The sequence below is a fragment of the Nicotiana tabacum genome, chromosome 6 (genome assembly GCF_000715075.1).
Source record: "Nicotiana tabacum cultivar K326 chromosome 6, ASM71507v2, whole genome shotgun sequence".
Taxonomy (NCBI): Eukaryota; Viridiplantae; Streptophyta; class Magnoliopsida; order Solanales; family Solanaceae; genus Nicotiana; species Nicotiana tabacum.
This window is the reverse complement of record NC_134085.1, coordinates 67,599,599-67,671,687: the sequence shown is the minus strand read 5'-3', so window position 1 is coordinate 67,671,687 and position 72,089 is coordinate 67,599,599. Positions and strand designations below refer to the sequence as shown.

The following is a 72,089-nucleotide window of genomic DNA, read 5'->3' as shown; positions in this document are numbered from 1 at the left end:
ATTCCTTCCTTTGAGTTGTGGAAAAATCTTAAATTGATATAGTTATGTGATTCTAATTTGAGGTGAAATCTCTTCTGATTTGAGTCAGAGTTGGAGAAAATTTGTTTGAATGCTTGGTCAAAAAGTAGCAAGTCAGAATGTGATGCTTGATTCCCGAGTGTACCTTTCCTGATTGAGGTATGAAGGAAATCTTTGTAGATCATTTGGATTAAAGAAAGAAAGAGGAAGATGGAGAGTGTAGAAGAAAAGAAAAGAGAGGAGATCATGGTAGAGCAGTGTTAAATTTTTTTATTTTATATACAATAGAGCTGCTCCTGTAACTTGCATTTTGAATTTGCAGTTGTTGTCAAAGATGTTCTCTTTGGTTTATCTGCTTGCAGCACCTAATGGAATGGGAAATTGGAATATCGAGCATATGAAGCTAGTATGTCTCCTGTAGTACATAACAAGCTTGATAATATATTGATTTGACAAAACTGTGAGGAGACGCACCTCATATGTCTAAAAGAAATCCTATTGGTGTGTTGACTGTCAAAATAGCACCAGCTATTAGGTTTTCTGTAGGACAATCTAGGATTAAGAAACCATTGCATTGATTGGATAGACCTCTTGACTGAACCCTGAAGTAAACATTTAATTCATGGTCAAATTTGCAAGAGAAGCAACTTATAAAATACACATTTTGTTAAGCCGACGGAAGCGGGAGTTGAAGTGAGGCTTGACTCTCAAGTCATTCCCAAGAAAGGTAGTTTCAAGTACCTCGGATCGGTTATTCAGGGGATCGGGGAGATTGACGAGGATGTCACACACCGTATAGGGGTGGGGTGGATGAAGTGGAGGTTAGCGTCGGGAGTCTTGTGTGACAAGAAAGTGTCACCGTTACTAAAAGGTAAGTTTTATAGAGCAGTGGTTAGGCCTGCCATGTTGTATGGAACTGAATGTTAGCCGGTAAAGAACTCACACACCCAGAAGATGAAAGTAGCAGAGATGAGGATGTTGAGGTGGATGTGCGGGCATACAAGGATGGATAAGATTAGGAATGCAGATATTCGAGAGAAGGTGGGTGTGGCCCCCATGGAGGACAAGATGCGGGAAGTAAGACTCAGATGGTTTGGGCACATTCAGAGGAGGAGCACTGATGCACCGGTGAGGAGGTGTGAGCGACTGGCTGTAGTGGGCACGCGGAGAGGTAGAGGGAGACCTAAGAAGTATTGGGGAGAGGTGATCAGACAGGACATGGCGCGACTTAGGATTACTGAGGACATGGCCCTTGATAGGGAATTATGGAGGTCGAGCATTAAGGTTGTAGGTTAGGGGAGAGTGTGAATATTTCTACAGCACAAGTGAGAGAGACTATCTAGTTAGGAGTTAGACTAGGAATGTCAGTGGTCGTCTATTGATGCAGGGCTTTACCTTCTAGTTGTACTATACCAGCCATCTATTTCATATTTCGTATTTCGTATCCTGTATTTCATATTTCGTATCTCTTATATATTGTTGTTATTTTTATTACGCATTTTTATGGTACTAATATATCATCTCCTATTGCTTTTTTGAGCCGAGGGTCTCCTGGAAACAGCCTCTCTACCCTTCGGGGTAGGGGTAAGGTCTGCGTACATATTACCCTCCCCAGACCCCACTTGTGGGATTATACTGGGTCGTTGTTGTTGTTGTTGTTGTTGTTGTTAAGCACTATCTTAGCTCAAATAGGAAGGATTTTCTGTTCGTTCCAAGTTTACTCAGCCAAACAAGTAGAGAATTGTACTTCTCTTCTTACCTGGCTTTTGGAGGTAGGAATACGTTACTGGAAGCTCTAGACTTTTCCTGATTTGTCAAAAAAAGTGAAAAGTATCTTCCCCAAGTTAATCAAGTCTTAAAGATCATTTTTTTTACATGTAAATGTCTCGTGTCGAGGGGCAAAAACCCCGCTAAGTTGACAACTTAGCTTGATATTTGAGCAATGTTGTAATAAATAACTATATTAAATTACCCTCATCATGCCTTGAGGCATTTCTTGTATTTCCCTCATCACGGCCTTCGAGTCTTGATGGATAACCTTTTAACTAGAGCTGTTTCTGGATATTTCACATTTGCAGCTTCTGCTTTTTTTTTCCCGGTCTCTCTTTTGTTTGGGAAGTAGAAGATGATGACCTCATAATGCCAGAAGAATTTAGAATTCATAAACTTATCTGCTGATGTGTCTTTCTCTGCTGTACATCACAATTTTTTGTCCCGCCTAGGCAAGTACATATCCTTAAAGGTGGTGGGCCATGTATAGAAGACTATTCTTTCTTCTGTATCCTTTTGGCTGATTAAGATCTTGATGTCCTAATGTTTCTTTGGAAATTAGTTCTTATTAGTTTCTCTATTCCATTGAGAATCTTCTCCATGTGCTTCTCTCTTATGACCATATTCTTCCCCAAATCTGATAAAACCTTAATATGCTGCAGAGGAAGAAGACAACATTATAATTAGTGCCCATGCTGTGCATGGAAATAGATGGGCCTCAATTGCAAAGTTGCTCCCTGGTAGAACAGACAATGCAATTAAGAACCACTGGAACTCTACATTGAGGCGCCGGTTTGCTGGGCTTAGAAAGGTTAAACCAGTACATTGTGAGAGGTTAGATAATAGCAGCATTGACAGAGTTAAGGTGTCATCTGAAGAAACCAAGTCATTTGAAGATCATGATCATTCTAAAGCCCAAGAGGCAGGGGAAGTAATCCTCATGCAATGCCAACCCAGCCAGTTTGAAGACAGATCTCCTACGAATGAAATGTCTGCTGCTCCTGAAAAAATTCCACATCTTGTTTCTGGAAGATGTCATTCCACTATTATGGAAAAGAATCCATCTGTTTCTCGCCCAATTGCAAAAATTGGTGCCTTTGATGTGTTTAACCTTTCTTCTGCTCCCTTTGCATCATCAAGAACAGTGCCCATGCAGGGGCCTCTACTCCAGGTCTCCTCACCTCCCTTTGGCATCTGTAAATTTCTTGAAGGTGTATCTGATGATCCCGTAATACCTTTGAGATGCGGCCATGGTTGTTGTTCAGCTCCCAGCATGAGTTTCTCTGGTAGTTCATTATTGGGGCCCGAGTTTGTTGAATATGAGGAGCTTCCCGCCGTCTCTAGCCATGAGTTAACTGCCATAGCCACAGATTTAAACAACATTGCTTGGATCAAAAGTGGAGTCGAGAATGCTGGTAGATTATCTGGCCGAACCACTAGCCAAAGAGATTATCAAGGTAGTTCTACTTCAACTCCAATGCCAATGTCAAACTTTACGTTGCCAACTGAAGTTGAAAGCTTGAGCTGAAGCCATTTTGATGCCATTTTCCTTTTCTTTTCTTTTTTTGTTTTTGTTTTTAAGTAAATAGAAAATAGAAGAAGTCGTCTTAAGCGGTGAAAAAGAGAATCATCTTTTTGCTGGAGAATGTCCGACCAAGAATTTTTGGATTTTGTGAAGTTAATGTATGGCTGGCTAGGAAACGCTCATGATACATTATTTTTGTTAGAATTGTCGCTGACAAAGAGTCAGGTTTTTGAGCCATCAGCGCACTTTTATTTATTACTAACTTTAGTAGTGCGTTGTAGGTGTTTAGCACGTCAATTAACAAAAATATATATAAGAAAATAAGTTGTTGGTTTTACCCTTTACTTTGAATACACAACTTTAAAAATTACATAAATGTTACTCCATTAAAGAATATATCAGAGTTAATTTAATAGACATAAAAAATAAATATTTTAAAAATGATGAATGTTGATCCGATTAAGTTATCTTAATGAATGAATAGATCTTTTTCTACCTACCTCATATGCCTTATTGGGATTCCAGGCTTTGCCTCCAATTACAAGCTATTTGTGTGCCTTCTTTCTTGAGAGATTAATTAGTAAGATATACTTGACAAGAAATTTATGATAATATTATAATACAATCTAGTCAGATTCTCTAAAATTATATTTATTGAACTTGACATGCAATTGTGAAATATCCTTCATCGGTGCTTCAATAATTTGATGTTTAATGATGATGGTCACGAGAAAATTTATATCTGATAATATTTTATATATATATTGTGGATAAATATTTAGAACGTGTATTTGATTAAAAGGCAGAAATGTTACTCAATTTTATATGCATGATGCATTTTTTCTCTTTAATGTTTTACTTTATATCGTCCACTTTTATAATAAATAGATAGATAGATAGATAGATAGATAGATAGATAGAGACCATAATTCGTATGTAATCTGTTAAATCATTACTCTATTTATATTAAAAAATATCTTTTTTCTCATTTTTATAATTTTTAAATTTATTAGGTAATTATAGTACTTTTAGGTACAATTAGTTATCTTATATAATAAATAGTATTCTTAAATATATTTGTAATTATTGATTCCTCACTATACATAAAGATTATTATATAATTTAGTTGTTCAAAAATGATCGTTCATTCTAAAATATAAGAAAGAAAGGAACAAACAAAAACTTGAAATTATTATCTTTTCTTACTAATTATTTAGTACATAAAAGAAACAGACAAAATTTAGAATTTAAAAAATTTCCTAAATATTTCTAATTTGTTCAAAAATTAAAAACTAATATAGAATGTATTATTGTTTTATTAAATCATTCTAACAAGAAAATAATTTATGTAAGATAAATTTTAATTGATTTTAAAGTTCCAAATATTAGGGCTTTATATGGTTCAAATAATGAAAGATTTCATAATAATTATTTGATTTTAAATTTTTAAATATTAGAAAAAATATATTACAAGTTTGTCAAATGTAAAAATTATTGTTAAAGGTTACCACATGATCCGCGAGTAGATTTCTTCCATTCATTAGACAAAGCAATTTAGAAAAATGAACAACGTCAAATAAGAATTCTATCTATTAGCTAAATAACCGATAATAACTCAAAAATTGTGAAATCAGTATATGATGATACAATTTGATTTAGAAGTTAATTCAGAAATAAAATTGAACCTCTTTTACTACAGAATAAAATCAACGTGTCTTTAATTGTTAGCGAGTTTGACTAAGTTAAAAATATAATTTTATGCGATGGAGTAAATATCAATACATCATCAATTTTGAACGATTTTGACTAACTTGAAAATATTTTTCCAACAAGTGAAATAAAACCTAAATAATAATGGAAAAAATATGAACGTGAATGAGAGCCCGCAAAAGATCTTCATGGTTGAATCTTCTGCTGGAAAAATAGAAGGGTGCTTAATAGCCACACGTACTCTACAAACAAACAAATAAATACAGACACTTTGACCATGTTTATAGTCCTCTTCAATTTTCATTAGTCTTCTACATACAAAACCGTGCTGATACTATGTGTTGTGTACGGAAAAATTAGTTTTAGAAAAGTAATAATTAAATACATGTGTGAGTTCATGATTTATTTCTCCGAAATATCTCTAAAAACATAGGTATATAATGTAACGACCCGACCCATCGTTTTGAGCTCCAGCGCGTTGTTCGGTAGTTTGAGGCCTTGAGCAGCTTCATTTCAGGTATTATGATTTGTACGCGTGGTCGGAATTGAATTTCGAAAAGTTCGGAGTTGATTTAGAAAGAAAATTCTCATTTCGAAAGCTTTAAGTTGGAAGAATTGACTAAGGTTGAATTTTTGAGTAACCGACCTCAGAATCAGGATTTGAGGATTCCAACAGGTTCGTATGATGGTTTTGGACTTGGGTGTATGTCCGGATCGGGTTTTGGATGACCCGGAAGTGTTTCGGCGACCATTGTGGAAGTTGGCATATTGGAAGAATTTCAAATTTGGATTGAAGTGCATTTCAATGTTATCAATGTCCGTTTGGGATTCCGAGTCTGGGAATAGCTCCATATGGTGATACTGATATTGGGAGCGCATCCGAAAGTGGATTCGGAGGTCATTTCGGGGTCATTTGACGAAAGCTAGAAATTTGAAGGTTTTTGAGAAGTTTGACTGGGAGTGGACTTTTTGATATCGAGGCCGGACTCTGATTCCGGAAGTTGGAGTAGATCTGTAATGTCAAATGTGACTTGTGTGTAATATTTTAGGTCAATGAACGTGATTTGATAGGTTTCGGCGTCGAATGTAAGAGTTTGAAGTTCTAAAGTTCATTAAGCTTGAATTGGGATGTGATTCGTGATTTCGACATTGTTTGATGTGATTCGAGGCCTCGAGCAGGTCCGTTTTATGTTCTGGGACAGGTTGGTGTGATTGGACGGGGTCTCGGGTGTGATTCGGGATGGTCTCGGACCATTATCCATAGTTTATTAATTGTTGGTTTCTGGTGTCGAGTATGCATCGCGATCGCGGAATGGAGGACGCGATCGTGAAGCGAAAACTGGACTGGAGGAAACAGTTGCTCTATGCGATTGCGGAAGTGGACTCGCAATCGCGTAAGAGAGAGTTCTGAGCTAGCAAAGCTTGGATTGCGATCGCGTTTCTTTGGAATTTTGTATATCGCGAATGTCGCGCCCCCTTTTTCCCTATTCGCATCGGAAAATCGGGTTTATGACATTTTGGGTATGGGACAACTCATTCCTTTTGGGAATTGGGTTTGCATTTGAAGAGGCGTCACCTAATGATTTAAGGTGCATTAGGACACCTATAGGGTTCATTTCTAAGTTTGTTTGATAACCAGAGATAGGGTAAGGGCTTGAAATTATCCTAAGAGGAAGGTGTTAGGCACCCCTCAGGATCCACTAGTGTGGTTCCCGGACGGACAGTTTTTTGTGAATTTTGTACAAGTAGCAAACAGACAAATATAGGCTCAAATAGTAGGGGTTTTAAGTTTGAAAACAATTATTAAAAGGTGGATTTTGAAAAGGAGTTACAGCTCTGCAAATACTTGATAATATAAAAGGGAGGAGGGGGGTCCTAGGTTTATTTACAATATGGATCACATCAATGCGATACCCTGTATGACACTCCTCAAAAGAGGGAATACATGCGGCATTAGTGCACCGGTCATCATATCCATATCTACCCTCTCACCCCGTTAAGGTATTAAAGCACGGATTAGTCTCGACCTCTATTGCATGCTATTACCCGTCCCATTCCTATCAGTCCCAAAGGAATTTAGGACTACTATTTCTATAAGAAAGAGGGTTTAGATTGACTATTGGGTTTTAAAGGTTAAAAGGCTCAGGCGACATACAAAACACGTAGGATTGCATATTAGGGGAAACATATAAACAAATAAGAGGCTCATATATACCTCCGCAGACAATGCACATAAATGGCATGACTTAAACACAATTAGGGTCAGAATTTAAAGTACTAAGGCAGGATGTTTTAATTGTTAAAGCAGACCAATTTATTACATAACTCAGATAAGAAGTTCGAATCAGGTCTGCCTGCTGGTTGTAGCAGTTGCTAATTAAACAAAGGCGAGTCTAGTTTTATTAAGCAATTACCTAAGACTTGTCTAAGTGTATTGGTGATGTCCTATAAGCATGATATCTATCACTGATTAAGAATGCAGCAGAGCAGTGGTTAATTTAAACAGGCAATTTGGATCATATAGGCATGCTTTCTAGTCTGTATTAATAAAAGGAGTAGGTTGCTTAAACTGATTCAGAACAGTACGAGTCAAACTGATTTTAACTATACTGGTTTTAGATTCTATAGGCATGATCTCTATTATAGCTGATTTCAATTCCTATAGGCATGGTATCTAAGTGTTAAAGGCTGATTTGGTCATATAGGCATGATATCTAGTTGAACATGAAATGAAGCAGGCAGGATTTATTTGATCACAACGAAATTTCTATAGGCATGATTTCTGTTAAAAAAATTGATTTCGATCTTATAGACATGACATCTAATTTCAAAGCTGATTTTAACCTTGTAAGCATGATGTCTGATTATAGCCATTTAGATCCTATAGGCATGGTGTCTAAGTGTTAACGACTGATTTTGATCCTATAAGCATGGAACATGCAGTGAAGTAGGTAGGATTTATTTGATTAAAGAGAAATTCGTATAGGCATGATCTCTATCTGCGTGAAAATAAAGCATGCAGAACTTGAATTAAAACATAACAGATCCTATAGGCATGTTCTCTACCCTTCTAATAGTTAAAACATGCATAATTACCCATCCCTTTTCACTGGCCAGTCCCTAATACTTGTTACAAATTATTACAGATCAAAAAATGAATGAATTACACCAGAAAAGCAAAATAAGAAGTTACAACCATAGGAAGTCTGATTCTGACTTTCTCTCTGAGTTATGGAATAAACCACCTCAAATGCCACTTGTTTCAAAGCCTTTCTCAGACCTGGGTGTGTCAAAGTTCCCTAAGGGTCTCAAGGGACCCCGGGCAGTACTTACACCCAGGTTTGCATAACCAGATAGAGATGAGTGCAGTGTGGAAGGGTCAGCCCTTATGTGTCCAAGTTCAGAGGGAGCTCAAGGGTCCCAAGGCAAGGCTCACACAAGAGGGGCAGAACCTAGGTTCTAAGAATATAGTGGAAGTGCAAAATACATAGATTTATTTAAAACTTGGTTGAAAATAGCAAGTGGTAAGGGTGATTTGAAAACAGTAGTAATAAAACTCAAACTACATAGAAGTAGCAGTTACACACAAAGGGGTCAAGGATTTTGGGATTATATTGCATGAAGCATATGACCCCAAAAGGGTCAGGTTTAGTCATGCACAACAATAGATGATGTGGCATGCCCACAAACCAGCCAGAGAACACAAACACATAGAGGGGATGTGGGGTTTGGGATTCATACACATAGGAGAGCATTAATTTAAAAAAAGGGGAAGGGAACATATTTCACATGCTAGTAATGTAACTTGATTGCAGAAACATAAGCAGAAGTGGACAAGAATGAAGGAAACTGAAACATCTAAAGAAACATGTTGTTGGTGATGCTTTAAGATTAACTAGGACATACCAGTAGAGAAGCAAAGTGCAAAAAGAAAGAAATAAGCAAGATTCCACAGTCTAGCTTTGTCTTTCAGCCGGCTAGACAGAGCAATGGCACAAGTAGTAGTAGAGAAAAGAAAGAAAGTTTTGAGTGCAAGTGTGTGTTCTTAACTCAGATTGTTCGTCTCCTTGAAAGAAGAGGGGGTGGGTATTTATAGTTTTGAAAATGAGTGAAGAGGAAAGGTAATAAGTAAAGTCTTAACACAAACATGGAAACAATCACAAGTCAGAATCAATTACCACAAGTTATTCCCTTTAATTAAGGAATTACTGTTCAACGGGTAGTAGGTTTAATTAAAGAAAGAAATCAATTTAGGGACAGATTGATTAATGCCATATAAGAGGGCAGTAAAAGTATGAAATAAACAATCAAGTCTAAGTACAAAATAGGATTATTTTGGGAAAGGATTCAGCAAGGTAAAAAATCAGAGTAAAGAAAAGGAATCAATTAATTTAAACAAGCGAGTGAAATTAGGGTTCATAAAAGAAAAGCTTTTGCAATCAGTCACAAGATCAAGATCAATCAAGGAAGAAACATGAATCTGCACTTCAGTATATAAATAGATGAACAGAAGCATCAGACATGCGAGGCCAAACACATTAGCAAAAGATATAACAGAGGCATACAGTAGCAACAGGGTAAGCTAGGATTCAGTAGTAAGAAAAATATTCGGAGCACAGTAGTCGCGTAGGTCAAGTAGTCACATAGAATCAACAGTGAAGAAACGTAGCAATAGGTAAAGAGAATCAGAAACAAGTAAAGGTCTCACAGTAGTAATAAGTGAGAAAACCCCCTTTTAAGAAATTAGGGCTTCGACGGTAGTCGAGTTTAAGAGATGAAAATAACTCAAATCAAACAAGTCGAACAAATAAAAGAGAGTCATAAACGAAGAACTTAATATAAGCACACATTTAAGCAAATAATTTCAGAACTCGGATAAGACTAAAAGGAACTAGGGTTTTAAACATGCTGACTCAAGTAGAAGGAAAGCATAAACAGGTAGCATAGCAAAAGCATGAAACAACACCAAAATCAGAGAAGAGATCTTTAAAAGAGAGGTTAAGAGAAACCCTAATCGGAAAATGAAGAGTCATTTTGAAAGAAAAGTTTGAAGAACCTTCGAGAAAGCACTTAAGAAATTCATAGTAAGTACAGATCTAAGGTAGATCTGAAAGAAAATTCAAAGATCTTAAAGATTAGGATTTCGGGAAACTCTAGAGAAGGTGAGAAAGACCTTAAAAGTTTCCGATCTAACCAGGAAAGTCAAGGATCTACCCTGAAAGGCCATGAATGGCCGGGGAAAGGTCATGAATGGCCGGATAAAGGCCATGAACAGAAGTCGAGCAAGGACTGGACCAAATTCCCTCGAGGTCTGGCCATGGATCCATAGAAACAAACACCCAGGAGCTATAGATACATATCTCAAATGACCATGAGAGGCCATGGATTAGGCAAGGGTTAAAGTGGATTAGGGTGGGATTAGATGACGGCGGCTAGGGTTCATGAGAGGTTTTAGAGAGAGAGTTGAGAGAAGAGGGATTCAAGGGTGGCGTTTGATGAAAAATGAGGTAGGTTTAGGGGTCTTTCTAGGTTAAAAATTGTAAGGACGAATATTGGTCGTTGATCTGAATGATCAACGACCTGGATTAAAGAGGGTAGGTAGGGGAATCCGGGTTGGGTCGTTTAATTTGTTTAGGGGTCGGGTTTGAATGGGAATTGGGCCGGGGAAATTGGGTTTAATTTGGGGTCAAATGTAGGCTAAAATTGAAATGTAATTGGGCTATTATTTAAATAACCAATTTTCCGCTTTTAAAATTATAAAAAATAGTAAATTAATTTCTAGAAATAAATTGAAAGAACTAAAATGATTTTTAAATATAATTAACAATTTAAAATGACAGGGCTTAATTTCATGAATATAAAACACAATTGAATCTTAAAAGGGCTAATATTGCAATTATATGCAATTTAGCTTAAAAATACTAAATAAATTTGTAAAAAATATGCAAAAAAATTACCTTAGCTATATTTTAGCATAAATATAAAAGTCCAACAAATAAATTGCCAAAAATAATAATTTTGGAAATAATTATTGGGGTTTTATGGATAAAAGGGGGAAATAAATTGATTTAAAAACCTTTAAAAAAATAATAAAACATTTGGACATACTTATTGTTACGCAACGCCTTCCTGATGTTCTTTAGAAGGGTAACGTAAGGCTAAGCAACCGATGTCAGTGCGGTTGTTGTCCGCCAATGAGGTCCTCGCCGCACGCTAGACTGGATTGTCAGTGCCGTGCGGGAAAACCAATGTCGTGAGCAAATTGCGGAAGCTGAGAGAGAATTGGGTTTTGAATGATGATGATGATGATTTTATTGATGAACGAAAATGTTGACTACAATGATGCGGTGTCGAGGGGGAGAGACACCAGAAAATGCTGATTGAAATGTTTGATTGTTTGGTCCCCCTTAATAATGCTTAAAAAAATAAACCAACATTACAAGACTAGCCCTAATAAAGCTGTAGAAGCACACTGAAATGAAAATGATGAAAACTAGCCTATGATTACAATGAAAAGGACTTAGATTATTACAAGGTAAAACTAAGTCCGATGGCAGCATCTTTGTCTTGCGGGTCAGGGTCTGCGCGCGCGTTGCTGTGGGCGCGCGCGACACTTGATGTGCTAGCCTGAGGCTGGGCACTGGTGCTTGGCATCAGGGTCTGTGCGCGAGGCGCTGCTGGAATGGGCCTGCAGCTGGGCGCTGGCGAGGCATCAGGATCTGCGCGTGCGGCATTGTCAGGGCGCGCGGCGCTGTTGTCATTGGCCAGCCCTTGGGCGCTGGCGAGAGGCATCGGTGGGGCGACAGAGGCGCATGCGCGCTTGTCACTTGGCGCAGCCAAGACCACGAGGCCGACCATGGCGCTAGGCATTGTGAGGCTTGCTAGGCCGTCATGGGGCGCGGCCAAGGGGTCATGGGGCGTGTCTGGAAAGCAGCCCATGACATTCTCCCCCACCTGAGTTGGCACCGTCCTCGGAGCCTTATGATGATAATGATGATGATGATGATGTTTCTGATGGTTGGTGGATGGGAGGTCTGCGCCCCTCTGCTCTGTGAGCTTGCTGTTGTAGCGAAGCAATGATTTCATGCGGCTGACATGGAAGACTGGATGGATCTTCCACCAGGATGGAGTTTTTACCTGGTATGTGGACTTCCCAATGCGTTTTTCAATGGCCAGGGGCCCGATGTATTTTTGTTGCAGGCGAGGGTCATGGGTCCTTTCTGCAAACAAGTACCGCTTTGGGATGCATAGCATTACTTTGTCCCCTGGTTGATGTTGGGCAAAGCAAAGCTTTTGTTCGGTGAACCTTTTTGCCCGCTCTTGGGCCCTGATGAGATAGCTCCGCACTATCTCCATGTTGCGCTCCCATTCGCTCGAGAAGTTGGCAGCTCGAGGAGATTTCGGCATGGTTGATGCATTCACCGTTTGCGGGAGAAGCGGTTGCTGTCCGGTAATAATTTCAAAAGGGCTTTTGTTTGTATGATGGCTCTTTTGAGAATTGAAACACAGTTGAGCAGCATCCAAGAGCTTCACCCAATGCTTCTGTGATCCGGTTGCGAAGTTGCGGAGATATTCCTCCAGCATGTCATCGAACCGGTCTGTCTGGCCATCCGATGGTGGATGGATGTCTGTGTTGTGACTCAATGTTGACCCAAAGCACCTGAAGAGATGGGTCCAAAAGTTGCTAGTGAAGCGTGAGTCGCGCCTACTAACAATGTTTTTGGGCAGGCCCCAATGTTTGACAATGTGCGAGAAGAAGAGTCGAGCTGTATCTTCTGCTGAGATGTTTTGCGGGGCTGCTATGAAAGTTGCATAGTCTGAGAACTGATCTATGACAACCATGATGGATGCAAGATTGCCGACTTGGGGCAATCCCGTGATGAATCTGAGGGAAACACTTTCCCATGGTCTTTGAGGGACATGTAATGGCTGCGAGGGTCCCGGCTGTGATGAGTGATCCGACTTGTCCTTGTGGCATGGCTGACAAGTCTTCACACGATGAGGAGCGTCACCAGTCTTTTGAGGCAGATGACATGATGGCTGATTGTTGCTGCGAAGGGTAGCCGGAACCAGGGGTTCATGTCTGTCGACTACCTTCTCCAACTGCATGGCCGAGATGTTTTCAGCGGCCATCTTTATGGGAAAACATGGTATGGTGCAGGGCTTGGCCCCTTTTTCTCCCATCATCAGGAGCATGTTGGCATATGGTACCGGTATGGTGTTGGTTTGCCTCATGAACTCCAAACCCACTATGATGTCGAAGTCATCTATGATTGTGATGCGCAGGTCGATGCTTCCTTTGTATGGGCCAAGTTTCACTGGGACATTTGTAGCTATTCCACCCAATGTCTGAGGTGGTGAGTTGATGGCCTTGACGTGGCCTTTGCTCTTTTGTACAACAAGACCTAGGCGCTCTACTTGCGTTGATGACAAGTAGTTGTGGGTGGCACCCGTGTCTATCAATGCGTGAAGGGGCTTGCCGTTCACTTTCAGTTCGACGAAAATTAGGGTCCTCGCTTGTTTAGGAGGCCTCTCGTCCATCTTTTCCTTCCCTTTCTTGGTGATTGGGACTGATGTTTTCTTAGGAGGACATGCACTGGTCCCCGCTAAGGCATGTGGGATAGAGCCAACAATTGCATTGAAGGCGCCTACCTGGTCGTCTTCGGATGTGTCTGATGCATCTGTCTCATCCTCGACAGTCTGATGAGCATTGACCTTGATGTTTGGGCATTCATTGTTCCAATGTGCCCCGCCGCAATGACGGCATTCTGAGGGAGGCTTTCTCCCCTGATTGTTGTTGATGGATGCAGCACTGTTGCTGTTGGAGGGAGGAGTCTTAGTTTTGGATGCACTCCGATCTCCCCCACTTTTGCTTGGGCCACCATTGCTGGGATGGTGCCCGTTGAATCCCCCTCGGACAGACGGCTGGGGCCTGTCGTTCTGAGTTCCCAAATGATAATCGCCAAGGCATTCTGCAGCTTGAATGGCCTTGGGCAGGGTGTCTACCCGTTGTCGCTGTAGTTCCATACGGGCATGAGGTTTCAAACCTTCTATGAATGCGAAGAGTTTGTCTTTGTCCCCCATGTCGCGTATGTTTAGCATGAGTGCGGAGAATTCGCGCACGTACTCGCGCATTGATCTGGTGTGGCGGAGTTCTCGTAGCTTTCTCCTTGCATTGTATTCCACATTTTCGGGGAAGAACTGCAGGCGTATGGCTACCTTCAATTCGTCCCATGTCTGAAGAGTATCTTCACCGGCCTTGATGGCTTCGTATTTGACCCGCCACCAAAGTTTGGCATCGCCCTGAAGATACATGGCAGCAGTCGCTACCTTTTTGAATTCCTCCAAATGGCCCACGGCATCGAAGTATTGTTCGATGTCGAAGATGAAGTTTTCCACTTCTTTAGCATCCCGAGATCCGTCGTATGGCTTTGGCTCCGGTATCTTAAGCTTTTGTGGAATGGGGGTGAGGTCTGCTGCACCCCTGATGTGATGGTCGCCTTCTCGAAGTAGGCTCTGTAAGGCAGCATTGACAAAATTGAGCTTGTCTGTCAAGTCGTTTATGGTTTGCTGCATGGCAGTTAGTCTGTCTGCCTCCTGTTGCTGATGGGCTAAATCGTCGGTACGCTCCTGTTGGAGGTCCTCAAATTTGCCATGAATATTGGCAGTTTCAATGGTTGCCGTTTATCGGTCCTCGTCGGAGCCACGACTGATGTTTGAAATGTCATTTTCCGCCTGCCGCATTCGGCGGTCCAGGTCGTCCAACCTTTGCACTAGGTTGTTGTTTTGATCATGCACTGTATCCACGATGGGTCGTAATCGGTCAACCGTCTCTTTTAGGGATGCTAGACGCTCCCCATGATTCACCATGGTCAGAAATGGTGATGATGGCAAATGTGTTCCCTCGTCTGATGTCGAGCCTAGGCTCTGATACCAACTGTTACGCAACGCCTTCCTGATGTTCTTTGGAAGGGCAATGTAAGGCTAAGCAACCGATGTTAGTGCGGTTGCTGTCCGCCAATGAGGTCCTCGTCGCACGCTAGACTAGATTGTCAATGTCGTGCGGGAAAACCAATGTCGTGAGCAAATTGCGGAAGCTGAGAGAGAATTGGGTTTTGAATGATGATGATGATTTTATTGATGAATGAAAATGCTGATTACAATGATGCGGTGTCGAGGGGGAGAGACACCAGAAAATGCTGATTGAAATGTTTGATTGTTTGGTCCCCCTTAATAATGCTTAAAAAAAATAAACCAACATTACAAGACTAGCCCTAATAAAGCTGTAGAAGCACACTGAAATGAAAATGATGAAAACTAGCCTATGATTACAATGAAAAGGACTTAGATTATTACAAGGTAAAACTAAGTCCGATGGCAGCATCTTTGTCTTGCGGGTCAGGGTCTGCGCGCGCGTTGCTGTGGGCGCGCGCGACACTTGATGTGCTGGCCTGAGGCTGGGCACTGGTGCTTGGCATCAGGGTCTGTGCGCGAGGCGCTGCTGGAATGGGCCTGCAGCTGGGCGCTGGCGAGGCATCGGGATCTGCGCGCGCGACATTGTCAGGGCGCGCGGCGCTGTTGTCATTGGCCAGCCTTGGGCGCTGGCGAGAGGCATCGGTGGGGCGACAGAGGCGCATGCGCGCTTGTCACTTGGCGCAGCCAAGACCACGGGGCCGACCATGGCGCTAGGTATTGTGAGGCTTGCTAGGCCGCCATGGGGCGCGGCCAAGGGGTCATGGGGCGTGTCTGGAAAGCAGCCCATGACATTATATATGCATATATATGCTATTTTGAAGTTATTTTGCATATTGAAAATATATAGGAAAAAATTGGGTATCAACAGTGAACGCGTGGGAATATTCGCGTTCGTGAAGAAGAAGCTTCTAAGGCAGTGGAGTTGGCCTTTACGATCGCGAGTCCTTTTACGCGATTGCGGAGAAGGAAATTCTGGGCGGTGTTCTTTTAAATCGGGGATTTGGCCCATTTTTACTTCATTTCTTCCATGGGAGGCGATTTTGGAGCAATTTTGAAGTGACATTTTCATCACCAAGCATGAGATAAGTGGTTTCTACTAGTTTGGAGTTAAATACAAGGTTTTTATATGGATTTAGACATGGAAATTAGTAGAAATTTGGCATTTTGAAGAAAAACCTAGAAATTTGTATTTTTGAATTTTGACTACGAAATTGGACATGGAATTTGGAATAAATTATATTTTTGAGTTCGTAGCATTATAGATAAAGTTTATATTCGAAAATTTTCTGAATCCGGACATGTGGGCCCGAGGGTGATTTTATCGACTTTTCGAATGGAGTTGGAAATGGTTAAAATTGAATTGTTAAGACTATTAGAGTATATTTTTATTGTTTTGCACATTTATTGACTAGTTTTGGAGCGTTGGACATTGGTTTGAGTCGCCAGAAGGGCTTGGGAGCCGGTTATGGAGCTTTGGAGCGAGGTAAGTTTCCTTTCTAACCTTGTAAGAGGGAATTAACCCCATAGGTGAACAAAATTATTATGTACTTCTATTTGTGGGGGCTACGTACACATGAGGTGATGAGAGTCCATACGTAGCTACTATCTATGCCTATGTCCGGGTAGTTTTAGGCTTTACATCATGCCTTGTTGATATTGTCATTGATTTGTATTTTTTGTTTGCCTTGAGAAGAAGCGAGATTGAGTTTGCTTATTAAATATTTTTAAAGGAGTTGAAATTGAGGAAAAATTGGGATCTTAAAAGTTTTCATTTGAAAAGAATTGAAGAATACTATAATAACTTAAGAAATCTATGTGTAACCGCGTCGCAATCATATTTCGCGAGCGGGGTAAATCTCACTAATCTTATAGGATCAGTCTGATCGCCTCAGTAGGATTATGTATTTCACTCTTATGGGATCGGGCCATTCGCATCGGCAGGATCTATGTACCACACTCTCATGGGAGCGGACCGTTCGCCTCGACAGGTTAATAGATGCATCTATGGTATGTGTCGTTCGACCCTCGACAGGTTTGTATGATGGTTTTGAACTTGGGCGTATGTTCGGATCGGGTCTTGGATGACTGGGGAGCGTTTCGGCGCTCAATATTGGAAGTTGGCACATTGAAGGTTTAAAGTTCGTTAAATTTGGTTTGAATTAGGTTTTGGTGTTATCGAGGTCCGTTTGGGATTTCGAGCCTAGGAATAGTTCTGTATGGTGATTTAAGACTTGCGCGCAAAATTTTGTATCATTCTGAGTAGTTTAAGTGTGATTCGATGCGTTCGGGGTAAGTTGTAAGAACTTGAAGTTCATAAGTTGATTCTATTGGTTTTGGGTTGTGATTCTTAATTTTAATGTTGTTATCTGTGTTCCGAGGGTGCGAACGAGTCCATTTTATGTTTACAAACTTGTTGATGTGTTCGGGCGAGGCCCCGGGGACATCGAGGTGTAACCGGATGATACGCGAATCAAGTTTGGACTTGGAGGAAATGGCTGAAGCAGCAAAGCTTCTGGTGCATTTGCACCTGCGAGGAGCTAACCGAGCTCGTAAGTGCGAGCGTATGGCCACAGAAGCGATTTTGGGCGAGTTGGTTGTGGCCCAAAAGTGGAGGGATTTCGGCAGAAGCGGCCTCACCTCTGCAAGGAAAAGGCTGCAGGTGCGAAGAAGGCCGGCCAGGCCTGGGTCACAAATGCGAGAGGCAAGCCGCAGAAGCGGGCTCGCAGGTGCAGTTTCCTTTCCGCATGTGTGCCTAGTGCTGAGCATGGTGTGTTCCGCAGAAGCAAACCTTTGTCTGCAAAAGCGGTGTCGCAGGTGTGACCCATGGTCCGCAGAAGCGGAATCGCTGGAGGCAGTGAGGTCTTTTAATGTCAGGACTTAAGCCATTTTGGTTCATTTATTTCACTTCTTGGGTGATTTTTGGAGCTTCTTAGAGAGGGGTTTTCACCTATCTATTGAAGGTAAGTAATTTCTATCCAATGTAAGTTAAGTATATAGATTATGGGTAGATTTTAACATGAAAACATGTAAAAATTATGGGTTAGTTAAAAACCTAGTGTCACGACCCAAACCGAAGGGGCCGCGACAGGCACCCGGTGCCTTACTCAACCGAGTACCAACGTAACATATCTTTCTTATCATACTATCATGGGTAAATGGGCCAGAAAACTCGTGAGATAACAAGAGTGAAACATAAGGGAATACTCAACATATGATGACCCAACATGATATGCAAACTTATACATGTGACATACAGGCCTATAAGGCCGACATGACCATTTGTAAACTCAAAACATAAGCCGACAAGGCCATACAAGTATCCATACACCTGACATCTGTCTACAAGCCTCTAAGAGTACATAATATCATAAAGGTCGGGTTAGGGCACCGCCATACTAATCAATACATATCCAAAGCATACTGACCAAATAGGCAACTCCAGAGCAAGTGGGGTGCACCAACACCTTCCGCTGAGTTGATAGCCTACTTAGAGGACTGTCAACCTATCAATCGAGACCTGCGGGCATGAAATGCAGCTTCCCCAGGCAAAAAAGATGTCAGTACGAATAAAGTACCGAGTATATAAGGCAGGAAAACATAAACAAGAACAGTAATGTAAATGAGAGATAGATGAGATACAACCTGTAACATCTGAGTGCCTCTGGGGGCTACTGACATGAAATGCATAATACATATATATACATAAACTTTTAAAAAGCATACGCCTCTGTGGGCATCATCATCATCATCATATACCTGGCCTCAAAGAGGACTCGGTAAAAATGTACCCGCCATCATAAGGCTCGGTTGAATCGTACCCGGCCACGTGGAGCTTGGTAATCCTAACTGATCAGTGGTTGCAATAGGTGTCATACCCGGCCGACTATAGTGCGGCTCGGTAGAGTAAAATAGATACATATATATAATGTATGTAGGACTCATTGGAATCATATTCTAAACCTTTCAGAGTGACGTAAGGTCGATATTCTTTGTATACCTTATTAGGAATAACTCTTCATCAAGAATCTTATAAGAATCAGGAAGTACCAATAACATTGATAACATAAGGATAAGAGAAGCAACCTCAACATCAATTGTTCCATAAGGGAAACAATGTAAGTGCTGCTAGCTTCTAAGAGTAGAGTACCTTTGGAAGCTCGTTCATTGCATTATGTACAATCGAAATCATGCAAACGAAGGAAAGGTATAGCCTCACATACCTTGTATATGTACTGCCCAATCTCAAGCTATGCAAATGTCACTACTCTTTAGTCTACAATAAGAGAAATGACACTATCGTTATTGTTTAAGCGTCGTAACTATTATGTATCGACCACAACCTATTTTAAGATGAAACGGACAGCACATCCCCTATATATATGACTTCACACAAGTCAAAACAATCACAAACAGCCCAACATATCCCTATCACTTCATACACAACACGACAACTATAACAGTGTCAAACAATCCGAAAATGTTACGACGAATGACCAGCAAACAACCCTACCATTATGTGGTGTTTCTCCACACCCTTCATCCTATCAACTCCATAAAAATAGTAGCAAAAGAGAAAACCCAATAGCAACACAAAACAGCCCACAAAACAGTTTCATAACTTCAGCAACTCAAAATTAATTTTTCAGTTTACTTAAACATGTTTCGACTTGTCTTTTCTTTCAAATTGAGAAACACAACTAAAAGTACATAATTATACCTCTTATCCAATAAACCAGCCATGAATTCAACTTAAAAATAAGTTCACAACCAGCCAACCATGACACAAGAACAAACAACAAACCATTCTTTCGAAACTCGCTAGGTCTATTCTTTACGATCGAGTTACAACTCGCAAATGCATAGATAATGGAAGGAGAAGCATAACCTTACCTCGTACTGAGTATAACCCACGAAACCTGGTCCTTCTTCATCAAAAATCAGTTCCTCAACATGGCTACAAGAAGGATAAAGAGAAACTAGCAAGATGTACAGACTTTTCGGCACTAGAATCATGTTGTAACACCCGAAATACCCTAGGGTTTGTGAGGGATTTTGGGGAGGAGTTGTCGGGGTTCAATTGAGTTTTCAAGGTCTGAAAGATGGGTTAAATAAATGAGTTTATAATCCCTTAAAATTCCCCTCTTGGCCGACTTTGGGGCTTTTAATTGAGTCCTCTCATTTAGGCAAGTAGGTGATGCACCTACTTGTCACCTACCAATCTGCGCAGTCTTGCGAAAATGCGAATATCTCTATACTCCGAGATCTTATTGACAAACAGTTTAATGCGTTGGAAACTAGACTCATAGATATTCAATTTTATATGTAGATCATCCCTAGATTCCAAGCATATTGGGAGAAAAGTGCAGCTATATTTGACCTAAATTTCAGCACATTATGAATGCAACTTGTGATGACCTTTGCCAACTTTTTGTTCCACAACTCGCTTGATGTAAAAACATAACACACGACTATCATACGACTAAAATAACTCATAAATTAACCTCCTTATCATTTTAATCACTCTAGTCTCATCCCAAAAGTATATGTTATAACATTCCAAACTTGTCGACTTTCGACGAAACTTATTTTCTTCAATTCGTTTAGCGTCTAAGCTTTCCAACCCTTTTGGTACTTGTTATTCACGATCTTAAAGATTTGTAACCTCCAAGATAACATGATGAAATTACATTATGTACTTTCAAAAATGATCTCATTTTCGAGCTTACATCAATTGGCTTACGACATACTCCCACGTACGAAAACATGGGATATAACACCTAAGTTTTGATAAAAATGAGATTTAACCACGAAACTAATTATGGAATTGGGTGAAGATGATATATTTGAGTTCGTAAGGTTATGGGTAACATTATTCTTCAAAAAATTCCGGAATTCCGGCACGTGGGCCCGGGGCAAAATTTTAAGAATCTTCCAATTTGGGCTGGGTAATTACTCCAATAGTTAGATTATGAAATTTTAAGTATATATTGACTTATTTATATAATATTTGGCTAGTTGTTTGGCACCAAGTTGAGAATTTAGAGCGTATCTGTGGACCGGAAGTGAGCTTGAGAACGAGGTAAGTCTCTTACCTAACCTTGTAAGAGGGAACTCGTCCCCTTAGGTATATTTTTGTTGTGGATTACTTATGTGGGGAGCTACGTATGCACTAGGTGATGAGAGTCCGTGCGTGGCTATATTCCCTGAGATATTCGGGTAGTCTTAGGCTTAGATCATGCTTTAAGTGTACTATCATGTTTGTTATGTATATTAATGATCTCAAATAGAGCTGAGACTAGAGATTTTTAAAGTTGAAACATTCAAGTTAGATTTCTTATTTTCAGGAAAGAATTGAGGAATATTTAATAGCTCTGAGAAATTCATGACCTCTCGCGTCGCAAATACTTCCGCGAGTGAGGTAAACTTTTCTATTCTCATGGGAGCGGGACGTTCGCCTTGGCAGGTTAATACATGCACCTATGGTTCGTGTTGTTCGACCCTCGGCAGTGCATACAGTATATAATTGGGATTGGTCCATATGACATCGGCATAAATCGTGCGTGACAACACTCCGAGCCTAAGTATACTTGATATTATGTTATGGCTCGAGAGGTTATAATTATTTATTTACAAAATTTGACTTGAAATTTACTATTAGTCAAAGAATTATTTATTTACTACTTGTTATTGAGTTATTATTATTGTTTACATAATCCATGCTTATATAGAATTATTGTATTTTACTTGTTGGCCCATAATAAGTGTCGATGTCGACCCTGCTGATACCCAATTTTTCCCTCTTTCATCCTTCCCGGGTAAAGAATGGCAGCTGTTGATACCTAATTTTTCCCTATATATTTTTCAATATGCAAAATAACTTCAAAATGGAATATATATGCATATGTGAGCATATCCAAGTGTTTTATTATTTTTTCATAATTTTTAAAGGTTTTTAAAATCAATTTATTTCCCTCTTTTATCCATAAAAAACCAATAATTATTTCCAAAATTATTATTTTGGTAATTCATCTATTGGATTTTCATCTTTATGCCAAAGTATGGCTAAGGTAATTTTTACATATTTATATAATTTTATTTAGTATTTTTTAAAGCTAATTACACATAATTGCAATATTAGCCTTGTTAAGATTTAATTGTGTTTTATATACATAAAAGTAAGCCCTATATTTTAATTTGTTATTTACATTCTGTGAATCATTTTAGCACTTTTAATTTATTTTTAGAAATTTATTTACTATTTTTTATAAATTAAAAAGGGGGAAATTGGCTATTTAAATAACATCCCATTTGTATTTAATTTTTAGCCTAAATTGAACCCCAAATCAGACTCAATTTCCCCGGCCCAATTCTAATTAAACCCGACCCCAACCCAATTTCAACCAACCCAAACCCGGATTCCCCACCTACCCGTTTAATCCAAGCCGTTGATCATTCAGATCAACGGCCACCGTTAACCCTTCCTAAAATAAACCTAAACGACCCCTTACCCTAATTCATTTTCCACAAAACGCTGCCCTTGAATCCCTCTTCTCTCAATTCTCTCCGCAGCCTCACATGAACCCTAGCCGCCACCATCTAATTCCACCCTAATCCACCTCAACCCCTGCCTAATCCATGGCCTCTCATGGCCATTTGAGATGTGTAGCGGCCTCCTATAGCTCCTGGGTGTTTGTTTCCGTGATTTCATGGCCAGATCTCAAAGAGATCTGGTCCAGTCCTTACTCAACCTCTATCTTTGGTCTTTCTCCGGTCAGCCATGGCCGTTCAAGTCAGATCCTTGACTTTTCTGGTTAGATCGGTAACTTTCAAAGTCTTTCTCACCTTTTCTTGGTTCTCTGAAACCCTAGATTTAAGGTCTTTTAATTTTCTTTCAGATCTATCTTATATTTGTGCTTATTACAAACTTCTTAAGTGTTTTCTTGAAGGTTCTTCGATTTTCTTTCAAAAGGACTTTTCATTTTTCAATGATTAGGGTTTCTCTTAACTTTTTTAAACGATCTCTTCTCTGATTTTTTGTATTGTTTTACGATTTTACTATGTTCAAACAACTTGTTATTCTTTCCTTCTACTTGATTCAGCATGTTGAAAACTCTGGTTCCTCTATGGTCTCATCCGAGTTCTGAAACTGTTTGTTTAAATTAAGTTCTTTGTTTTTGACTCTTTTTTCCTTGTTTGACTTACCTGATTTGAGTTCTTATCATCTCTTAAACTCGACTACTGTCGAAGCTCTAATTTATTAAAAGAGTTTTCCTCACTTGTTACTGTGAGACCTTTACTTGCTTCTGACTCTCTTACATGTTACTGTGTTCTTCTTCACTGTTGATTCTATGTGACTACTTGACCTACTTAACTACTGTGCTTCGAATATTTTTCTTACTACTCAATCCTAGCTTACCCTTACTGCTACTGTATGTTTGTATTGCTTCTTTTTGTCAACATATTTGACCTTGCATGTCTGTTCATTCCTTGTTATTTATATTTGACCTTTCTTGCAAAGGGTTCCCTTATAAACCCTAATTTTTTACTCATTTGTTTAAAATTAATTTATTCCTTTTCTTTACCGTGATGTTTGATCTTGTTGAATCCTTTCCCAAAACTGAGCAAATATTTGTACTTAATCTCAATTATTTACTTCATGTTTTTACTACCCCCTTATATAACAATAATCAATCTGTCCCAAACTGATTTCTTTACTTAATTAAACCTGCCGGTATCCGTTAAGCAGTGATCCGTTAATTAAAGGGAATCACTTGTGTTAATTGATTCTGATTGTGATTATTTCCGTGTTTGTGTTAAGACTTTACTTATTACCTTATTCTTCACTCGTTTTCAAAACTATAAATACCCACCCTCTCTTATTTCAAACAGACGAACAATTTTGATGTCCAGAACACACACTTACACTAAAAAAAACTCTCTTTCTTTACTACTACTTGTGCTACTGCGTTGTTTAGCCGGCTGAAATCCAAGGCTAGACTATCGAATCTTGCTTACCTTTCCTTTCTGCACTTTGCTTCTCTACCGGTATGTCCTAGTTAATTTTTTAAAGCCCCAACAACAACATGTTTCTTTGATTATTCCAATTTCTTTCATTCTTGTCTACTCATGCTTATGTTTCTGCAGTTAAGTTATATTACTAGCATGTTGTAATATGTTCCCTTCCCCTTTAAATTAATGCTTCCCTATGTGTGTACTCTGTCACTCATTTGTTATGTGTTTGCTGACTTAGGTATCTCAAACCCCCATATTCCCTCTATGTGTTTGTGTTCTCTGGCTGGTTTGTGGGCATGCCAGCATCAGCTATTGTTGTGCATGACCAAACCTGACCCCTACTGGGGTCACATGCTTCATACAATGTATCCCCAAAACCCCTTGACCCCTTTGTGTGACTACTAATTCTGTGTGTTTGAGTTTTGTTCATTATCCCAACTGATTTCAAACACTTCTGCTACTGATTACTTTCAAAATGGACTTGCCAGTCCAGTTTTAAACAAACTCATTTTTTTAACTATGTTCTGCACTTTCACTATATTCCTAGAATTTAGGTTCTGCCCCTCTTGTGTGAGCCTTGCCTTGGGACCCTTGAGCTCCCTCTGAACTTGGACACACAAGGGTTGGCCCTTCCACACTATACTCATTTCTGTCTGGTTATGCAAACCTAGGTGTGAGCACTGCTAATGCTAACGTCGCAAGCAACCTCTCAAAGAATAGGGAGTGAACGACCCTTCTATCTAGATCGGTGATTCCGTTCGGCCGAGCCAGCTATCGAAAGTCTTGCCCAAGATCCCATGAGGTCCTTAGGGAACTTTGACACACCCAGGCATGAGAAAGGCTTTGAAACATTATTGGCATTGAGGTGGTTTATTCCATAACTCAGAGAGGGAGTCAGAATTAGGCTTCCTATGGTTGTAACTTCTTATTTTGCACCTTTTCTGATGTAATTCAATCATGTGGTCTGTAATAATTTGTAACGAATATTGGGGTTGGCTAGTGGAAAGGGATGGGGTGATTATGCATGCTTTAGCTATTAGAAGGGTAGATAACATGTCTATAGGGTGTATCTCAATATAATCTGTTAGAGAACATGCCTATAGGATCTGCTTTGGTTTAATGAAATTCTACATGCTTTACTTTCACACAAATAGAGATCATACCTATAGGATTAAAAGTCACTTTTAATAGAAATCATGCCTATAGGAATTTTGCTTTGATCAAATAAATCCTTCCTACTTCACTTCGTGTTCAATTAGATATCATGCCTATAGGACCAAAATCAGCCTTTAATACTTAGATACCATGTTATAGGAATTAAAATCAGCTATAATAGAGATCATGCTTATAGGATCTAAAACCAACTTAGTTAAAAATCAGTTTGACTCATGTCCATCTGAATCAGATTAATAACCTACTCCTCTTAATTAATACGATTAGAAAGCATGCCTGTAGGATCTAAATCGCTCGTTTAAAAATTGATCACTGTCTTATTGTACTCTTAATCAACGATAGATATCATTCTTATAAGGCATCACCATTACACGCCTAGGCAAGCCTTAGGTAATAATGATAAAACTGAATCTGCCTTTGTTAATTAGCAACTGCTACAACCAGCAGGCAGGATTGATTTAGACTTCTTATCTGATTTATGTAATAAATTTGGTCTGCTTCAACAATTTAAACACCCTATTTTAGTACTTTAAATTCTGACCTTAACTGTGTTTAAATCATGCTATTTATATGCTCTATTTGCGGAGGTGTACATGAGCCTTTAAATTGTTTATATGTTTCCCCTAAAAATGCAGTCCTACATGTTTTGTATGTTGCTCTAGCCTTTTACCTTTAAACCTAAGAGTCAGCCTAAAATCCTCCCTCTTATAGGAATATAGTAGTCCTAAATCCCTCTGGGACTGTTAGGAATAGGACGGGTAATAGCATGCAATAGAGGTCGAGACCAGTCCGCGTTTTAATACCTTAACGGGGTAGGAAGGGTAGATATGGATATGATGACTGGTGCGCTAATACCGCGTGTATCCCCTTTCCTATAGAGTGTCATACCAGGTGTTGCATTGATGTGATTCATATTATAAACAAACCTAGAACCCTCCCCCCCCCCTCCTTTTTACATTCTCAAGTATGTGTAAACTATAACTCCGTTTCAAAATTCGTCTTTTAATAGTCGTTTTCAAACCCTTATGTGTTCAAACCTAAATCTCCTACTATTTGAGCCTATACTTGTATATTTGCTAATTGTACAAAATTCACAAAATTGTCTGACAGGGAACCATACTAGTGGATCCTGAGGGGTGCCTAACACCTTTCCCTTAGGATAATCTCAAGCTCTTACCCTATCTCTGGTTATCAAACAAACTTAGAAATGAACCCTATAGGTGTCCTAATGCACCTTAAATCATTAGGTGGAGACCCTTCAAATGCAAACTTAGTTCCCAAAAGGAATGAGTTGTCCCATACCCATATGCCATAAACTAGATTTTTCGATGTGAAGAGGGAAAAAAGGGGCGCGACAGCATGGCGACTCTGTCGGGGATTCTAGGCTTTTACCATTTCAGATTATTTCATGAATTTGCACCCCCTTATGTGCAATCAGTTGTTTAAATTTCCTTAAGCATTTAATTCCTTCTTCAATTACGAAACTGACATGTCTTTTTTGTTTCTTTCCTTTATTGCCGCTTTAAATTATTAAACTGTTGTATTTATCGCTTTCTTAATATGCAAACACATTCCTACATGCTTTTAGTTATTGTATAACCATGCTCAACATCATACTCCACTCATGCCAAACAAATACTATAGCAACGCTTTTAATGAGTGGTTGCGCTCTTCCTATATCATTACCCCTAAATTCGGAAAGGCATATTTGCGATAAAACTAGTCGATCAGCTGTGTAGTCGACAGTTTTGTGCCTTCCTCCTTGAGTTGCCCGCTCAAGGGTACCTGTCTAAAACCCCATAGAAACCTTACTCTGTTTAAATTGTGCGCGCATCATGGTCAAACCTAGTCGGGTTAATTATGTTGTCCGCATAATGATCCTTTAAGATAGCCTTGTCCAAAAGTCCACCGGGTTTTCCTAAACCCAAACGGACGTCATCACGTTCTGTGCATTTATTTGGAGAACTAAATGATTCATGCTAATTGTTGATATTAAATAGTTGAGTCTGGTGGGGGTAAGGGCCTAATCTTGTTTACCTTGCAAAAATATGAAGAACGAGATCCCCAACTTCGGTATGGTTAGCACACCCTCACTCTTGATAGACTGGTGGAGGAATCTTCCATCAAATGACCAAATCAATGAATGGAAAGAGAGGGCCGCCAAATCCAGCGAAAAGCTGGAATATCTGGAATACAACCTGTTGGAATTGGAAGGAAAGGTGAGGAAGAGAGTCACCGATTGCCAAGACGCTGAGGGAAATGAAGGAGAACATTTGGCAAAGGCATTTTTACTGGTGAACCTACGCGAACTGGAGGATTTGATCAATGAGAACATTCAACCTAAGGAAGGTCCTTCTAGGACCAAATAGATAGGAGTTTACCTTTTCGCTTTATAAAATGTAATAAGGCCAATGGCCATTAGTGACTTTTATTTTCCTGTTTATTTAGTGTCATTTTGGGATTCGTCTTATGTTCTATCAATAAAATGAGGCATTTAGCATTCTAAGTTCTCCAAAACAATTTGTCGCTAGGCCTACCTAGGGCACAAAAAGGTTCCCAGATTAGGACACGTTTTACATTTCGCACTGTGTTTAAATACCGCAATGCTTTTATAATCCGCACTAACTTGATTACCTTTTATTTTATTTTCTGTTTTATTATTCCCCTCCCCAAAGGTTAGTCTGTACACTCTGGCATCATCATCTTATTCCACGAGATCCATGGGCCCTCCACCCACTCCTCCTCTTAGTCCTGTCAGAAACAAGAACAAAAGCAAAATGGAAGATCTGAACAACATCAGGAAGGAGAATCCAAATGAACGGGAAGAGGCTACTAATGGACATGGTACTCAGGTTCCTCAGGAGAATGTATCCCAACTTGAACAGAAGCTGCTGAAATTCCAAGAAGAGCTCGATCGGGTTCGGAATCTGGCAAACCTGTCATTTTCCCTCAACACCCCAGATATCAACTTCCCCAACACTCAGAACCCTACACCTCCTCAAAATATCCCAAAGCAACATAGTCATCCCGCTCCTCACCATCACACTATTCCACCAAAAACACAATGCAACACCTGCCATATCCCAAACAACACTCTATTACTCATCCCAGAACCTCAAAACTCCACAAATGACCATTTCCACACCTACACACCAGGCCATCATAACACCCCCATCTACGTGGAGACCATTCCACACTCCACCCAACCTATCCCAGGCACACCAGAGTCTGATGAAAAGGATCTGCTTATTAGAAACCTGGCTAAGGAACTTAAGAAATTGACTAGCCAGATTCAGGGCGTTGAAGGAAGTAAAGGAATCGAGGGGCTGAACTATGAGGATCTTTGCATACAGCCTGATGTCAAACTGCCCGAGGGGTACAAACCTCCTAAGTTTGAAATGTTTGATGGTACAGGTGATCCAAGGGTCCATCTGAGGACATACTGCGACAAGCTGGTTGGAGTAGGGAAAGACGAGAGAATCTGCATGAAGCTGTTCATGAGGAGTTTGAAAGGAGATGCATTATCTTGGTACATCATCCAAGATCCAAAGAAGTGGTCAAGCTGGGTAGGCATGGCGTCCGGCATCATGGACAGGTTCAGGTTTAATATAGAGAATGCGCCAGACATATTCTATATTCAGAATCTAAAGAAGAAGCCCACAGAGACATTTCACAAATATGCCACTCACTGGAGGTCCGAGCTGCCAAGGTCATACCTGCTTTAGAAGAAGAACAGATGAACAAGTTCTTTGTCTGGGCTCAAGACCCGCAGTATTATGAATGCCTGATGATGATCGAGAACCACAAATTCTCCGACATTATCAAACTGGGTGAGAGAATTGAAGAAGGCATCAAAAGCGGCATGGTTACAAACTTCGAGGCCTTGCAAGCTACAAATAAGGCCTTACAGTCTGGTGGTGTGTCCAAGAAAAGGGACGTAGGAGCCGTGATGGTTGCACAAAGGACCAAATCTCCCATCAAATACCAAACTTACCCAACACCTCCACTCACATATCAGCCAACTCCGAACTACCAAGCACCCTCACCCTCAAACCAAGCTCCACCACCAACTTATCAGTCACCTCCACCTCCTACATATCAACCTACTTCACCCAGATACTCCCAACCCACTTATGTCTACCAAACCTATAATGCTCAACCATCCCATTACCAATCACCTCTTGTACGCCAAAGCTTCCCTAGACCTCGGCCTAATTTTGACCGCAGACCTCCAAAACAATATAGAGTCATTGCTGAACCCATTGACCAGTTGTATGAGAGACTCAAAGCCACTGGTTATGTCACCCCTATCCCTGCTGCAACCCCTAAGAACCCTTCTCAGTGGGTTAACCCAAACAAATCCTATGCATACCACTCCGACATAAAAGGACACACCATCGATGAATGTCGCTCCTTGAAGGACAAGATATAGTCCTTGATTGATAACAAGATTATTGTGGCGAAGGAACCCACTCCAAATGTCTGCAACAACCCTCTTCTAGACCATAAGGGTAGAGGTATCCACATGATTGAAATAGAAGATGACTAGGATCCCGAAGGATCAATCGGGTTGATCACAGAAGGTGATGACCTAAAGAAGCCGATAATCACTCTCAATCCAATCATAGTCCAGATTCAACCATCTGAGAATGCTGAGGTGAATATATCTGTACCACTTAAGTTTGAAGTAATGTCATCTACAAAGGCACCAGCACCAATTGAGGTTGAATTCGTGTCTCCGGCAAATGCGCTCGCACCATTTGAGGTTGCAGTTTTGCCACCCAAGGCACATGATCCATTCGGAGTAAGGATAGCCATGCTGATTCTAGTAGCGATGTCGACCATGATGCCATTCCATACAAAGGTTGTACCCTGGGACTATACGGTCGAGGCGAGGAGGAAAGGCAAGGTCAGGTTCGAAGAGACTGTTGCAGCACAGGGTATGACAAGAACTAGTAGAGTCTATACCCCTAAATATCTAGCTGAGTTGAGCAAGCAAGCCTCCATTCGTACAACCATCATTGAGACAGGTCTAGACGACCTCTGGAATAAAATACAGGCCAAGGAGTATTCGGTCATCGACCAATTAAACAAGGCGCAGGCACACATATCCATTCTCTCTTTGCTGCAAAATTCTGAGGCACACAAAAATGCTCTGTTAAAGGTACTGAGTGAAGCATACGTACCAAGCAACATCACGGGCGGGGAAATGGCTAACATGGTAGGACAAGTGGTGGAGAGACATAAGATCACCTTTCATGAGGATGAGTTGCCACTTGAAGGGTTGGGGCACAACAAAGCACTGCACATCACCGTACAATGCAAAAGATTATTTCATCACCAGAATCCTGATTGATGGAGGTTCCAGTATCAACATTTGTCCGTTGGTAACGCTCAAGAAACTGGGTAAAGGACTGCACAAGATAAAAGATGGAGCAATCAGTGTGAAAGCCTTCGATGGTTCTCAGAGGTCCACCATCGGTGAGATTTTTCTATGCTTACAAATGGGACCAACATGGTTCGATGTCAACTTCCAGGTGATAGATGTGCCAGCATCTTACAACTTACTATTAGGATGGCCATGGATTCATGCTGCTGGGGCGTAGCATCAACACTGCATCAGGCCATAAAGTTCGAATGGAATCACCAGGAAGTGATCATTCACAGCGATGGTAGCAACCCTATATATAGTTGCCAGACCATTCCGGCAATCGAGGGAAGAAGGAAGCTGGGTGGAGAGACTTACCACCACATCGAACGGGTCAATGCTATTGACAAAGACAAATGGTGGGATAACAAAATCAAGATTGTACTGAATTGGAGTGGGTACGAACCTGGCAAGGGGCTTAGCAAGAACCTCCAAGGAATCTCTAAGCCCATAAAACTCAAGAAACATGGCACTACATTCGGTCTGGGATATGATTACACCTGGGAAGAACTCAACAACTGGTCGCCGCCATGGCGCGGTCCTTACTATCCATAGGAGCAGCCAATACCGCGTCTAGAGCAAACTTTCCAACAGGCTGACATTGTTTATGGGGCAGATGAAGAAGAAACACTGGTAGCGGTGAAGAACTTGTTCCTAGAGGACAACGACATGGACTGTTCTGTTGTTCTCGAGGAGGAGGGGAGGAAGGCCCTTCCATACATGCTGTAAGCAGAGGGGCATGCCTCAATAACTAGACTATCAGGACAACCAGAGTCCGACGAGCCTCGGGGTAGCAAGGCTAAAACAAGCATTATCCATTGTTTTTAATAAATGATTTTCTTTTCGCATTTTTCAATTCCCGCAATAAGATCTTCAATGTTCAAAATAGTTATGCAATTTATCAAAGCATTTTGACTTTTCTTATGAATCAACACTCATTATTGTTTTGTCTTATTACTTTACTTATACAGCATTACTATTACTTATCTTGATGAACCAATGACTGTGACATGCAATGAGACAACGCAACAAACGGATATATATTCAGAGGAAGATGACATACCTTACGAGATTGTTAAAGAGTTGAGAATTTTGAAAACAGACCTAAGTCTAGCCTGGACGAGGCCGAAATTGTCAACCTGGGAGATGCAGAAAACGTTAAGGAAACACGAATCAGCGTTCACCTATCGCCGTCAGAAAAGAAAGAATACACAAAATTTCTAAAGGAATATGAGGACATATTCGACTAGTCGTATGATGATATGACTGGTCTGAGCACGTCTATCATAGCTCACAAACTGCCAACCAATCCGACGTGCCCATCAGTAAAGCAAAAGCTCAGAAAGTTCAAACCTGATATGAGCCTGAAAATCAAGGAAGAAGACACCAAACAGGTCAAAGCTAAGGTTCTCAGAGTAGTAGAATACCCGACATGGTTATCCAACATCGTGCACGTGCCAAAGAAGAACGGGAAGGTCAGAGTCTGTGTCGACTACCGGGATCTCAACCGGTCCAGACCAAAAGACGACTTCTCTTTGCCAAATATACACATCCTGATTGACAATTGCGCCAAGAATGAGCTACAGTCATTTGTAGATTGCTTCGTTGGTTATCATCAGATCTGGATGGATGAAGAAGATGCTGAGAAAACAGCTTTCATTACGCCGTGGGGAATGTAATGTTACAAGATGATGACGTTCGGCCTGAAGAATGTAGGGGCCACCTACATGAAGGCCATGACTACCATTTTCCATTATATGATACACAAGGAGATTGAGGTATATGTAGATGATGTCATCATCAAGTCCAAGAAGGCCACTGATCACATGGAAGATTTGAGGAAGTTCTCCAATAGGTTGTGAAGGTACAACCTGAAACTAAATCCCACAAAGTGCGCATTTGGGGTTCCTGCTGGAAAATTGCTTGGGTTTATTGTGAGTCGCCGAGTAATATAATTGGATCCATCAAAATTCAAAGCTATTTAAGAATTGCCACCGCGAAAGAATAAGAAAGATGTGATGAGCTTCTTGGGAAGGCTTAATAACATCAGCCGATTCATAGCACAGTCTACAGTGATTTGTGAGCCAATCTTTAAGATGTTAAAGAAGGACGCCACTACCAAATGGACTGATGACTGCCAAAGGGCCTTCGACAGAATCAAGGAGTACTTGTCAACACCACCAGTCTTGGTCCCGCCCGAGCCAGGTAAACCCTTATTACTTTACCTTGTAGTATTGGATGGAGCTTTCGGTTGCGTTCTGGGGCAGCATGATGAAACGGGGAGGAAGGAACAGGCCATTTATTACCTCAGTAAGAAGTTCACCCCGTACGAGGCCTGGTATTCTCTATTAGAGCGCACCTGTTGTGCTTTGACTTGGGTAGCCCAGAAGCTGAGACATTACTTCTGCGCCTATACTACATACCTCATATCAAGGATGGATCCTTTGAAGTACATCTTTCAGAAGCCCATGCCCACTGGCAAGATGGCCAAGTGGCAAATCCTGTTGAGTGAGTTTAACATTGTCTACGTGACTCAGAAAGCAATCAAGGGACAGGCACTAGTAGATCACCTTGCTGAAAATCCCGTGGATGGAGAATATGAACCCTTGAAAATGTATTTTCCTGATGAAGAGGTATCATTCATAGGAGAAGACATCATAGAATCCTATGATGGTTGAAGAATGTTTTTCGATGGAGCAGCAAATTTCAAAGGAGTTGGCATATGAGCAATCCTAGTATCAGAAAACCGGTCAGTATTATCTGATGTCTGCCAAACTCAGGTTCCCCTGCACCAACAATATGGCCGAATATGAAGCCTGCATCTTAGGGCTCAAAATGGTCATTGACATGAACATTCAAGAGTTGCTAGTGATTGGAGATTCGAACCTACTTATACATCAGGTGCGAGAAGAATGGGCAACCAAGAACTCCAAGATACTCCTGTATCTGTATCATGCACAGGAATTAAGAAAGAGGTTCACGAAGACGGAGTTCCAACATGTTCCCTGAGTCCAGAATGAGTTCGCCGATACATTGGATACTCTGTCATCTATGATACAACATCCAGACAAAAATTTCATTGATCCCATTCCAGTAAAGATCTATGATCAGCTAGCTTATTGTGCCCATGTTGAAGAAGAAGCAGAAGGAAAGCCTTGGTTTCATGATATCAAGGAATATTTGGCAAAAGGAGGGTACCCAGAGCTTGCAAATCCAACTCAGAAATGCACACTTCAGAGATTTTCTAATAACTTCTTTCACAGCAGAGGAATCCTGTATAGGAGGACTCCTGATTTGGGATTATTAAGGTGTGTCGACGCAAAGGAAGCATCCAGGCTACTAGAGGAAATTCATGCTGGACCTGCGGTCTACATATGAACAGTTTTGTCTTAGCAAAGAAGATACTCCGAGCGGGTTACTTTTGGATGACTATGGAAACGGACTGCATCCAGTATGTCCGGAAATGCCACCGCTGTCAGATACATGTAGACATGATAAAGGTACCTCCAAATGAGCTTAATGCAACAAGCTCACCATGGTCGTTCGCCGCCTGGGGAATGGATGTTATTGGACCAATCGAGCCTGCCGCTTCCAATGGGCACAGGTTTATCCTAGTAGCAATCAACTATTTCACCAAATGGGTCGAAGCAGCATCTTACAGAGCAGTAACTAAGAAAGTTGTGGTAGACTTTGCTCGCGACCGCATTGTTTTTCGATTCGGGATTCCAGAGTCGATCATTACTGATAATGGCTCCAACCTCAATAGCGACTTGATGAGAGCTATGTGTGAAACTTTCAAGATCATACATAAGAATTCCACAGCCTATAGGCCTCAAATGAATGGAGCTGTGGAGGCCGCCAACAAGAATATCAAGAAGATATTGAGGAAAATGATAGAGAAGCATAAACAGTGGCACGAGAAGTTATCATTTGCTCTATTAGGGTATCGCACCACAGTCCGCACATCAATCGGGGCAACCCCTTATATGCTGGTTTATGGTAAGAGGCTGTCATTCCCGCTGAGGTAGAAATTCCTTCCCTAAGGATCATACAAGAAGTTGAGCTCGATGACGCAGAGTGGGTAAAAAGTCGTTATGAGCAACTATCCCTTATAGACGGAAAGAGAATGAATGTAGTTTGCCATGGTCAACTCTATTAGAACAGAATGTCCAGATCCTTCAACAAGAGAGTCAAGCCAAGATAGTTCACACCGGGGCAACAGGTATTAAAGAAAAATTTTCGGCATCAAGACGAAGCCAAGGGGAAGTTCTCTCCCAACTGGTAGGGTCCATACATGGTTCACCGGGTTCTGACAGGACGAGCCCTCATACTTGTAGAAATGGACGGAGAAGTCTGGCCGAAGCCGATTAATTCAGATGTAGTCAAGTGTTACTATGTGTAATCTTTATGCTTTCCTTATATGATGTAAATTGAACTACGCCTGACCTGATCCCCATTTAAGAGGGGATACGTAGGCAGCCCTAAGGGTTTGGTCACAATTCAATAAAAATTTCATTTCCCCCCGCAATAGAATACTGGGGTAGAATTTTGAGGAGGACCCTCAAAATTCCAAAGTAATTTCAGCCAATCTCCGCACGAGCAACAGTCAAAAATATCAACCCATCAAACCGGGCAGAATTTTGAGGGGGACCCTCAAAATTCCATAGCAAGAGAGGTTACAATGTCCCAAACCACGTCCTAGTCATCGGTTCATCTATAAGCTATTTTTAACTATACATTTATGTCATACTTTTACAAAATCACGCATGTTTATTATTGGGACTTCTTTGTTTAGCAATGCTACCCCAATGATACAGACAATATCACCAGATAAAAAACGAACGAGTCAATCAAAGCCTGCGGGGATGCGAACTAACCTCCCCCTTACAAAACTCACGATTTTTCGTTGGATGCAGGCATTAGGATTGCAAAATCATCAAACATACTATACACTCATTATTCAGGAATACAACTCTCAGAACTGTCGCACTTACCAACATTTGCTATCCGCACACGCCGGTGATGTTCTGTCTGTCACAATGCTCTCAGTAATCACGACATCGCAATCTGCTATCAGCTAAGAAAACTTTACTATCATTCGCTATTTGCATCTGAGACTAAACGTTGTCTCCATCTACATTTCTGCATAAGGCTACCTTTCTGCCTTCCGAGACTAAATGTTGTCTCCATCTGCATCCCTTCATAAGGATGTCATTCTACCTACCGAGACTAAACGTTGTCTCCATCTACATTTCTGCATAAGGCTGACTTTTTGCCTTCTCAGACTAAATGTTGTCTCCATCTGCATTTCTGCATAAGGCTACCTTTTTACCTTCTGAGACTAAACGCTATCTCCATCTACATTTCTGCGTAAGGCTACCTTTCTGTCTTCCGAAACTAAACGCTGTCTCCTCTGCATTTCTACCTAAGGCTACCTTTCTGCCTTCCGAGACTAAACGTTGTCTCCATTTGCATCCTACATAAGGCTACCATCCTGCCTTCCGAGGTTAAACTCTACCTCTCTCTGCATTTGCATCTTGCATAAGGCTATCATTCTGCCTTCCGAGGCTAAGCTTTGCCTCCCGTTTTCTTCGAAACTAAGCACTATGCCAAGAACTATTTATTTCGCTTTTCTTACGAGCTAAGCTTTGCCCTTCAAATCGCAAGACTAAGATCTGTCTTGTCCACATCATACTACTGCATCCTTCATGGGCTGAAATATTGCCAACTCACCAAAGGTGTTATTGTTCAGAGGCACCAACCTCATAGCCTGAGAACACCATGTCATGGCCTAAGGATCTCTTTCAATCTTCTGCATATCATTATTCAAAGGCGTCATGGTTCGGAGGCACCATCCTCATAGCCCGAGAGCATCATTTCATGGCTTGCGAATCCTTTATCATACGCTTCATGGCCCATGACGTCATGATCTAAGGACGTCATCCTAACCATCCAAAGACAACGCTCATGGTCCGACGAGAATTTGCATCAAGTTTAAATTATACACAAAATATGCTTGTATTGTTTCATTGCAGGTAAACCAGAAAGCAACAGCCATCCCAGCAGGAGCGATCCCACTTCAGTTCCCGTAGCCATATCAAGACTTAATCATCCCCGAAAGCCATCCGCTCACCCCGTCCTAGATATTGCGTCCGTTCTTGAAAAGTCTCCATAGGCACACTCCGCCGACGGATCCTAAACTACATATGGCCTGATTCCTGTAAAACCAGGTATATGTAGGAAAATCGGAAGCCAGGGTGTGGCCTAAGTCTCTTCAAACCATTTCGCTCGGTTAAAATTGGCCATCATATCTTTACCCGACAACTCTTTCATCCTTCCCGGGTAAAAAGGGGTAGCTGTTGATATCTAATTTTTTCCTATATATTTTCAATCTGCAAAATAACTTCAAAATGGCATATATATGCATATATAAGCATATCCAAATGTTTTATTATTTTCCATGATTTCTAAAGGTTTTTAAATCAATTTATTTCCCTCTTTTATCCATAAAAACCCAGTAATGATTTCCAAAATTATTATTTTGGTAATTCATCTATTGGATTTTCATCTTTATGCCAAAGTATGGCTAAAGTAATTATTACATATTTTTACAATTTTATTTAGTATTTTTTAAAGCTAATTGCACATAATTGCAATATTAGCCTTGTTAAGATTTAATTGTGTTTTATATTCATAAAATTAAACCCTATATTTTAAATTGTTATTTACATGTTGTGAATCATTTTAGCTCTTTCAATTTATTTCCAGAAATTTATTTACTATTTTTTATAATTTAAAAAGTGGAAAATTGGCTATTTAAATAACAACCCATTTGTATTTAATTTTTAGCCTAAATTGAACCCCAAATCAGCCCCAATTTCCCCAGCCCAATTCCAATTAAACCCGTCCCCAACCCAATTTCAACAAACCCAAACCCGGATTCCCCACCTACCCGTTTAATCCAGGTCATTGATCATTCAGATCAACAGCCACCGTTCACCCTTCCTAAAATAAACCTAACCGACCCCTTACCCTATTTCATTTTCCACCAAACGCTGCCCTTGAATCCCTCTTCTCTCAATTCTCTCTGCAGCCTCACATGAACCCTAGCCGCCGCCATCTAATTCCACCCTAATCCACCTCAACCCCTGCCTAATCCATGGCCTCTCATGGTCATTTGAGATGTGTATCGGCCTCCTATGGCTCCTGGGTGTTTGTTTTCGTGATTTCATGGCCAGATCTCAAAGAGATCTGGTCCAGTCCTTGATCAACCTCTGTCTCCGGTCTTTCTCCGGCCAGCCATGGTCGTTCAAGTCAGATCCTTGACTTTTCTGGTTAGATCGGTAACTTTCAAAGCCTTTCTCACCTTTTTTGGGTTCTCTGAAACCCTAGCTTTAAGGTCTTTTAATTTTCTTTCAGATCTATCTTAGATTTGTGCTTATTACGAACTTCTTAAGTATTTTCTTGAAGGTTCTTCGATTTTCTTTCAAAAGGACTTTTCATTTTTCAACGATTAGGGTTTCTCTTAACTTCTTTAAAAGATCTCTTCTCTGATTTTTGGTATTGTTTTACGATTTTACTATGTTCAAACAACTTGTTATGCTTTCCTTCTACTTGATTAAGCATGTTGAAAACCCTGGTTCCTCTTTGGTCTCATCCGAGATCTGAAACTGTTTGTTTAAATTAAGTTCTTTGTTTTTTACTCTCTTTTCCTTGTTTGACTTACCTGATTTGAGTTCTTATCGTCTCTTAAACTCGACTACTATCGAAGCCCTAATTTATTAAAAGAGTTTTTCTCACTTGTTACTATGAGACATTTACTTGCTTCTGTCTCTCTTACCTGTTACTGTGTTCTTTTTCACTATTGATTCTATGTGACTACTTGACCTACTTGACTACTGTGCTTCGAATATTTTTCTTACTACTGAATCCTAGCTTACCCCTACTGCTATTGTATATTTGTGTTGCTTTTTTTGTCAACATATTTGACCTTGCATGCATATTCATTCCTTGCTATTTATAGGTTGAGATGCAGAATCATGACCCTTTCTTGATTGATTCTGACTCCCTCAAACTTATGACTGATTGCAAAGGGTTCCCTTATAAACCCTAATTTTTTACTCATTTGTTTAAAATTAATTGATTCCTTTCCTTTACCGTGATGTTTGATCTTGCTGAATCCTTTCCCAAAACTGAGCATATTTTTGTACTTAGTCTCAATTATTTACTTCATGCTTTTACTGCCCCCTTATATGGCAATAATCAATCTGTCCCAAACTTATTTCTTTCCTTAATTAAACCTGTCAGTATCCGTTAAGCAGTGATCCCTTAATTAAAGAGAATCACTTGTGTTAATTTGATTCTGATTGTGATTATTTCCATGTTTGTGTTAAGGCTTTACTTATTACCTTATTCTTCACTCGTTTTTAAAATTATAAATACCCACCCTCTCTTCTTTCAAACAGACGAACAATTTTGAAGACTAGAACACACACTTACACTCAAAAAAACTCTCTTTCTTTACTACTACTTGTGCTACTACTTTGTCTAGCCGGCTGAAAGCCAAGGAAAGACTGTGGAATCTTGCTTACTTTTCCTTTCTGCACTTTTCTTCTCTACTGGTATGTCCTATTTAATTTTTTAAAGCCCCAACAACAACATGTTTATTTGATTGTTCCAATTTCTTTCATTCTTTTCTACTCCTACTTATGTTTCTGCAGTTAAGTTATATTACTAGCATGCTGTAATATGTTTCCTTCCCCTTTAAATTAATGCTCCCCTATGTGTGTACTCTATCAGTCATTTGTTATGTATTTGCTGACTTAGGAATCCCAAACCCCCATATCCCCTCTATGTGTTTGTGTTCTCTAGCTGGTTTGTGGGCATGCCAGCATCAGCTATTGCTGCGCATGACCAAACCTGACCCCTACTAGGGTCATATGCTTCATACAATGTATTCCCAAAACCTCTTGACCCCTTTGTATGACTACTGATTCTGTGTGTTTGATTTTTGTTCATTACCCCAACTGATTTCAAACACTTCTGCTACTGATTACTTTCAAAATGGACTTGCTAGTCTAGTTTTAAACAAACCCTTTTTTTAACTATGTTCTGCACTTTCACAATATTCCTAGAATTTTGGTTTTGCCCCTCTTGTGTGAGCCTTGCCTTGGGACCCTTGAGCTCCCTCTAAACTTGGACACACAAGGGTTGGCCCTTTCACACTACACTCATTTTGTCTAGTTATGCAAACCTGGGTGTGAGCACTGTCCGGGATTCCATTAGGTCCTTAGGGAACTTTGACACACCCTATCATGAGAAAGGCTTTGAAACATCATTGGCATTGAGGTGGTTTATTCCATAACTCAGAGAGGAAGTCAGAATCAGGCTTCCTATGGTTGTAACTTCTTATTTTGAACCTTTTCTGATGTAAATCAATCATGTGGTCTGTAATAATTTGTAACAAATATTGGGGTTGGCTAGTGGAAAGGGGTGCGGGTGATTATGCATGTTTTAGCTATTAGAAGGGTAGATAACATGTTTATAGGGTGTATCTCGATATGATCTGTTAGAGAACATGCCTATAGGATCTGCTTTGGTTTAATGAAATTCTGCGTGCTTTACTTTCACACAAATAGAGATCATGCCTATAGGATTAAAAGTCATTTTTAATAGAAATCATGGCTATAGGACTTTTGATTTGATCAAATAAATTCTACCTACTTCACTTCGTGTTCAATTAGATATCATGCCTATAGGACCAAAATCAGCCTTTAATACTTAGATACCATGTCTATAGGAATTAAAACCAGCTATAATAGAGATCATGCCTATAGGATCTAAAACCAGCTTAGTTAAAAATAAGTTTGACTCACGTCCGTATGAATCAGATTAATAACCTACTCCTCTTAATTAATACGATTAGAAAGCATGCCTATAGGATCCAAATCGCTCGTTTAAAAATTGATCATTGTCTTACTGTACTCTTAATCAGCGATAGATATCATGATTATAAGGCATCACCATTACACGTCTAGGCAAGCCTTAGGTAATAATGATAAAACTGAATCTGCCTTTGTTAATTAGCAACTGCTACAACTAGCAGGCAGGCCTGATTCGGACTTCTTATCTGAGTTATGTAATAAATTTGGTCTGCTTCACCAATTTAAACACCCCGCTTTAGTACTTTAAATTCTGACCCTAATTGTGTTTAAGTCATGCTATTTATATGCTCTATTTGCGGAGGTGTACATGAGCCTTTAAATTGTTTATATGTTTCCTCTAAAAATGCAGTCCTACATGTTTTGTATGTCGCTCTAGCCTTTTACCTTTAAACCTAAGAGTCAGCCTAAAATCCTCCCTCTTATAGGAATACTAGTCCTAAATCCCTCCAGGGCTGTTAGAAATGGGACGGGTAATAGCATGCAATAGAGGTCGAGACCAATCCGCGCTTTAATACCTTAACGGGGTGGGAATGGTAGATATGGATATGATGACCGGTGCGCTAATACCGCGTGTATCCCCTCTTCTAAGGAGTGTCATATCGGGTATTGCATTGATGTGATCCATACTATAAACAAACCTAGGACCCCCCCCCCCCTCTCCCTCCTTTTTACTTTTTCAAGTATGTGTAAACTATAACTCCTTTTCAAAATTCGTCTTTTAATAGTTGTTTTCAAACCCTTATGTGTTCAAATCTAAATCTCCTATTATTTGAGCTTATACTTGTCTATTTGCTAATTGTACAAAATTTACAAAACTGTCTGACCGGGAACCACACTAGTGGATCCTGAGGGATGCCTAACACCTTCCCCTTAGGATAATCTCAGGCCCTTACCATATTTCTGGTTATCAAACAAACTTAGAAATGAACCATATAGGTGTCCTAATGCACCTTAAATCATTAGGTGGCGACTCTTCAAATGCAAACCCAGTTCCCAGAAGGAATGAGTCGTCACATACCCAATTGTCATAAACCCGATTTTTTGATGTGAAGAGGGAAAAAGGGGGCGCGACAGACCCCTCGTCACTACTTCTTCGAGGTTAGACTTGATACTTACTGGGTACATATTATTTATGCACTCACGCTACATTTCTGCACTAATCGTGCAGGATCTGAGGCAGGTGCATCTGGTAGTCATCTCGGCACGCACCCCTAGTACCCTGAAACTTAGTGGTGAGCTGCTTTCAGAGCCCGTTCTGCAGCACCTGGAGTCTCTCTCTCTCTCTCTCTTTTGTATTTACTTTCTATCTAATATACACTTGTCACACCAGATCTTGGAAAATATGCTAATAGACATTTGATGACTTTTGAGTATTTATTTCGTAACATTTGTTCTTATAATTTTTTACACTTTATTTTATTAAATTTCTCACCTATTACTTATCTAATAATTAAAAATCAACTATTTTCACATTGTTAAAAGGAACAATCACATGGTTTGTTCACCGTTGGATTGCCTAATGGAGACGTTGGGCGCCATCACAGCCTTTAGGAGAAATTGGATCGTGACAGAGTAGGTCCATTATGTATTTTGGATCTAGTTGGGGTATTTGGAGGGGGTACGGGGGCCTCGGTGTGATTTTGATTGAATCCAGAACAACATTGGACTTGTTGGATTGCTGAAGATTTCCAGCTTCTGGTGTCATCGCACCTGCGGAGGGATTGGTCGCAGGTGCAGACTCGCAAAAGTGAGCTGGGGATCGCAGATGCGGAGCTGGCATATTATTTATTGTTGAGTATTGGTTCCAGTTGAGGTTTCATTTGTGAAGTTGAATGTTGGTACAAGTTTGGTTATAGCTGATTCCCTTGTCAGGACGTATTTAATTCTTAATGTTGGTTCCCTTGCCGAGATGTGTTTATTCTCATTGTTGATTCCCTTGCCGGTATATTGTTGTTTCCTTATTGTTCCCTTGTCGGGATTCTTTTGTGATTGGTGTTGAATTGTATATTGGGATCGAGATGCACGTCGCAACAATATTATATGGGATCGGATTGCACGCCGCAATATGGAGTAATAAGGGAGGACAGGTGGGGTCGGGTTGCACGCCCATGTATAGCTAGGGTCGCAGAAGCGAAGTCATTTCTGCGAAGGAAGGAAGCTCAGGTGCGGGCTGGTTCGAAGGCGTGGCATATTTCGTCGTAGGTGCACATGCACATATGTGGCCTTGTTCTCGCAGAAGTGGAAGGTGCTGAGTTAAGTCATGGCCGCACCTGTGATGGAAATTTCGTAGGTGCGGAGCTGCAGATGCGGCAGTTGGGTCACAAGTACGAGTTACCTGGGCAGAAAAGGTGAAATTCTGAGGGTTTAATTTGTAATTCATTTTTTGGACTTAGGGAGCTCGGTGGGAGGCGAATTTTAGAGGGTTCTTCAACGAAAACCTTAGGGTAAGGAATTCTAACTTGGTTTTGACTAATTTACAAGAATTTATTGTTAATTTCATCAATAAATTAGTGTTTTGGAGTTGGAAATTTTGGGAAAATGTGTGAAACTTCTTAAGCAAAAGATTGAGGATTTGAAAGGCAATTTGAGGTCGGATTTGAGTAATTCTTGTATGGTTGGACTCATTATCGAATGGGTGTTCGGATTTTATAATTTTGAAAAGATCATAATTTCATTGTTTGAATTAGATTCCTATAGTTATATTTATAGTATGAAATATTTTTGGCTAGATTCGAGCCGTTCGGAGTTGGATAATTTCTAAAAAATAGTTTGAGGTAAGTGACTTGTCTAACCTTGTGTGGGGGAACTACCCCTTAGGATTAATGTTGTTTGTGATAATTTTAATGTGTAAAAGCCTGTGTACGCGAGGTGGCGAGTGTGTATACGGGCTAAATGTGGAAATTATCGGTTTTTAGCTATGTAAATTCCTTTCATGCCTTAATTGAGTTATCTTAACATGTTATAGTCATCATTTTTAGTCTAATTTTACATGTCTATTTGTCTTATCTCTTGCTAATTGCTCTACATGTTTAGTTAAAGTTCTAGCTTCCTTTATTCTGCATTCATTATTTAACTGTTGAATTCTTTACTTGAAATTTTTATTCCTGGAATATCTTGTTGTTGAAATTGGTATTGAGTTCCAAAGGTGCGATTCCTATTGAGGCAAAGTGTTAAGTTGTGAAATATCATTCTATTGAGTTAATTATTTCGGTTGTTATTGTTGAGACTTTGTGTACATTGTGATTGAGTCGTGAGCTCCTTATTGAGAAATTCTGTTATTCTTTGATTTCTCTGGCAAGTTGTGATATTGGACACTTGAGGTGCGATTTGTGATACGTTATGATATTGATACGCATGTGGTGGTATAAGCTTTTGCGGGATGCTTTTTCGAGAAAAATGATTTTCAAAAAACTAATGTAAAGGTGCCCGCGAGGAAATAATGTGAGTTATCTTGTGATTTTGGACTATGAGGCAGTACCTCGGTAGTGACCCTTGTTGATCTTTCTCTATTTGTTGTACTTGTATTTCGTTGTTTGTTTCCTTAACATGTCAAATCCTTGATTCTTTCCATGATGTATTATTTGTACTGATTCTATGTAGTTAACTCTTGGTGTACTCTTTACTTGTTTTATTTCCTTTGTCATTACTATTATATTGTTAAATCTTTCATCCTATTTCTTATTATTTCCAGTAGGGTCTTGACCTGACTTCGTCACTACTCTACTGAGGTTAGGCTTGGCACTTACTGAGTACCGTTTGTAGTGTACTCATGCTACGCTTCTGCATATTATTTTGTGCTGATCCAGGTACCTCCTACCAGTCCAGGCATCAGTGATTTGAGTCCAAGCGTGGAGACTTCAAGGTATACCTGCCAGTGTCCGCAAGCCTCAGAGTCCCCTTTCCATCCTGATTTTTTTATTTCATTACCTTATTATAGACAGTTATGTATAGGATTTTTCAGTACTATTACTTAGATCTTGTGACTTATATTTCATCGGGTTTTCGGAGTTGCACATGTTGAGTTACAGATTTTATTTTATGTAGTTGTTGAAGTTTTGAGACTTGTAGTTATTATTTCAATTATTCTGCATGTTGTTAGGCTTACCCAGTCTTAGAGACTAGGTATCGTCATGACATCCTACGGAGGGAAATTAAGATCGTGACATAACATCTCCAGCTATAGTCCAAATAGGACCCCAATTAGTGAATTTATTGCTAACTTCTTTTTATTTTTCCCTCCGAGTAGCTCTATCAGTACTCAAATAAACAAAAATGCACCAATATTTAGAATCAACTAGAATATCATACACGAATATTTCGACATCAAAGCAAAGTGCGACACTAAGATACCTAGATGTCATCATTCCAAAATAAGATAAAGCCCCCAAATAATCCAACAGGATCCACGATTGTAGCATAAGACATGTTAGGTTGTCTATGAACCCGCTTAACAATTATGTTTCAATTTTTAGTTTCACTAAGACTAAGCTTGGGGAATAGAGACGCACTGTCTCCTTCAAAAAGGGAGCAGTCAAGGATCCCCCAGGCCTCGACAATTCCACATTATAGCCCTCATTGTCAAGAGGGAAGCCATTTAGGGCTGACCTCCTGTTCCACCATAAATTCCTCATTTTTTCCATAGCAGTAGTCAAACTAGCAGCACCTTTTTGTTTATCCCCTACCATTTGTATACCTTCTTCTGTAATGGCAACCTCAGCAAGATTTCCAGCAAAATACTTTAATTCCTTATCATTATCAAAGCTTTTAAGAATCTTAGTTAGTCCAGCTATTCGTTTCTAATTTTTCTTTTATCTTCCTTCATTATTGTTATTCTTTATTGGTGAAAATAGAGAAGTATTGTCTTTTAAAGGTTCAATTGGTAAAGTGTGGGGCGGGTTTCAAGAGATGGCTCAAGGTTAGTAGTACATACTTGGTCCTGTTTTCCTTATATGTAAGAGATTTGTTTATGAATATCCTTCTGATCAGCGAGTATAGTAGCCTGATTAATGTTTCCTTACAACTCCTTCAATGCTAAGTTGGAAAGCATCTTGTGGTTGTGCTATAGCAAGTGACATCTGTGAGCACGCATTTTTCTTCTCCAAGACAATCTCGGAACATTGTGTTGAGATCGTTTTGATACCAATTGAAGTTCCCTCTCCAATGTTATTCCTAACACCAGCAATTCTTTACTCTTTTAATCCATAATTTGTTACCTCCATAGGTTGCATCTGGTTTGATTCCACATTTTCAGTACATCACCCGTTCAAAACCTTAGTTCTCTTCCCTATTGATCTATTTTGATCCACTCCACGAAGATCGTCTTTCCCTATACTAGGTTGCATATATTGGTTAAGTTAGAGCCCTCTTCTTGATTTAACAAATTGTCCCTAGTTCCTGCAACTTCTTTCCCCTCGAACAAGTCAGAGTTATGATTTCTCAGCATGGTATGCCTATCATTTGTGTTTACTCCTTGGCATCGCTGATTTTCTGAGAACAAGACATGATTCTCTGCTTTTAACCAAGACCCAAACTGATCATTATTTAGATTGCTAGATCATATATCCTTCTCTCGTACTCACAAGGTTTATAATAATGTCCGAGCATACCATAATAGTAGTAAACATAATGTAAATTTCCGTATTTTATTTCAACGCATGTAGTTTCTAATCCTAACTTGATCAGTTTACCTCTAGACAATGGCTTGGCAATGTGTATCATGACTTTTAACCTCATATATTGTCCCTCTTTATTTCCATTTTCAGGGATCATAATATCAACGATACCTCCCAAAGCATGCCCTATTTTGCACCCAACATCCTTTGGCATCTAGTGTAAAGGGATGTCCCAAATTTGAACTCACATATTACATACATTAAACACCGAAGAATCACTTTTCAATTCTAGTTCCCAAGGATAGTCATTAAAGAGGTATCATGGTGTCGCAAACCATACTTTATCCATGCTTTCCTTGTCTTTAAAAATAAACTGACAAAATTTCCATCCTATTTTTCTTTATTTGCAATTTCCCCAAGCCAAAGGCATAGCGTTCTTGACTCCTTCAAAATTCACCGTTTTGTCAGAGATCACATTACCAAAAAGACTTACTTCATAATCCTTAATGTTTGATTGAATATTTGATAACTCAATTGCCACAACATCATGTTCTTCCTCAGTAAGAATAAATTTATGTAGGTGTTCCGTAATTTCTTCCTATCATCTTTCCAATTGCAAAGTTCACACTCCAATTGGAGATGATTTAGCACTATATGTATCCTAGTTGTTCTAAAAAAACAGAAGCTTTCTTATAATAGGGTTCAGTAGAAACAAGAATTTTGCAGAAATTTATGAAGCATGAAAAACTAAAGTGAAAATTTGATAGGTTTACAGATGAAGAAAGTAGAAAGACTTAGTTAGAGAGGTTGAGATGAGATGATTACCTGCATATTAGTCAGCTATCATCAAGTATTTGAACCCACAAAGGAGGAGAAAGCTCTCATGGTGGAGAGAGAAAAACCATCGGTCTAAGGCGGTGGAAATTAGCTGAGAGACATCATGGTTGGCAGGAAGTAATACACTACAACAAATAAGCTTCCCTTTCTTTGCTGTAAATTAAAATCTGAAATTCTTAGAGATCTCTTGCAGCTTTGTCTTTGTGCATACATCTCTTGCTGTTTAACATATAGCCCTTATCTTTTTTATTTTTATCTATTATGAGAAGTTTTTAGCCTAACTCATTAGCCATCTAAAAATTAAATTTTCCAGCCCGATTGATTAGCTCTTTATACTTTTATATTAAGTTCATCATCTCAATTGAAATTTTATAATACCTGTTCAAAAAGAAATAATATCGCATGTGTGAGATTGCTCGTAATGTCGGTCACATACTCGAAACAAAGGGTGAAAGTTACGTACATTGGATTAACAGTAAGCATTAACTATTTAATTTATGATGACTCCTTACAGTTAAAACTTAAAAGTACCAAAATGGACAAAGCAATAGGCTAGAGAGATTTGCAACAAATATTAAAGATAGTTAAATAGATAGATAGATGAAAATAAGAATGAGGTGAGAAGTATTGTAAAAATTGGACTTATCGATAGTTTGAGATACGATTATTTTTTATTAAACGAAAAACAAAAAGGAAAAAAAGATACGATTATTTAATTAAGACTTGAATTAATGTGTCACGTCCTAAACTACCTTCTAGACGTGACTGGCAACCAGCTAACACCATACGTTTAACCATTTACACAAACACTGAGAGAATAATAAGTTACCAACATACCTTAGTCAATTGATAGAAAGACCAACGGTCACTCAAATAATAATACTCTAACTCGAATCCCACATTAAGACCATGGAGCATCTAACAGAGCAATATGAGCATTACTAATGAGTATGCAAACCCCAAAGAAAAAGAAAATAACTAACACTGGCTAGATAAAGCTGAAACTAAAGCCTCCAAAACAATGTGGTGGCTCACCTCAGCAATAGGATCCACCCAAACAAACTTGTCAGCCATTAGCTCTATCCCTCGCAACGGTATCTGCATATAGATGCAGGTAAGGAATGAGTAATACGTAAATATAACCCAGTAATATCCTCGACTCGTCACTTTAAATACCTCTGTAACAAGTGTTATAAAAATACAAACACACCACAACAAGAACGATATAATAAATATGTCATTATATAATAATCCAATATATATGTATCAACAGAGTTAGTAAGAATTAATCAACAAGAGTACACACTAAGGATTTGTCATAATTGTAGTGAATGAAATCAACGGCACCACAATGCCTCAAATATGTAACGGAGCATACTCAATGCTCACTGAAGTATACATAATGCCCTAAATATATCAAGAAGCATACACAATGCTCGGGTATGTACAAAGGCATACACAATGCTCATTGAAGTATACATAATGTCCCAAATATATCAAAAAAACATACACAATGCTCTAATAATGTACAAAGACATACTGTTTACCATGAAAATGGTAATAACAATTAAATTTGATTATGGGACTCTAAAAATACGTGATCTATTTTTATGCTAGTTGTTAAGCAGTTGATACTATGTATGTGAGACTTAGAAACGAAATGAGAGCTAAGGATAAGGTGATAACCAAACTGATAGGTTAATTATCGGGGCCTCGAGCTTGTCAATTCGGGAGGCCTCGAAGTCGATTCCGGAGCTCGACTAAGAGCTATCGAAGGTGGTCGAAGTATGACTAACAGTTACAATAAAATTAATGAAGGATCTTTATAGCCAATGATAAGCAATATATGATGAACAATAACGAAGATAGTAAATGGAAGTAATAATCTCAAGAGAGTACGTTAGAGAGCAGAGAGAATGTTCTTGTTTATTTAGTATGGAGCAATCAATCCTTACAATGTGGTAAGGACCCCTTTTATATAGAAAAATGTGGGATCTTGTCATAGTACAAATGCATTTATTACAATGGTATAGAGATGGGACAGCTAGTTGACGTCATGATGCGGGCTCAGACTAGCCTGACAGGCTTTGGGAACTCCCCTCTTTTCCAATATAGTCGTTGGTCTGCATTGCGACCAGGTCGAGCATCGATAGCCCTCGAAGGTGAACCGCGACCCCAGTCTCGAGTCTTGGGAAAGTATTTTTGTGGGGCATCATAATGACAAGGAAATTGGACCCTTCGATTTCACCATACACAGATAGTCTCCGTGCTTCTTAGAGTGAAAATGATAAGAAACAACCTTGAACCTTTGCCCCCTCCGATACTCTTGTAACGACGGCAATCATAAGGTGCCAAAAGACTATGCACACGCAGCCTTGAAGGCCTCCGCATTGATTATGGTAGTTAGCTGCCCCTTGGCCTCCTTCAACGCGCACGCGGGGCTTCTATAAATACTCCCCCTCTCGTTCTTTCCAACTCACTACATTTTCAAACCCCAAAAAAGGTTCCTTCTGCCTTTACTTTTGTTCTTTCCTAGGAACGCAACTTCCCTTTTTCTTTCAGAATTTTCTAGTAATGGCGAAAACTACCGCCTCTGTTTCTCAGGAGAATGCGTCCTCATCCTCTTCTCTTTTATCTCAAGGTGAAGCGGTGATGCCTCCTCGTGTTGAGGAATGAGTTCCAGGATTTTTCGCGATGACTTCTGATTTCAAGGTCGAGAGGCCTTCTTCGAAGACGGGGCACCGTGAGACCGTAACTCAGTATATTAGCTCGATAACAGACGTCGGAAGAGTGAGAGCTGATTGTCACTGGGGAAACGCGGTGCTTGTGGAGATCCCTACTTGGGAGGAGGATATTATGACATACAAAGCTGATTTTCTTAGTGTGTATACTTACTCGTTTACCCTAGGGCCGGTGGAGCCATCTTCACCCCCGATCGACCCCGTGATTCTCGACTTCTACCAACGATATCAAGTGACCCTTGGCCAAATTCATCCTTCATTCTGGCATGTTGTTTACATGATCAGGTACTACGTGAACATAATCGAGGAGATGCCCTTCACCCTCGATCATCTGATCAAGATGTACAACCCCGGTCTCTTCCGCGGGGGTCTAATCAAACTCCGTTGTCGTGCCACGAGGGCCCTCTTCACCTGTACCGAGGAGCTCGAGAATGGGGGATGGATAAGCCTCTTTGTTCGAGTAAGGACTTCTGACCTGATCCCGGCGGAATGGATGTCGTTTCCTGAGAGGTGGAATGTGGAACGTAAGTTGACACGTTATCTAGAATTCCCTCGCTTCTTTTTGAATGTGTTCTTCCATGCACTTAATTTATCTTGCTAATACAACCGCAGCAATTTATCCTGGCACGGTTCCGTACCTCCCAAGTTGGGTCGGCCGCATGGACTCAATTTTCCCGTATGCTGAGCGAGTGTGGCATGATTTATCCCAGGGTCGGTGGGAAGCTAAGGATCATGGTGAGTCTCTACCCCTGCTGTAGTCATTCTTTTTGACCTAAATCGCTACTAGCAGCGCTCTCGTTCCCTGCGCTTACCTCTTGCATTTGTGTAGGCCTGGGGGAAATCCCCTTGATGAAGGGATCATTACCTGGCAGGGAGGGTGATTTGGTACCCGATGAAGGAAAGAAAAGACCAAGGGATCTGTCAGACGGACCTTCGGAGTCCAAGAAGGTTAAGGCAGAGGAAACTAAGGCCGACCTGGCAGCCCTAACTCCAGAAACAGCGGGAAACCCTTGAGTTGAAAGTGAGGGGGAAAATAGCTTCTCGACAATGCCCGAGGGAGGGATAAACATGGACGATCCTAGGTCCGTAGAGATGGTGTCTTCCGATCTGGAGTCTAATGTTGTTGCGGTCCAACTTCGTAGCAGAGAGACAATTGAGGGAGTATCCGGTTCTTCCCCCGAGCTGGCCGGTGGCCAGAGTTCCCTTCGGTCTGGGGTGCCTTCGTTAGGTGGTTCGTAGGGGCCTAATTCTGAGGCCCTGAATGGACAAGGGATAGTCTTGACTGACCCTGCTAGTGCCATGGTCATGATTTATTCCCCTCAGGGAACAACCCTACCTCCTAAGGGAGTGCAAGATGCCCCGCATGAAGAATCTTCCGATGCGGGGATGCCTATCAAAGGCGGAGATGTGCTCGAAAGGCTTCTAACCATTCCCGAAGGAATCCCTAAGATCGATGCTTCCCTCGTCTTTGGCGAGATGAGCAGGCTTTGCGAGCAGGTAATCTTTTCGAACACTACCTGTTGCTCAGGCCTCGGTTACTCTGACCTTTGTCTTTCTAACTTGTCTTTTTTCGTGGCTTCAGGCCAAGGTGCTTTACAATCAGACTTTCACCCGGTATCAGGCCGAGGTGACCCGTCATGAGCGCGAGAAAGCTCTCCTTACTGAACAAGTTATCTAGTCCCCTTTGTCATTATCTGAATGTTTTGCCAGATCCTATTGTTTTAACATCTTGGATCTGATTTGTGCAATTTGAGAAGGAAGGTGCCCTACTGAGGGAGGAACTCCCGGCCAGAGACTCTGAAGTCTCCGAACTCAAATGGCATGAGAGAGAGATAACTTCCGAGAGGGATGCTCTCCAAGAGAAGGTGACCTTAGTTGGGCGTCAGCTTAGTGACGCGAGGGAGGACAGTGACAAGTACAGAGGTCTCCATTTTGAGTTGGTAGCTGCATTATCCGAGATCAAAACTGAAGCCAAGGCACTTATATCTTTGCATAGAGAGGATGCCATTTTGACAAGTGCTCAAGCCGGGAGGGCGCCTGAGGGGGCTGAGCTGAAATTGACTAGGGCCGTGGAGCGTGCTCGATTGGGATCTCGGAGGCAGACTTTTGGGGACATATATGCGTGAGATATCATTTTACCTATTGAGCTCGAGAGGGTGAAGACCCTAGAGAAGAGAGATGCTACCTTGCTTGCTTTCGGAGGTGCACCGGGCAGTGGCTCAGAGGTGATAAAAATGAAGGCGGAGCCTCCGAAGGGGAAGAGGCCATCGAAGAGGGGCCGCTGAAGGACCCGTAATTGTTGGGGTTCAACCTTTGGCGGAGACATCGAAGATGTAGGCTCGATGATAGATTAGGATTCTGTTTGGTTCTTTCTTTGTAAGGGTTTTTTCAAGGCTTGTAAACATTCCCCTCGGGGCCATAAGAAGGCTTTTTGTTTCCTATCCCTTCTTTCCCTTTTGTTTTTTGGAAATACTATGTGATGTATTTTGACTTTCGACCCAAGGTCCCAGTCCTCGAGTTAGACCCTCGGGCTTTGCTATTGTCGGGCGAATTGGATATTATGTATCCGGCTGGCACGACCTTTGATCTTAGTGCCGGTGACAGTGACTCGTACGTATTGGGTCGGTACGCCCTTTTAGTGCAACCTGGCATTTGAGCTCTTATGCTTTTGCTCTTAGGCATTTCTATTAGTTTGGGCTCAGTCTCTGAGTCGGATTTCGACTCGAGTTCATCTGACCCTCAAGTTTTAAAATTTCGAGCTGGCCCTTAGGCTCTTACGCGTCGGGTCGAAGCGACCTTATATGTGGGCTGGCGACAATGGCTCTTACGCCTTGGGTCGAAGCGACCTTTTATGTGGGCTGGCGACAATGGCTATTACGCCTTTCCCTTAGGCATATTTAGTTAACTATTTTGGGTTTAGTCTCCGAGTCGGGTTTCGACTCGAGCTCATTCGACCTTCAAGTTTTGTATTTGTGCGGGCTGGCGATAATGGCTCTTACGCCTTTGGCCAAAGTGGCCTTTTAGTTTGGGCTGGCGATAATGGCTCTTATGACTTGGGCCGAAGCGGCCTTTTAGCGTGGGCTGGCAATAATGGATCTTACGCCTTGGGCCGAAGCGGCCTTTTATTGGCTTTATTTTTCCCTTGTTAAGGACTTTTTGAAATAATTTTTGCCTGACTCTTCGACAGTTCGATAAAAACCTCGATTATGAGTCGTTATGTGGCGATAATCGAGAACCTCGGGAGGTTTGGCTCGGAGGCTGAGTATCTCGAAGCCTGTGATTTGGAGTTGTCATGGTCGAAGTTCTTTTGCCTATGTCAAGGGTAGCCTGTTTAACCGGTTCTTTTCGAAGTAGATTTGAAGTAATTGAAGGCCTGTGATTTTGTAGCGACGATCGGGCATCCCCAAGTCGCATTAGTTCGGCTGGTACAGCCTTATGACTGGAGTCATTTGTGTTTGGCTGGAGCCTTTAAGTCCCGAGTGAAGTAGTTTCAGCATTTATATCGAGGGTATGCCTTTTTAGGGGTCTTACAAGTTCGATATATAGCTGAAACTTTGAGATTGGGTTTATGCCTTTAGTGAGGTCTTACAAATTTTACATGCCTTTGAGGTCTTACAGTTTTGGATACTTGGTACAAGTATTGTTCATGCCTTGCTTGAGGTCTTACAGATATTGATGTTGCCTTATGTAGGTCTTACAAGACCGAGGCTGCCCGCAGATGGCCTTACGACCTCGAGTTTTGATAAGTTGATGGAGGTGGCGCTTGACGGCAGTCCCCGAGTCGTCGAGGGTTTCTTGACTCGGGAGACATTACTTGTAAACTTGGTATTGCCTCATTACGGGCTTACGATTTTGGCGATTTCGTCCCTGAGGTCATGCGATTTTTGAAATTTTGGCGTCAGTCTCCGAGTGTTCGGGACACCTTCGATTTTGGAGACGTTTTATGATCTTGATGTTGCCTCATTGAGGGCTTATGAGTTTGGAGTTTCGACCTGGGGGTCATTCAGGTGTCGAATTGTTGACGCCAGTCTCCGAGTGTTCGGGACACTTTTGATAGAGAAGTCCATTTTGCTAAAACGTCGAGCTTCTTTTGAAGGGTGAAATGCTTTGATGAAAAGTGTTCTTCGATTACTTGGTACAAGTATGCATGATTTTGTCGTTAAAAGCTTGGTTTCTCTATATGGGCACGGTTCGTTCGACCGTTTAGCCCGGTACATTACTTTTCCTATCGAGGTCCCATTTGGGGTATCTTGGCTTTCCCGAGTAAGTGACCTTCCCGGGGGATTCCCCTTATTATTCGAGGTGGATTGCAAAAGAAATCTTGAATACTTGTTGAGTCTCCTTAGGTGTTGTATGGTCTTTGACTCGTTAAAAACCTTGTCGATAAACCCTTCTAGGGACAAAATTCGGTCGAAGGAAAAGAGTGCAACGCGTGATCGAGGGTGTTTTCGGAATTTTCAATTGGATGCCCTAGCAATAATATCGCTTTAGCATTGATATGTTCCAGTTGCTTGGAAGCTGTTCATCCTCCATTGTACCGAGCTTGTAAGACCCTTTGCCGACTACTCTGAGGATGCGGTACAGTCCTTTCCAATTTTGGCCTAGCTTTCCTTCATTAGGGTTTCGGGTGCTAAGGGTGACTTTCCTTAGAACCAAGTCCCCAACTCCAAAATGTCGGAGGTTTGTTCTCTTGTTATAATACCTTCGATCCTTTGCTTTTGGGCGACTGTCCAGACCAGCGCGGCTTCTCATTTTTCAACTAGTAGTTTGAGGGCCGTTGTCATGGCCTCGTTGTTCGAGCTCTCAGTGGTGTGTTGGAATCTGGAGCTTGGCTCCCCGACTTCCATTGGTATCAAAGCCTTGGTGTCGTACACTAGAGAGAAAGGTGTTTCCCCTGTGCTTGATTTTGAAGTTGTTCGGTATGCCCACAACACTTCGGGAAACATTTCTCTCCACTTTCCTTTGGCGCTTTCCAGCTTCTTTTTTAAGTTTTGGATGATGGTTTTATTTGTGGACTCGGCCTAGCCGTTTGCACATGGGTAGTAAGGCGTCGATAGGATTCTCTTGATTTTGTGATCCTCAAGGAATTGTGTTACCTTGCTCCCGATGAACTGCCTCTCGTTATCGCATGTTATCTCGGAAGGAATCCCGAATCGGCACATAATATGGTCCCAGATGAAGTTAATGACTTCTTTCTCTCTTACCTTCTCGAAGGCATGCGCTTCCACCTATTTTGAGAAATAGTCAGTCATAAATAAAATGAATTTAGCTTTACCTGGTGTTGTCGGCAGGGGCCCAACGATGTCCATCCCGCATTTCATGAATGGCCATGGCGATAAAACAGAATGCAGTTGTTCGCCGGGTTGGTGAATCATAGGGGCAAATCTCTGTCATATATTGCATTTTCGGACAAATTCCTTGGTATCTTTTTCCATGTTGTCCCAGTAGTAACCTACCATGATTATCTTTCGGACCAAGGAATCGGCGCCGGAGTGATTTCCGCAAGTACCCTCATGAATTTCTCGGAGTACATAATCCGTATCCCTTGGCCCCAGACATATTGCTAGGGGGGAATTGAAAGTTCTTCTGTACAGAGTCTTGTATTCATCAAGCGAGAACCAGGCTGCTTTAGTTCGTAGGGCCCTCGATTTCTTTGGATCCGCAGGCAATTTTCCGTCTTTCAAATAATCAATATATTTATTTCTCCAGTCCCATGTCAGGCTGGTGGAATTAATCTCCGCATGACCTTCCTCGATCACTAATTTAGATAGTTAAATAACAGCCCCGGGGAGTAAGTCATCTTCTTCAATAGGTGATCCCAGGTTTGCGAAGGCATCGGCCTCGCTATTCTGCTCTCGAGGTACATGGACTAAAGTCCATTCTTTGAAGCGACGTAATGCGACTTGGATTTTATCCAAATACCTCTGCATTCTGTCTTCTCGGACCTCGTAGCTCCCATTCATCTGGTTCACTACCAGGAGGGAATCGCATTTTGCTTCGATAGTCTCGGCTCCCAGGATCTTGGCCAGTTCTAAATCTGCAATAATAGCCTCGTACTCGGCTTCATTGTTAGTCAATTTTGCAGTTTTTATAGATTGTCTGATCACGTCGCCCGTAGGTGGCTTTAGGACTATACCGAGTCCGGAACCTCTCACGTTTGTGGCACTGTCAGTGAACAGGGTCCATACCCCAAAAGACATGCTTGATTTCAATAAAAGTTCCTTTTCTACCTCGGGCACGAGGAAGGGTGAGAAATCGGCCACAAAGTCTGCCAGAATTTGGGACTTGATGGCCGTTCGAGGTTGATACTCGATATCATACCCCCGAGTTCGATGGACCATTTGGCTAATCGGCCCGATAGTTCGGGTTTGTGCAATATGCTCTGGAGGGGGTATGTCATTAGAACGCAAATATGGTGGCTTTGAAAATAGGGTTTCAATTTTGTGATGCGCTTATTAACGTAAGAGCTAATTTTTCAAGGTGTGGGTACATAGTTTTGGCATCCCCTAGGGTCCAGCTTACATAATAAACAGGGAATTGGGTACCTTGCTCTTCTCAAACTAGCACACCGCTTACCGCTATCTCAGATATGGCCAGGTATAGATATAATGTTTCATCCTCCTTTGGCGTGTGGAGCAAAGGCAGGCTAGTCAGATATCACTTCAGATCTTCTAAGGCGCGTTGGCATTCTCGAGTCCATTCGAAGTCGTTTTTCCTTTTGAGTAAAGAGAAGAAATGATGGCTCCTGTCGGATGACCTTGATATGAATCTGCCTAGAGCCGTTATTCGCCCTGTTAGCCGTTTCACGGCCTTTACATTGTTTACCACCGTGATTTCTTCGATGGCCTTGATTTTATCGGGGTTAATCTCGATCCCCCTATTTGATACCATGAAGCCTAAGAATTTGCTCGAACCCACTCCGAAGGCACATTTCTCGGGGCTGAGCTTCATGTTGTAACTTCTGAGGATGTCGAATGTTTCCTACAAATGAGTTAAATGGTCCTCTGCACGCAGGGACTTAACTAGCATATCGTCAATATAAACTTCCATGGATTTACCTACTTGATTCTCAAACATTTTATTAACTAGACGCTAGTATGTAGCCCCTACGTTTTTTAGTCCAAAGGGCATTACATTGTAATAGTAGGTACCATACTTTGTGATGAACAAAGTCTTTTCCCTATCTTCGGGGTTCATCTGAATTTGATTGTACCCTGAGTAGGCATCGAGAAAGGTGAGGGTCTCGTGGCCGGCCGTAGCATCGATCAGACGATCGATGTTAGGCAATGGGAACGAATCCTTGGGACGCGCCTTATTTAAGTCTTTATAATCTACGCACATTCTTAGCTTATTTCCCTTTTTGGGTACCACTACTACGTTGGCCAGCCATTCGGGGTACTTTACCTCTCTAATGGAACCTATTTTAAGGAGTTTTGTTACCTCATCCTTGATGAATGCGTGTTTTATCTCGGACTGGGATCTTCTTTTTTGCTTCACCAGTTTAAACCTGGGGTCGACACTCAGTCGGTGGGAGGTTATTTCCGGCGAGATACCTGTCATATCTAAGTGGGACCAAGCGAAACAGTCGATATTATCGATAAGAAATTGAATGAATTTTTTCTGAGTTCGGGGGTTAATCTCGTTCCTAGGTATACCTTACGATCGGGGAGGTGTTTGATCAAAACAACCTCCAGATCTTCAATTTTCGATTTGGTTGCATCGTACTCTTCGGGGGCAACGAAAGTTCGAGGAGCGAGGAAATCTTCTTCGTCGTCATCAGGGGTCTGTATGCTCCTAGACACATCCAAGGTCGGGAGTAAGGGTTGAATCCTCCTGGTAAACCGCGAACATTTCTTTCGCTGCATGTTGTTCTCCATATATGGTTGTTATGCCATCCTTTGTTGGAAATTTAATCATCTGGTGCAGAGTTGACGGTACTGCCCTCATGTTGTGTATCCACAGCTTGCTAAACAATGCATTATACCTTATGTTGCCATTGATGACTTGAAACTTGGTGTTCTGAACCGTGTCGGACGTGTCGACTAGAAAGGTGATTTCTCCTTTTGTTACTTCGCCGGTCATGTTGAAGTTGTGGAGGACCCGGGAGGCAGGTATGATCTGATCGAGCGACCCAAGTTGTTCTACTACTCCTGACCTGAATACGTTGGCCGAGCTGCCTGGATCCCGAGCACACGTTTAACTTGAATGTTGTTTAAAAGAAATGAGATTACCAAGGCGTCGTTGTGTGGTTCTGCCAAGGTCTCGAGATCTTCTTCGCTGAATGCGAGGGTGTCTTCGGCCACGTGGTCTCGGATCGGCCCTTCTATTGCGGCGGATATTTTTGTCCGCTTGATCATGGGCCCTTGGGGAATGTCGGTCCCTCTAATAATCATATGAACGACATGCCGAGGAATCTCTTTTTGAGCCTAGGTTGGATTTCGCCAGGTTTCCCGTGGAACCTTTCGGCGTGCTTTCTGGTGAATGTGAGGAGCGGTGCCAACGCATTGAGCGTCGTGTGAGATCGTACCCTTGGAGGTCGGCTCCGGTGCGTTCACAAGGTTCCGCGGTGGTATACTGACACCTAAAACAGCCACAACATTCTCTCCTCGATTCTTGAGGTAGTTGTTTTCATCTCTATTTACTGAGTTAGGCATTTCGACCTGAAATTTGAAGATCTTGGATAAGAACATGTGTGAAAGATAACTTGCATTATGTGATGAAACCAGCAAGGAAATAATCACTATTATTTGTAGCCCTACGGTGGGCGCCAAACTGTTTACCGTGAAAATGGTAATAACAATTAAATTTGATTATGGGACTCTAAAAATATGTGATCTATTTTTATGCTAGTTGTTAAGCAGTTGATGCTATGTATGTGAGGCTTAGAAACGAAATAAGAGTTAAGGACAAGGTGATAACCAAACTGATAGGTTAATTATCGGGGCCTCGAGCTTGTCGATTCTGGGGGCCTCGAGGTCGATTTCGGAGCTTGGCTAAGAGCTATCGAAGGTGGTCGAAGTATGACTAACAGCTACAATAAAATCAATGAAGGCTCTTTATAGGCAATGATAAGCAATAAATGATGAACAATAACGAAGATAGTAAATGGAAGTAATAATCTCAAGAGAGTATGTTAGAGAGCAGAGAGAATGTTCTTGTTTATTTAGTATGGAGCAATCAATCCTTACAATGTGGTAAGGACCGCCTTTATATAGAAAAATGTGGGATCCTATCATAGTACAAACGCATTTATTACAAAGGTATGGAGATGAGACAGCTAGTCGACGTCATGATGCGGGCTCAGACTAGCCTGACAGGCTTTGGGAACTCCTCTCTTTTCCAATATAGCCGTTGGTCTGCATTGCCCCCAGGTCGCGCATCGACAGCCCTCGAAGGTGAACCTCGACCCCAGTCTCGAGCCTTGGGAAAGTATGTTCGCGGGGCATCATAATGACGAGGAAATTGGACCGATTTCACCAACAAAGGCATACATAATGCCCAACATCATGGCTCACAGTCGTATCAAACTATCAAACTCAACATCATGGCTCACATCCGTATAAAAATATCAAACTCAATATCATGGCTCATAGCCGTATCACGTCATCAAACAACTTATAATTGTTTTTCTATGTTCCATAAAATAATATATTTGCGGCTAGTCTAAGACCCCTGATTCTGCCAAGCGCACGCTTGTTCCAACACATGAACTAGGAAGACAAAGTATACTTTCAAAGCGAATTTTAGAAAAGAAAATATCAAAACTTAAAGTTTCGCTTACCTAATTAACAAAAAATTCCCTACCATTACGACGTCTGTAACACCAACCAAACCTCCCGAAATAAGTCCACTCCGTAGAGCAAGATACCAAAAATGGTGTTACAAACTCCTTCCTTTTTCGTCACTGTTCCAATAACGCAGTTGCCTTACTTTGAAGTCAACCAAAATCATATCCTTGATTATTGATTCAACAGAGAAACCATAACTTTATCCTTATTGAATTTCCCAATACATTTGATTAAATAAACAAGTATAATTCTAAATTTCTAATTCCAAAGGATCCTTTTCCTCAAGAAATTTCTTTACGTGGTTACTTATGTCTCCTAGAGCAAAGCGCGATATATATATATATATATATATATATATATATATATATATATATATATATATATATATATATATATATATATTGTGTCATACAGAGACATCACATAGTGAGATTAGCGTCCATCCATCAATGAGATTTCTTATAAAGTTCAATATCTACTGTATCTCAAACCTTGCTCTTTTTTATCGAAATTATAGACTATGTGATAAAAATTTAAATTCTCAATTGTTAGTTTTAGCCCCTCCGTAGATTAGGTTAACTGATCTTGCTTCTTGTTTAGTGCAATAAAATTTCAATAGGTTAATTATATAAGTGACTATTATTCTTGGAAGATACCAACTACTATACTTGATTCTCAATTAGTAATACCCAGTTAATTCGCTGATATTTTTCTACAATTAAAAATAATGTGCTACATTATTATAAGGAGATAATCATTCCCACTTATCTATAAACAATATGGAGCGGGTATAAAAACTAATAGAGAAGAGGATTAAAGGTTTGAATAAAAATCTCACGTGAAAATAGGCAGTCATGGGAACAAGGTGAATTACTTACTGATGTTCAAAGACTGCTAGTTTAGGAGAAAGAATATGCTATTTCATTAACCGTGTAGAGCTTCCCTAGCCGCTCCTTAATTTGATGTTCTCCTTTCTTCCTCCAAAAGCATCTGCCACGTGAAGTCTTACAAGGTGGGCTTGGCCCACTTAAATTTCTTTTTCATCTTTATAAATTGACCAAAAATTACTTAAAAGCCAACCAAGTAAATTTTAAAATTAACCACTTAATTAAATGGCTACTATTTAGTTTATATGTTTAACTAATATATAGTGACGGACCCAGAATTTTATATAAGCGGATTCAAATTAACACGACAATAGCCGATATAAATTCAACATCAGGCATAGCAAGCAAGATAGCTACTTTACATTTTTCTTTTCATTCTCCACCTCAAAATGAAGTCACATTTTAAGTGGGTGCTCTTTCATTTTTTCAATAAACAATTATGAAATATATTTAAATTTATTTCTAAGATATATTATCTATTTAATTTGACAAATTTTGCTTTAAATTTTTTAAACTTGGTTAACAGATTAAAAGTATATTAAACTCTGCAACATATAACAAAAGCTGAATTCCTTTCCTTATTACATAACAAAAACAAAGTTGTTGTTTACAACAACAAAAATCGTAACTTAAGAGTTGTGAAATAAACTAAACTAATACAAAGATAGTATAAATATAAGCTTATATATATATATATATATATATATATATATATATATATATATATATATATATACAAAATAGAAAAAAAAAAAAAAACGTTTCAATATAGACCAATCTGACCAAACTAAAGTAAACTAGTAAATCATTTCAACAAATACGACAATAACGTCAAAAACTGTCCAAAAGAAAGGAAAAGTGCGCCCTCAGTATCGAACACTGGAACCTTCCGGTAAGGTTGAACCCACCTGACCATCTCTGCACAGCGACTTTAATTTCAAAGCGGGTTCAATTATTAATATATGAAAAGTTGTTCTGTTTTAGATTAAATTTATATCTATACGCGGTATAATTTTTCGACGAAGCGGGTTCATATAAACCCTCTTGACACCATGTGGGTCCGCCTTCTATAGTTACCCACTTCAATATGTGACTAAAATTAAGTGAACTACAATAATAAAATAATTTAAAAGTGCACTCTTAAAATGTCGGGTTATTACGATGGATGAACGTCATTAGTGCAATGCTTATGCTTCAAATAGGATTAGATCCGAAAACTAAAATTAGGTTTTTGGGAAGATGGGACCACTAGATCTTTATTGGGGGAGCTCTAATTGGTCATATAGACAAATATAGTGACGGTTTCGACCAAGTACTGTGAGATATAGTTATCGTACTAGCAAAGATGAGTAATTTATAATTTAGTTGTTTTTTTTTTGTGTGTGAAAAAATAGAATTTCACATATTTTAAATTGGAATTAGCAGTGCAATGGTACTCCCTCTCTTTCAAATTATGTGACGATCTTTCTGTTTTAGTCAGTCAAAAAAAACACTCTCTTTGGTGAGATATGTTGTTCCTTTTACTAATTTAACAGCATTCTATGTTTATATTAAATTAAATAATTTATCTTTAACTTTACAAATTAAAATAAAGAAGTGTATAGTTTATTATGATTAACTTACGAAAATTTATACCACACATCTGTTACTTTAATTGATTTAGTAATAAGCATGAGTGAGCTAAGTTTTGTCGTACAGAAACTAATCTCCCCGGTCTTAAAAAAATAAGGCAGAGTAGCCTAAATGACACATATACTTGTACCACTTTGTCATCTCGTGTCCCTGTATTCGATGAAGTTTCATCCAAACACCTGCACTCAGTCAAAACATGTATTTTAAACCCCTTCGGCATTACGTGTTGATCACTCGCCTGACATGGAGAAAATATCAATGCCACATCTTAATTTATTTAAAAATTAATTTTAATAATATTTCAAATCCATCTCCATCTTCCTATGTTGTCGGTGTCCTTATCATCGGGAAACAACCGGAAAATTGGAGTCGCCTCCACCGTTTAGCTCTCTTTCTTCGTTTCTAAGCACAATCTTAAACCCCAATTCGTATACATAAAACTCTTCAATTTTGATTTTAAAAAAAAAAATCTCTTGCTTCATCTCCTTACTCTCACTATTTTAGGTAAAATTCAGATTACTAGTGTAATCTTAGAATTTATGGAGACACGAAAAGGGGGCAACAACCAACGAGCAGCGTACTAGAAAATAAAGGACTACATCGCTGGAAGTATTTCACTGCCGACCACTACAAAAAAAACAGATCGCTGGAAAATAATCACTAGCGGACTCCACCACCTATTTCTCCACTCACCATACTGCTTTGGAAAACTCATGACTATAATAGACTGATGAACACGAAAATTACTTTGTCATAGCTTCTTGATATCCTTAAAAACTTTAACCCCATTAACAAATCTGTTTATTTAGCTTCCCTAAAAGAAAATTCTTTTTCTTTTTATACTATCAATTTTGTTGCTAACTATCCACAAAGGGCAGAGGGGTGGGGGTAGGGAGGTGGTGGGTTACGATAGGAAAGAGGGGAAGAAGAAGATGGGGAAAACTGGGGGAAATAAGGCCGAAGGATAACAAGTAGATATACTTGGATTGGAAAATTAATTTATTCTTTTTTTTATGGTTATTCTTTATTATTTTTAATATTTTTAAATCAAAATAAATATATCTACTCTCCTTTTTAGAGCGTGTAACCACTCAGTTTTCTGACTCGGCAAAATAAATGACACATAAGTCCAGTCAACAGTCAGAGGAGTTTAAAATACATGTTTTGACTTAGTTTAGGTGTATGGATGAAACTTCATTGAATACAGAGATCGGGATGACAAAGTTGCACAAATATAGTTGTCATTTAGGCTATTCTGCCAGAAAATAATAATAAACAAGACAAAGTCGAATGTGAGAATCAATCATTTTAAATTTAGGGTAAATATGATAAAAATTTATTCGCACTTGACAGTTCTAGACAAATCTAATATATATATATATATATATATATATATATATTTGAATGTTGTATGAAAGTTGAAAAATAATTGTATTAATATACACTTTCATAGATTTTATTAAATTACTTAATTATGATAAGTTGATATGATTGGTATTACCATTCGATGCGGATAATTTTACCGGATAAATATTGCTTCTTTTTTATATACATATTCGTAATGGTAAAAAATGATATGAAAGTATAATAAATTAATAATTTATAATTATATCACTTTGTAAAAAATATTCAAAATATTATTTCAAAGAATTATTGACTTCCTAAGTTGCAATTAAATACCATTAAAATGAGAATAATTAGGGGGAGGGGCGTAGGGTTGTGCATAATACGGTAAATACCAAATTACAATATCAAAATCAAAAAATTTGGTATATGGTATTTAGTATTTTAGTATTTATTATGGTATTTTATTTAAGTTTTTAAAATAATTTGGTATTAGGTATGATATTTGGTATTTAAAAAAATAGTACTGAAACACTGCTACTGTATTGAAATATATTACTAAATTACACATTACAGATATTAATGATTAACATACGAAGTTACACAATATTTTTTTTTGGCATTCATGTTGAGCTTGATAGTAAAGCCCATTCCTATTCTCTAGGTTGCCAAACAATTTAACGTAATATTTCAACGGTTTTTGGGGTATTTCTTACTTCGTTACTCTTGTATTGTTGTTGCATATGTTGGATTAGTTCTTGTTGTTCTCTAATTTCAACAAGTTAACTCTAAGCAAGTAATATGATATTTTCAATGATTAAATATATTATGCAAATTTTTTCTCTTAGTTGATGCTTGATGGTTTTGGACAAAGATTTTGTCAATAGTTAGGTGAATTTAGAACGTTTTCATTGAGTATTTCAATTAAGAATATTATAGTCTATGACTCTATGCACTAGCTAATATTCAAGCCGAATAAACTAAAATTACCAAATCGAATAAATCAAAACCGGAAGAAGAAAAGTCGAATGCTAAAAATACCGAACCGAAATGACTAAATACTATACCGTACTGATCGACAAATATATCTAAAATTCCAAGACAAAAACCCCAGCATATGTCAGGCTGAAGTAACATTGGCCGAGTGTGAAAGTGAAGCCTTTACACATCTTTCCCTAAAATTTCACTTACGGTATGTTTGGAAAGCCACCAGATAATTGAAGTTGGTGTAAGAGTAGTAATTACACAGCCTAATAATTACATAGTTGTGTAATTACGACGACCTATTTGTTTGTCATAGTATAATTACAAGTTTATTATTTGGTTGCACAAGTGTAATTATACAGTTGCACTAAATTTTAAAAGAAGTAATTATAAAAATTTAAAAGTTAATATAATAAATATATGCATATAAATTTTTATAAGTATAATGATATTATATTTGGTATTTAAGATATATATTTTTCCGTGAATATGCATTAATTACTAATTATATATTTATAACTAATATTGTAAAAATAATTTATATATATTTCCCAAATTAACAATATATAGTTTAGATACTTACAAAAATTAAAAACATATATTTTGTCAGAACATCATGGAATTCATATTTGATAAATAAAATAATATTTAATGACATTATTCAAATATTGACAAAATTAATCTATCAATTCTAACTAAAAAATGAACAACGACAATGTGAGTAAATACTTCTAAAATAAGTAAATTGGAACCATGAATATAATACAATTTTAAATTTTAAAAAAATAATAGATTAACTTATGTCAAATTCCAACATAATAATAGTAAGTTCTACTACAACTTAAGATTAGGAAACATAATAAGTTTATAACCACATTCAACAACGAAATATCACTTTAATTGCATCACTCATTATATGTCAGGTTTGTTAATAACTCGTTATTTCTAATATTAGGAGGTGTAGTTTCAAAAAATAGAATAATAAATTAAATATAAGTAATTACTTGGAATCACAAGAAGTAAAGGTAGAAAAATAAAAGATAAATAATGTACAAAAAAAATAAATGTAAAAATAAATTAAAAAATTAAAAAATAAAAAGTTATAAAGAAAATTAATTAAAATAAAAACAAAAAGGAAAGAAACTAAAAAAGCAATCTTGTAATTACCCTGTATAATTGTAGACAATAAATTTGGGTCGAGAAAATAAAATCAAGACCGAAAAATATCGCAACAATCGTAGTATTTTATTTCAAATATTTGAGTGTTACAATCTCTATGATTCCTCTGATTCTACTTTTCTAGTATAAATTCAAGGGTCTTTGAGCTTGATTTTGAATTGTAATTTGATTTATCTGTCACGAACACTTTGATTGTTGCCACGAATTTTATCACAAACAAGTAGCCTTGATCTTGAACGCCTTGTATTTGATTTGACTTCGTTCTTGATCTTGAATAATTGAATTGTTCTTCGTTCTTGAGCTTGAACTTGATTTCTTGAACTTGAACTTGATTGCTTGAAGCTTGAAACTTGTAGAGAACTTTGCGACGTTTGATCCACGAGCTCTCTCTTGCTTCTTGTTATAACTTCTGGTCTTTTTTCTGAGTTATGAAGACCCCTATTTATAGTTGTGGAAGGGAGGAGTTGTGATAAGAACAAACTCTTTCCGACCAATCAAATTGAAGTGTGACATAGTCGCATTTGATTGGCCAAAACATGTTACTTGCACACGTGGCGCGATTTCATTAGCCTTTTAGTGTGACTTGGCATGTCTTGTCATTTTGACACGTGGCATGATCCTATTGGCTCTCCCGTTTGACTTGACATGCCACGTCATTTGACATGTGGTATGATACTGGGCATCTAGGAAGATGTCATCTTGGGCTTAATGAAGTGGGCTCATCCAAAAATATTTTTCAAAACATTTAAGCCAACTAAAAATAAAAAAATTGAAAAATATTTTCCTTCATACCAAACTCACCCAATATCTCGTTCCTTTTTCTCTTTTTTTTTTTCTTCAAAAAATATATTATACTGATCAAACGTGTTATGATGAACCAACCCGACTTAAAAGGTATCACACAAATTATTATTTGAATCAACTTCGTTGTTACTCTTACTCGTATATTATTCGGAAGATGATAAATTAAAAAAACAAACGAGTATGAAAATTATAATTGTAAACTACGATCACATATATAAAAGCATTAGCTTGTACGTTGCTCTTCGTACAAAGGAGTAAACTGTTGGTATTCGATAGGGGTGGCAAAACAAACCCAAAATCATTTGACCCGCTCAAGTTTTAATGGGTTTGGATTAGAATGATTTTGGAAATGGGTTGTTTTGGGCTAGCTCAAGTTCACTCATAAAAAATTGAGAAATTTTTATAAAGCGCTATCTTTTAGTGGTAATTAGCTATCTATAGATACCATTTGGTATATTACGGATTGTAGATACGTTTTCTGTTTTTATAAGATGTATTACAGTAGCATTTCTAGGCGTGAAAACGGAGAATTACAATTAGACGGATTTTTGTATTCGAGTGTATTCGACTGTATTCATGGCGTGAAACATGAGATTACAGCTGGATAGATTATTGTATTCGACTGTATTCACGGCGTGAAACAGAGGATTACACTGTTTTTAAACGGAAAGTAAATCAATTAACATAATAGACTCCTAATATAATTCAACAAATTCAATTATAACACACAAATTTTATATTTCCAGTTATAAAAAAGATTCTCAACCGAAAAATACCCCCAAAACATAGCAATCTTCAGAGAAATTATATAATACATCTGAATACATAAATTATATTAATTAAAATAAACATATGAATACATTCATGGCATATAGCGAGACAGTGAATACAATGAAATACATAGAATACATCGGGATACATTGAAATACAATGGAAAAAAAAGACAGTCATGGAATATAGCAAGAAACATTAAATTACAATGAAAAAAAAAGATAATGAATACAATGAAAGCCAGCTGTTTTAGCTGCCAGAGGGTTCTCGATCTACGAGCAAGGAAGGCTCTTAAGTGCGTTTGAATAGTACGCGCTGCAGCATCACGTAGGGACTGACGAGAACGATGAGAACTATAAGAGATACGGCGGAGGGAAGATTCTAAGGCGGCGATCCGACGGAGAAGAGATGTAACAATGCGTTGATTTTGTTATTCTGTTATTTTGTTGACTTGATGATTTGCTTCTTGAAAATATTGATGATTTTGGTTAAGGGGTTGGCATTGGCATTGAGTAGGAGGGTTGTAGGGTGGTGGGGGTGGGTTAGATGGGAAACACAGAGAAGAATTTTGAGATTGAGCATCGTGTTTTCAGGGAATGAGGGAAGAGAATGACATGTATCAAAGTAGAGAGAGAAATAAAATAGTATAACTGAATAGCGTATTTAGTGGCTTAGGGGTAGGAGATAACCAAAATTAGATATTTTTCTACAAACATTAAAAGATATATAAAATATAATTTTTTAAATGATATTTATTTAAAATAAATAAGATGTTAACCTTTGCTAGGTAAAAATTCCTTAAAAAACAGTTCAAAAAGAAAATCGAGATGATGCCCAACTTGACCCATGTGCTGGAAAATATTTTCTAATTTTTTCATGAAAAAAAATACTTTTTCTACATCATTAAAAGAAAGTACTCTTATTGTAGAAACAAAAAAAATATTTTTTTTACAACAGGAAAAGAAAGTACTTTTTTTGTGAAAAAAAATATGTTGTCTACAGCATGAAAAGAAAGTACTCTTTTTGTTCAAACAAAAGAAAAAATTATTTCTAAAACATGAAAAGAAAGTACTTATTTTGTAAAAAAGAAAATACTTTTTCTACATCATGAAAATACAGTACTTATTTTATTGAAATGAAAGAAAATACATTTTCTAAATCATAAAAGAAAATATTCATTTTGTTGAAATTATTAGGCAGAATACTCTATCTATCAGGCAGAAATTAATCAGTGCTAAAAATTAATGTAGGGCAAAACAAGGCATATATGCTAAGTCTAGTCTAGATCAAAAGAAAATACTTTTTCTATAACCGGAAAGAAAATATTCATTTTGTGGGAAAAAAATACCTTTTCTCCATAATCAAAAGAAAATATTCTTTTTGTTGAAAAAAATATATCTTTTTACAACATGAAAAGAAAGTACTCATTTGTGAAAAAAAAAAATACTTTTTCTGGATCATGAAAAGAAAGTTACTTATTTTATTGATGAAAAAAAATATTTTTTCTACATCACAAAAAGAAAATATTCATTTTGTTAAAATAAAAAATAAAATACTTTCTCTACAATATCAAAAAAAAAAGTACTCTAAATGATATTTTTATTTAGGGGTGGGGTGGGATTTCGGGGGTATGGTGGGGGTTGGGGTGGGTGAGAAGTTCTAATTTTACTGCTTTTCAATTATTCTAATCTTTGTTAGTATTATAAAATGAAGAACTATCAAATAAAATTCTAAATCCAAATTGAGAAAGTCATTGGCATGTGAAATTTATTCCAAAACATAAGACAATTTTTATATATGTTTGTTTAAAAGTTGAGAATATTGCAAAGATTTGGGTCAATTTGGGAGGATTGGGTTACAACTTTTTATTTAGCCCATCTTTACCCAAGTGAACTTTGGGCAGGATTGGGCAATGACATATTTAATGGTTAAAATAGTACGGTCTAGCCAGTTTTCGGACTGGCCATTCAAAAATAGCCAGCATTTGCCAAGTCATTGAAAAATAGTCACTATTTTGCTGCAACAGAGACCGGTCCAGCATAATATACTGGAGTTCGGTGCACTTGTGTATGAACTTCCAGCATATTATGTTGGACCGGTATACTTTGCTGACTCCAGTATAATATACTGGAGACTGGAGCACCGGTGCTCTAAACTCCAGATATTATGCTGGACCGGTGTATTATACTGGAACTCCAGTATATTATGTTGGAGTAATTTTTTTCGGGTTTTGAACAGTATTTTCGTTCAGATTTATCTTTACATGAAAAGTGGCTAAATTTCGATTACTTTTGAAATTGTGGCTATTTTTGAATGACCACTTGTAAATCTAGTTATTTTTGAATTTCTCCCAAAATGAGTCAGCCCATCTTGATCAGCCTAGATACAGCCCAAACACACCCCTAGTATTCGATATGTTCAATTTTATGTAACACATTCTTTTTTAGTTTGTTTCAAAAGAATAAAATCTTTTTTCTTTAAAGCTATATTAAATCTTAATAGTTTCATGGCACCTTTAAAAACATGACATTTTGTGATCCATGTGAGGTAACAGTTCATTCTTTTATAAGAAGAGATAAAAAGATTATTTAACTCTCACTGCTCAATTAAAATAATAATTTTAGTATTTTATACATATTTAACATGTCAAAACTTTTTTTGTATATTTTAAAATTTATACCCATAGATCTCATATGTTTGTCTTATAACCTGTTTGGCTAAGTATTTTGGGTGAAAAATATTACTTTTTTGAAAATTAAGGTGTTTGATCAAATTTTTAGAAAAAAAATATATGTTCTTGAATAGAAGGAAAAGCACTTTTGAGAATACACCTAAAATTACTTTTAAAAGCTTAATTTTCAAATTGATTAGCCAAAAGGAGATTGTTTCTCACAAAAAAAAATACGTACTTTTTTGAAAAAAGACTTTTGAGGAAAACTGAATTTTAAAAATTTAGCCAAACAACTATTAATCTTAATCATTACTTCTAAACTAAACGTGGTTTATGTCAGGCCTTCTAAATCTGTTTCATGCCATATTATCTGGTGAGTAGGGCATTTCAGGTGAAAGGGACTTCTTTCGCTTTTGGTGGAAATAGGACGAATACTACAATATACATCCTTGAATCATCTATCAAGTATCCTACTAGCACTTTTTTTACACAATCTGGAATATCAATTAACAATGGAATTCAATCACATCCTTAAGCTTGAGGAGGATTTTTGAACATTAAAGTCACGTATTGATTGGTTAAATAATAGAGATGCAAATACAAAATTTTCTCACCTTACAACTCTAAACTATAGAAGACATAATCGTATAACTGCGATACAAGATCAAGGGGGAAAGGGAGAAATTGGATAACTGACCCACATCATATTCAGAATAATATTATAAGTTACTACCAAAATCTATTCACAACTCAACAAACGGCTTCTACTACAAAAAATACAATCCAGCCCTTTAATGTATTAACTCGTAATGATCAGTTTTGTTTAACCGAACCCTCACAATATTATGAAATTATAACTGCAATACAATCTTTTAAACCTTTCAAAGCTCCTGGACCAGATGGTCTACACCCCTTATTTTATCAAAAATAGTGGGACACCATGTAACTCCGTCAAATATTTTTGTCGTCAAGTTTTTCTTGACCATCAAATCAATCCTTCTATTAATAAAACATTCATTTGCCTAATTCCAAAAAATAAGCATGCTTCTTCCATATCTCAATATCGATCTATTAGTCTTTTTAATACTATTTACAAGATAATTACAAAAATCATTGTAAATCGATTAAAACCTATTCTGGAACATATTATTCATCCAACTCAATATAGTTTCCAGAAAAATAAAAGAGCTGCTGATAATACTCTTATTGTCCAGGGAATCATTACTCGATTCCAAAACATGAAGGGTAACAACTTAAATATGCTTCTCAAGTTGGATCTTGAAAAGGCATTTGATAAATTAGAATGGCCGTTCATACATAGTACCTTAATCACCTTAAATTTTTTCCCCAACTTTTACTAAATTAATTATGTCGTGCATAACAACTACTTCTACTTCAATTCTTATTAATGGTAACCCTACAGAATATTTCACACCCACGAGAGGCATTAGACAGGGAGACCCTTTATCACCTTATCTATTTATTCTCTGCCTGGAAATGCTTTCGAAAAAAATAAATGCCGCAGTTGATTATCATGCTTGGCTACCACTTTCTCTTGCTAAAAAGGGACCTCAACTATCTCATTTATTTTTTGCTGATGATATTATTCTCACATCAAAAATTACAGCCAACACTTGTCAATCAATTGTTAATACTATCACTCAATTTACACATCAATCTGGGCAAACTATCAACTTTGAGAAATCAAAAAAAAAATCTCAAAAAATTGCACAACCAATATAAGAATAACTATTCGACAACTATTCCACATGAACGAAGGTAAAAGTTTTGCTATATATTTAGGATTCCCTATATTTATAAAGAAACCTTCAAAAAGTGATTATCAATTCTTAATTAATAATTTCAAAAATAAATTGGCAGGTTGGAAAATAAATTTTTTTATCAAAAGCAGGAAGGACAACTTTAATTCATTCAACTTTAAACCACCTTGCTAATCACCTTATGCAATACATTAAAATTCCTAATTATATACTATCCTACCTTAATCACTGTCAACGTAATTTTTTCTGGGGTACAACTCCACAGAAGAAAAAATTACATCTAATTAAGTGGTCTACTATAACACAACCTTTAGATCACGGGGACCTAGGGATACAAAACCTAACTACCAAAAATCAAGCCTTACATGCAAGTCTTGTATGGAGACTATTTCAAAATCCCCGTCAACTGTGGGCACAAGTACTCTTACATATTTATTTAGGCCCACCACACTTAATCAAAATACAAGTTTCCTCCACTTGGCGCAATATCATGCGAGGGTGGT

The 72,089-nt window shown here is 39.0% G+C and overlaps 1 protein-coding gene and 1 long non-coding RNA gene across 2 annotated transcripts in view; one reads left to right on the top strand and one right to left on the bottom strand.

The window, feature by feature from the left end:
- LOC107799770 (transcription factor MYB25-like) overlaps window positions 1-3,470 on the top strand; it is a 6,733-nt gene extending 3,263 nt beyond the window's left edge. The window contains exon 2 of the mRNA XM_016622917.2: window positions 2,451-3,470. Within this exon, the coding sequence (XP_016478403.1) occupies window positions 2,451-3,316 (866 nt within the window). The 3' untranslated portion in view covers window positions 3,317-3,470. The remainder of the gene's footprint in view (window positions 1-2,450) is intronic.
- Window positions 3,471-18,184: 14,714 nt separating this feature from the next.
- On the bottom strand, window positions 18,185-47,349 carry LOC142181626 (uncharacterized). The gene is made up of 2 exons (XR_012710400.1): window positions 46,993-47,349; window positions 18,185-18,534 (listed from the first exon to the last, which is right to left on the bottom strand). It is a non-coding gene; the product is annotated as an uncharacterized LOC142181626 (long non-coding RNA).
- Between the last annotated feature and the right edge of the window lie 24,740 nt (window positions 47,350-72,089).